Source organism: Thamnophis sirtalis, unplaced genomic scaffold (genome assembly GCF_051295495.1).
Source record: "Thamnophis sirtalis isolate CommonGarterSnake01/CBP01778 unplaced genomic scaffold, rThaSir2_p1.2 scaffold_3, whole genome shotgun sequence".
Lineage (NCBI taxonomy): Eukaryota > Metazoa > Chordata > Lepidosauria > Squamata > Natricidae > Thamnophis > Thamnophis sirtalis.
This window is the reverse complement of record NW_028261383.1, coordinates 151,845,898-151,917,986: the sequence shown is the minus strand read 5'-3', so window position 1 is coordinate 151,917,986 and position 72,089 is coordinate 151,845,898. Positions and strand designations below refer to the sequence as shown.

General features: G+C 40.2%; 2 protein-coding genes across 2 annotated transcripts; both read left to right on the top strand.

The window, feature by feature from the left end:
* Positions 1-20,874: 20,874 nt before the first annotated feature.
* On the top strand, positions 20,875-36,414 carry LOC106543668 (keratin, type II cytoskeletal 6A-like). Its single transcript, XM_087707875.1, has 9 exons — positions 20,875-21,402; positions 27,963-28,177; positions 28,856-28,916; positions 29,692-29,787; positions 30,867-31,031; positions 31,936-32,061; positions 33,615-33,835; positions 34,997-35,031; positions 35,127-36,414. Exons 1-9 carry the CDS (start codon positions 20,875-20,877, stop codon positions 35,456-35,458), a joined length of 1,779 nt encoding a protein of 592 aa, XP_087564001.1. The 3' UTR covers positions 35,459-36,414.
* Positions 36,415-56,067: 19,653 nt separating this feature from the next.
* LOC148048254 (keratin, type II cytoskeletal cochleal-like) lies at positions 56,068-66,675 on the top strand. The gene is made up of 9 exons (XM_087708266.1): positions 56,068-56,664; positions 58,810-59,021; positions 60,622-60,682; positions 61,767-61,862; positions 62,957-63,121; positions 63,242-63,367; positions 65,167-65,387; positions 66,081-66,109; positions 66,239-66,675. Exons 1-9 carry the CDS (start codon positions 56,068-56,070, stop codon positions 66,673-66,675), a joined length of 1,944 nt encoding a protein of 647 aa, XP_087564392.1.
* The last annotated feature ends 5,414 nt before the right edge of the window (positions 66,676-72,089 follow it).

Below are 72,089 nucleotides of genomic sequence, written 5' to 3'. Positions count from 1 at the left end.
ACCCGCATGGTGCATACAGCCGCTGAGCAGCTGGAGCATTGGGGAGGCTTGCAGAAGTGTAGTTTCCAGCTACAATGCATGTGCGCGCCATGCACATGCATATGGGTGACGCCGGGACTGTTCCAACCATACCAGTTGGAATGGAATCTGGAACCCACCATTGGTAACAGCAGAATTCCTCCAGAAGAGGAACAGTCATGATGATATTTATGGGGATTTAATAGGTCAAGGTAGCCAGAGCCCAGCACGTTGATCCAGTGAAAGGCTGGATATCAACATACACCCCATTGGTCACTTCGTAGTAACATAAGCAGAAGAGCACATTGTTTCACTTGTGAGTTGTCCCATTTTTTCTCCCTTAGGAAGAGTTTTAAAAGCAAATTCATCACATTGAATGAGAGCTGGTAGGAAAATCAGGAAAATAATGCCTGGCACTGAACCAGATGTTAACAGCAGCATGAGAAACAGCTTCTTGCCAAATGCTGATACAGCATGTTTTTCATCTCCCCAATTGCCGAGCGCGCGGGGGGGGGGGGGCTCTTTCCTCTCAAGAAGGTTATTTCTAACCCCAATTAGGGATGGGGTGGAGTAGGGTGGAGGGGTAAACCCTAGGGAGAAATATCCATAAAAGGAGGGAACATGGAGGGAAGGAAAAGAGCTGACTTCCTACACTCCCTTGCTAAGCTTACAATCCATTGTAGCGCTCGGAGACAAACCAGTTCCAACCTAACAGATCTGCCCCTTCAACCTCATTGAGAAACAGCATGACACAGCAAGAACATGGAGGAAATACCTGCAGAGTTAAAATGAAGTCTAGGAAGGACTTCACTGGAGAGATGTTTCTCCACTGGAGAGATGTTTCTCTAATGAATATTACTATTATGTTTTGGGAGGTGGAGGTGGTGGTGCTAAGAACATCGTCTTACACAGAAGAGTGGCTGGGAATTGCGTATTTTTCAGAAGGAGATAACTTTGTTCTTACAGATGTTTTAAAAGGGAGTTTTATGACGACTCAATATAAAAAAGAGACCCTATATCTGATTTTACATATAATTAAAGCGGCTAGGATTACATTTGCACTGAGATGAAAGAATAAGTCAACAACAAGTGAAGATGAAATAATAAGAAAGATTCTTGATTGTGCTGAGATGGATAAGTTAACAAAAGAAATCCAAGAAAAGGAAGAGACAGAATATTATTTGGTATGGGAAAGATGGTACAGGTGGCTGGAGGAAAGAAACAAAGATTAATGATAAGTACCTAAGAAAGATTAAAAATTACAAATAAAGGATAAATGTTATATACATAAAAGAAGGATAAAATTTGTTTGAGGTAATTAGCCAAAATATAGGTAAATAAGTAAATAATAATGAAATAAGAGGGTTAAAAATGGTGAAACTCAATGGAAAGGCATTAGGAGGGAAAATATTGTATATTAAAAAATGTATTGATCTAAAACTGCTATAAGAAGGAACATGAAGTTCCGGCGTGTTGTATAAATGTAGTCTATGTCTTTGTATTTATGTGTTTAAAATAAAAAGTAAAAATCTTTTTTTTTTTTAAAAAAAAGGGGGCGTTTTAGAACAAGGAACAAGGGATTTACAAGATGGTAGTATTGGAAGAAATGTCCACCTGGGTTCAGTTCCAAGTGGGGAAAAAGACACTGGAAACATGGAGGCTGTTTGGAAAGATGGTTTAATGGTGGACAGGATCACATGGCTTGAGTTCCTGAGCAGAAAAAGGGGTGAATGCTGAGAGAGCCTGAGTTTTATACCCTCTGTTGGGCCTTGAACATCCTGGGCACAGGAAGCATATCCTGATTGGTTGCTGTCAGAGGTCAGAGTTAGCTCTGTAGGTTGTCTCTGTGCTCAATTTGGTTGAAACTTGGTGGGTGGTGCAACGAAGTGGGGTAGCTCTTTGTTATGTAGAATAGGTTGGCTATTAAGTGTGAGTCTGTTTCCTGCCTAAAACATGTTTCTCTGGCTCAGGCCTTAATGGTCCATTGACAAAGGTGCAGGGGAGGAGACTATTAAGAGTTTCTGCCTCTCTGAGTTTCTACTTCTTTTTTTAGGGGAAATATTCTGCTTTTTTAATATTTCCTAAAATATTTCATTTTCTAGAAGAGGAGTGGGTGCTAACTTCCTACAGTAGGTAGGTAGGACAGAATCCCTGTAGACAGGATCAATTGCTTACATCAAGTTGGAGATGAAAGTGTGATTGTGGTTCAGGAGACTCAAGAAACCACCTGTGTAGGGGCAAAGAGAATGCTTGACCTCCAAGTAGGCTGTGTGTGTTTTATAAAGTTGTTTTGTTTTTGTTTTTACAAAAAAACTGTAGTCATTGAAAGTCAAGTAAGAGGAGGAGTAGGAGGTTAACCAAAAAGACTTTTATTTATCCCTGAAGTGGGAAGATTGTCTTATATTCAAAGCAGATTCTGTTCAAAGTGAAGAAGATGAATGGGAGAATCGAGTTACTACCTAGCTATCAATGATACCAGTGAGTGGCAGAAAAGGGGTAACAATGGAGATGTCTGCTCCCCATTCATTTTTTTTAAAAAATTTCATCCTCCTTATGGAGGGTTACCAGAGGAATGGGTAGGAATGGCATGCAGACCTCCTACTTCCCTTGAATAGTTTTCATCTCTCTTGATGGATTTCACAGTGATCAAGCAGGTCTGATAATCCCAAGCATATTCATTCAGAAAAGCCATTGATCTCAATGGGATTTATGACATTGCAATTATGCGTAGGCTTGAATTTCCTTACAGCTCAGCACAAATGCCTCTGCCAAAGTTTGTGGGCTGCAAATGAAAGTGTGAATATGTGGGGAGGGAGCTCTTTCTCCAATGTCTTGAGACTTTGAACCTTAATCCTAACCCGTTTCCATCACCCCACTAAAGGGATCTGTTCCCAGCCCAGCAGCAGCTTATGAACTGAATTTAATAAGATTCCAAAATGATTACAGCATTCCTATTGTACTTGCTTCGTTAAGATCCAAGTACCTGCTGGGCTTCCTGTTCTCTTTCTCTATTATTTTCTTTCTCTCCTTAGCCCTATCTCATTTATTTCTCCTCTCCCCACCTCTCCAGCCTCCTTCCTTCCCTTTTTAATTCCTCATTTTGGACCTGCCTTATTTTGAAATATGGCCTGTGGCCAGTATGTATGCACATACTGTACATGCACAAATGCACAAACATGTACAGTGCAAAAGTATTTGAGGAGGTGGCATCTGTTTCATTTGAAGCTGGCAATTGTGGTTTGAAAATGGCCACCACATAGAGCTTTAGTATATGTTTAAATATATTTTTGTCTAATTCTACTTATTTTTTTCCCAAAGGATCATCTTAAATTCAAGATTGTCTTCCTTTCAAGTAAATATGATATGTGATACTCGGTGCAATGACTGAACAAGTAAAGCTAAAGATGATTTGCAAAACAATAGCTAAGAATTATAGGTTCTTGAGGATGAATTGAGAGATGAGTCTGTTTATTTTTACTTAGACTCATTTTTTGAACGACCTATCAATTAATTCATCGTGTGAATTACATTTTCAGTATACCTAGAATTTGCATTTAAATCCAATTCAAACTATGAAATAGTTCAATTAATTCATCGTGTGAATTACATTTTCAATATACCTAGAATTTGCATTTAAATCCAATTCAAACTATGAATTAGTTTAACCAGTCTAACTACTGATCCATGTTTGTTAATATTAGTTAATTAAATTTCCCAATAGTCAATTCACTTGCATGTATTCAACTCTAAATTTATTTCCTTCCCTATCTGCATCAGCTGCACATTAAGAAACACAAAATAATTTACATGCAGTTTCCCTAGTGTACACATCAATGTGGGTTTATGTATTAGAAAATTTGGATTAAAAAGTTTCTTTGAAAATTTATAGAGTATTCAACCCTTAAGAACTGGATAGGGTATGGATACTGCAGAACATATCCTGTTTTATCACTGTGACCTATATACATACCGTGTATAAAATAGATTGTGGTATGAAGCCTTTTTCTGCAATGCATACACCCATTGAATGATTTGGACACAATTCCTTTGAAGCATCATATAGTAATTATAGGGTTTTGTGATGCCCAGGGCCATTTATTAATTAATTGTTTTTAGCCTTGTTTGTACACCGTCCAAAGTCATTTCTTTGTAAGATGGGCGGATATATAAATTTGATAAATAAATAATAAGTCTACATGGTATTCATCAATGATACGCAAGTACTCCCAAGATATTAGTTCAGCCTTGTTGTGCTAAACCACTGGAATTAAAAACTTACCTAAGAAACTCAGGCTTTTTTCCATTTGGCCCATGCTCAATTTGGGAGCTGCTGAAAGGAAGGTATTCAGGTCATGAAAGTTTAACAGGAAATCCAACTGAATTGTGATTCAACCTAAGTTACAATTTCTATGCCCCAAGACCTTGTGATTCAGCTATAGCTTCTTCAGAAAAATATGAAGCCCCACACACTCCCTTTCCCTTGAATTAGTGTCCTGGGACAGATAATTTAATATGCGTTATGGTTCAGCCAAGGGTTCACGTCCAAACTCATAAATCTGTGTCATGTAGATTTTATAGCTATCTGTAAATTGAAAAATGTCTATAAATAAATGTCATGTTAAATATTTAAATAAACACATATTTGAAAAAAAAATATTCTAAGCATATTTTTCTTTTCTTAAAAAAAAACATTTTGTTATATATTTGGAGCTATCAAGTACTGTGCTGAAACATTCAGAAGTTGCAAGTATGAACTCTGCATATCCTGAGAAATACAGGACTAGATTGCGTCTAAATGATATCACAATACACACAAATCTAATTTTTCAAGTAGAGAAACAATGTGCAACTATTAAAAATGAGGATGCCCTATTTTCAGAAGAATCTATCAACTTTCTCAAGTAGCTTCTACTTTTTTGGGGAGGGGGGAATCTTACCGAGGAACTATGCTATGAAGAGGGGAAAAAAGCACCAAGATCCAGTTAGTTACCGGGACCAAAGGTTTATTCTTCCAAGCTTTCGTGCTCGTGCTTGTGCTCGAGCCCATCTTCAGATAACTTCTCTCTCTCTCTCTAAAATATGGCTTTTAGTTGTTAATTGGGTGTTGAAAAAGGCACCATTTTATATTTGTTTGTTGTTTGTGTGTTTATATATCAAATTTAGAGGCTGCCTATCTCACCCAGAATGACTAATCTACTGATTACTTCACATATTCATAAGGTCCCAAGTCTTAATCTTAAGTACAGCACAAAGCCTGTGTTTTGTAGCCTACTCTTCTATCATGATACTGTTCAAGTTCATTAGAAAGAGACTTACACCAGAGAACAATTAGAAATGGGCAGAGAAGAGAAGCTAGACTTAGGGCAAGGAGAAACTCTGCTTGAAAGGGAAAGGAGACAAAAGGAGGGAACAAAATAGAATGGAAATGGGATGAAGGAAAGAAATTATCACATAGGGAAGCATTAAGGTTCATGGAGGAAGTGATTCTTCAAGGCTTTGACTAATGTTTATAAAACTTATTGAAGAGATTGATTGATTGAATGTTGTGCGGTTGAGCATTATTATTATTTTGACTCCTAGCGATCAGACATATGTATTTTCTCCATAATAAGCTGTCCCTAGCCTACGGTCATTCATGTTTTCCAATAGTGCTCCCATCACCACTGTAACTGACTCCCTCCACCTTGCTGCTGCTGATTGTTCTCCTTTTCTCTTTCCTTCCATCTTTAGATGCTATCTAAGTCTATCACCAACTCAATGCAGGGATCTGGATGAAGGCATCCCCAAGAGTTGGCTGTCTCATCTCCACTTGAAACATTCCATGTATGAACAGCAGCAACTACTTATAACACGATTGCCAAAACAGATTGCATGTTCCATATTACATAATCTTACTCTTTACAATCCCCCCCCAAACATCCTATAATTCAGGATCTTTCTGCATCTGATAGAGTGGGTAGTAATATTTGAAAATTAATAGAGTGATAAATATATTAGACTTCAAACTAGTCCTTCTGATACCCCTTAGAGTATATCTGAAGAGAACTGAACCAGCAAGTTGACTGGGATTCCAAGCATATTTTGAAACAAAGGCCGGTGATGCCTGCTTTCATGTGTCAGAAAACTCAGTTTTGTTTCTGATGTAGGAAACAGACATAAGTGCCCTACCCAGAAAGTCCTCCTCCGTAATTTAATTCCCAGCATCAGAATGAGGGAATCATATCACCCTCCCATTAAGTCTATTTTTATATCCATGTTTTTAAAAATAGCACTTCCACCATTTTTGACAGACCAGAACTTCTCCAGCAGCAAAATCTTGGGATGCTGTTGTTGTGTTTTCCTGTGGCATCTTGGCTTCTCTCTAATTGCAATCTGCCTCTGTTCACAAGAATAGGATAGCACCTAGTTTTGTTTTAAAGAGTGCAACAAACCTGAAATGAATAGGACCATGATGGCGAACCTATGGCATGCGTGCCACAGGTAGCACTGGCGCGTGGAGTCATATTCGCTGACATGCTGCTGAGCTCCGGCATACATGTGCGTGCCGGCCAGCTGATTTTCAGCCTTCTGGAGGACCAGGGGAGACAGTTTTTGTCCTCCCCAGGCTTCAGAAAAGCCTCCAGAGGCTGGGGAGGGCAAAAAACAGCCCCAACGGGCCAACCAGAAGTTCAGAAATGATCAATTTGCGGCTTCCGGGGGGCCTCCAGGGGGCTGGGGGAGGCCATTTTTGGCCTCCCCAGACTTCAAGAAAGCCTCTGGAGCCTGGGGAGGTTGCATACATATGTGCAGGTGGTCGGGGAGGATTGAATTGGTGTGGGCACACATGATTATGTCCCTAACTTCAAGCAGGGGCATCAAACTTGCGGCCTGTGGGCCAGATGTGTTCATGCATTGGCCATGCCCACCACCGGTTTAGTGAAGGGAAAAAAAGGCACGATACATCTTGTGATGACAACATGGCATTGTGAGTTTGACACCCATGCTTAGAGGGTGTTACATTGGGTAATGGAGAGGCACACACAGGATTAATGGCAACAACAGCTGTTTATTGAATACAGCAAGTGAGAACAATCCAGCGAAGGTTGAGTCTGACAGCAGCCTTTTTATAGGGAGCTGTCAGACCCTTCGACCAATAGGATTAAACCTCTGTTCCCACCGGAACAGAGGACTTTGGTGAAAACCACTGTAGTTATAGTATAATTAATATCTAACAGAGGGATAAAGAGTACTTTTATTTTTTGATACTATCACCCTTTCTTGATACCAACACAATGTGGACCAATAACCCCGTGGTTTCTTCTGGTATATAATGTTGTGTGAAGGTAACCAACTGTAGCAAATGGGTGGAGGTTCAATCAGAACAACTACAATTTATCCATTCTTGCTAAGTTGTTCATATTGTGAACAGCAATACAGTACATCAACAAGGAGTAGCACAAACAGAGTAACATTACACAGAAGGTTGTTTTAGCAGGTTCCAAATTATGTCAGGTCCTCCTGGATGCCAAGTAGCTGATAATTACCTAGGGACAATTGATAATTAATGTGTGTTGCGCTGCTGGCATTCCAAAACTGTTATGACCGCTGGGTTTGACAAGGATGAGGCAGTATCTCCTTTGATCTGAGATAACAATTTATTTTTAAAATAATTTTTTAAAAAGAGGTTTTATTAAAGCCTTGGTGTCTTAGCCTTGTTACACCACTGCTACTCCAGACACTGGATGCTTGCAGCAAAAAGTTCACTGCAACCCAAGACTCTCCTCTCTTTTGTTTTGTTGGCCAGAGATTGAATGTTGGCAAAAAAAAATCAGAACACCAAATACAAGCTGGGTGGATATGACCTCATGGATGACCCTCAGTCTGTCAAGGACCTTGGAGTACTCATCTCAAATGATCTAAGTGCCAGAGCTCACTGTAATGGCATTGCCAAAAAGGCATTAAGAGTTGTCAAACTAATCTTGTGAAGCTTCTTCTCCAGTAATATTGTACTGCAAACTAGGGCATACAAAACCTTTGCTAGACCAATTCTCGAATAGAGCTCGTCTGCCTGGATCTGCAGTGTATATCGGCTATTAATACAATTGAGAGAGTCCAGAGGTATTTCATGAGAAGAATACACCACTCCTCTACTCACAACAGAATACCCTATGCCACCAGGCTTGAAATTTTGGGCTTGGAAAACCTAGAACTACGCCACCTACGGTCTGACCTAAGCGCAGTACACAAAATTATCTGCTACAACGTCCTATCTGTCAATGACTACTTTAGCTTCAACCACAATAATACATGAGCAAACAATAGATACAAACTCAAGGTAAACTGCTCCAAACTCGATTGCAGAAAATGCGACTTCAGCAACAGAGTGGTCAACGCCTGGAATGAACTACCTGACTCTGTTGTTACATCCCCAAACCCCAATAATTTTAAGACTGTCTACTGTTGACCTCACCCCATTTCTAAGAGGTCTCTAAGGGGCATGCATAAATGTACCAGCGTGCTTACCGTCCCTGTCCTACTGTCTTCATTTATTTGTACCCATTTACTGTGTTCGTATTTATGTTTATACCTGTTCTCTTTTACATTTTTGATAAACACTAAATAAAACAAACAAACAAACAAACAAAAATATCTGTTTCTTCTGCAGGCACCATAGACACAATCAGTTCTCAGTGGAAGAGTATTAGAAATCCAGAGGGGCCCTGGGCAAAGATGACTTATTGGTGGCCTAAACCCCTATTGCCTTACAAGATACCCCTAACCTTTATAAGATGCTAGGCAGGACTGCAACACATAGAACTCAAGCCAAGTGAGACTCACTGTCTCAAGCAAAGAAATCCTTACTAAGGGGAGATACTACAGTGGAGTCTTGGAAGTTATCTATACTCCACACGAAGATGTAAGCTGTTCTTTTCCAGAAACCAGAACCCCTTTGGGAGAAATCACCCCCCCCCCATATGATGTTAACTCACTCTATTTTCTTATAAATGAGAATAATGCCTCTTATCAGGGATGGGCAATCTGTAACTCTCAGGCTTCATGCAATTTTCTGTCTCAATTACAACTCCTGCTGATTTTTTTTTTAAATGACCCAGTTTCTGCAAAGCCTAGTAGGAACCACAGACCTTTCCAGGTGCAAAATCTGGGTGTTGCAGAAAGCACCCGATCATTGCAATGTTGATAAGTAATTTTTAGGGGGTTTCCTTTTTCTAAACATTGTAGTAGATGGCAGTCAAAGGCTCTTCCTTTATTTTTATTATTTTACTGCACTTTTTGTTCCTGCTACGCCACTGAAATTCTGAACACTGTTAAAGAAAAGCAGGCAACAGTAACAAAATGATGGAATAACAGAGTTGGAAGGGACCTTAGAGGTCTTCTAGTGCAACCCCACCCTGCTCATGCAGGAAACCATAGAAAAGCTTCTCAAAAATCTCCAATGTGGGAGCACCCACAACTTCTGGAGGCAAGCTATTCCACTAATTAATTGTTCTCACTCTCAGAAATTTTCTCCTTAATTCTAGGTTGCTTCTATCCTTGACTAGTTTCCATTGATTGCTTCTTGTCCTGTCTTCTGGTCAGGGGTGGGTTCTGGCAGGCACTACTGCTGGTTCGCTCATGTGCGCACTTTGCACTTGTGCGTGCTTTATGCTGGTGGGCTGCTTTGTGTGTGCATGCGCATGCGTGCGCAGTACAATTAAACTTGTTTTGCGCATGCGCAGAATCAAAAAACAAGATGGCGGCACTTAAGGCACTGCCTGGAGAAGCCGTTCGGGGGCATGGCAGATCTGGGTTGCTACTAGTTCCAGAGACCCAGGCAGCCAAACCACTACCAGCTCAGCCAAACCGGTCTGAACCGGTAGGAACCCACCACTGCTTCAGGTGCTTTGCAGGATAGGTTGACCGGCTCCTCTTTGTGGTAGCCTCCCAAATATTGGAACCTTGTTACAAGGTCACCTCTAGTGACATGACAGAAGAAAAGACCTATCCTTCCTCCATAACTTTCTCAGCTCATTTACATCACTGGGCAATTTGTGTGACTTGGATTTCAAAGAAAACACAAAGGTGCAGATGACACCTATAAGACACCCCAGCCGATCATCATCCAACATTGCAGGTAGCTTTTTGTCCGTCCCTGACCTAGATTAACAAACTACACCTTCGTGGTTGTACATTATGCAGCCAGATTGTAGGATGGACACGTTTCTTCATCCTTCTATGGAGAAACACTGTGATTTTTGGCCCGACCTTGGCACCACTCAGTGAAACGCCGCCGTATCTATCTTGGAGTCAAACATGTACAGGCATGGCCAGGAAGGAGTTTCAGGCTTGAAAGATTTGATGCTATCAGGGGAGAACTTCTTCTTGCTCAATCATGTTCAGTCCTGTATTATTAGGTAGCAGTAGCTGGCTATTAAGCTGGCCAAGGATGGCTGAGAAGGCTCCTGTTCACAGAGAAAAGAGAGGGCCAAGAGGCAGCTGTCAGTTCCCATCCAGCCGCCATAGATTTGTCATTAAGACAAATAGTTCCACGGCTTTTGACCAAAATTGTAAATCCAGATATAGCTTAATAAAAACAGGTTTTTTTTCCCTACCTTAAGGTATCTTTACATTTTATATTGATATTGATTGTTTCCTGATTGCTTATTTGTACCCTATGACTATCATTAAGTGTTGTATCTTATGATTCTTGACTAATGTATCTTTTCTTTTATGTACACTGAGAGCATATGTACTAAAGACAAATTCCTTGTGTGTCCAATCACACTTGGCCAATAAAGAATTCTATTCTATTCTATTCTATTCTATTCTATTCTATTCTATTCTATTCTATTCTATTCTATTCTATTCTATTCTATTCTATTCTATTCTATTCTATTCTATTCTATTCTATTCTATTCTATTCTACTCTATTCTACCCTACCCTACCCTACCCTACCCTACCCTACCCTACCCTACTCTATTCTATTCTGTAATATATTCCACCTTCTCCTATTATGCACATATCAATGGTAACAGCAGTGGGTCCAGTCTTGATACTACATCCTTCTGCAGACAGGCCTCAACTTACAACCATTTGTTTAGTGACCCAAATTACAATGGCATTACAAAAGTGATTTAACAACCAGTCCTCATACTTATGACCATTGCAATATTCCTATGGTCACGTGATCAAAATCTGAGTGCTTGGCAATGGGACCTCCCCTGCTGATTTCAACAAGCAAAATCAATGGGGAAAGCTGGATTCGTGTAACGATTGCATGATTCACTTAAAAACTGCCGTGATTTGCTTAGCAACGGAGCAAAAAAAAACGGTTGTAAAATCAGGCACTGCTCATTTCATAGCCACCTTGCTTAGCAGTGGTCTCAACTGTGGTTGTAAGTCAAGGGCTACCTATGCTGCTTTATAACTTGGGAAGGTAGGCCAGTCCACTTCCCCTTTGCCTCTAGTTTGTTTTGCCTTTCTTTGCTTGGATTGGATTCTGAAGAAGAAGGATAGGAAGAATACTGACCCTGTTATGGCCCGTCGGCAGCCAGGAGTGCTGGCAGCAGATTTGGACAGTAAGGAGGTTGGGTAGGAACATGGGCCAATCCTGGAGTCTGGGGAAGGCTCTGATGAGGGCTCTGTGTCAGAGACAGAGACAGAGACGGGCCCAGGGCTGTATGCCAATTATCAGCTGCCTTCAGAGTCAGACATCAGTGAGACAGATGAACAGCTGGAGCCTATTCCCAATGTGTGCATGCACAGAGTTGCCAGACAAAGGGAACAGCTAAGGAACAGGGGTCAACTTGGGGCCACAGATGGACGATGAATGGCCCCTCCCAGAGGAAATAAAAGAGCAGCAAAGGGGGAATGGAGTTTTCAGGAGACAATTGGTTCACTTAATTGGTTTGTGACTCTCCCAGACACCTTGCCAAGTTGTGTATATATCGGCCTGGCAGCTCTCCAAGCCAGATAAGGTCTGTGACTGTAAATCCTCCCTTGATAGACTTTTTTGGATGTGAATGAGCACAAAGGGGTTTTATCGAGACCAGGAGTTTGCTTCATGCTCTTGGGAAGCCTCAGTCAGAACAGACCCCTTTGAACTTTGGAATTGGAGAAAATGGCTGAGAATACTGTGGACAGTGAAGAAAAGAGACCAATGGATCATCAAACAAATTGACCCAGCATTCTCACTTGAGGCGCCAGCGACCAGGCTCAAATTATCCTTCTTTAATCTTGTGCAAAGGTTGAACTGTCTGGAAAAGGCTCTAATGCTGGGGAAAGGTGAAACGAAAGAGAAGAAGAGGGCCATCACCGGCCAGGTGTCTAGTTTCCGTTGCAGTGGTGACGAAAGCACCATTGGGAGACTTGAAGGATTAGGTTAGGAATAGATTATCATGTGGAAAAAATCTATCTATGTGGTTACTAGGTGTTGAAAATGACTGGATGACACATAATCAATCAATCAATCAATCAATCAATCAGCCAGCCAGCCAGCCAGTCATTTAATTAACTACCCAGTAACAGTTTGAGAGATATTTCAATATTCAGAAAACGGATGGGATGCACTCATGGAGAAATTTTTTCCTAATAAGTGGTTTGGGGCAGGGGTGAAATCCAGCAGGTTCTGACCAGTTCTGGAGAACCAATAGCAGAATTTTTGAGTAGTTTGGAGAACCGGCAAATACCACCTCTGGCTGGCCCCAGAGAGGGGTGGCAATGGGATTTTGCAGTATCCTTCCCCTACCATGCCCACCAAGCCACGCCCACAGAACCATAAAAAAATGAATTTCATCAATAGCTTGAAGGATTTCTCTCCTCTATTGGGAAAGGACACAGACTTACACAATTATGGAATAAATTCATTTTAGCCTGTAATGAGAGTATTAAAATATGAAATTGTCCCAACTAACATTTGGAAATGGAATAACTTAGATCAGAGGCAGAGTTTCAGAGTCCTAAGGAACCTTTTGGGTAGTGCACTGGATTGTGCAGTTCGAAAAGTGGGTGGGATAAGGAGAAAGGCATCAGAAATGAGGCCAGAAGGAAAGCTAAACTTAATTTAACTGAAATGTAAATAACATTAACTCCATAATTATTCTTTTTTTTACACTGATCATCTGCTATTAGACTGAAATCTCTAAAAAGAATGCAAATCACCAGATGTCTGCAAGGAGTATAAATCCTTCCATTCCCCATCATCCAGTCACAGCTGAAGAAGCTTCTTGGATATGAGAAGTGAAACATTTTCAAAGAAAAAAACAGAAAGTTCAGTTGCCTCTTGAAAAAAAGCACCTTTGGGATTGCGTGTACTTCTTAGCTGGTGGAATTGCAACAACTGTACGCTGGCTTGCAAAATAGTTTCTAGTGTGCTTCTGGCCTCCTGGTCAAAATGAGCACAAATTGACTGATGCTGACCTCACTGTAGAGAATGGTGCACATGGCATGGATGTGACTAAGGTTGATACATAAAAGCTTCAGTTGACCAAGCCCATCATGAGCAGTAGAGATCAACATTTATAGGGCCATTTGATGATGACTTGGAATTTGAAAGAATGCAACTCGGAATGTAAGAAAAGAGGAAGGATGTAATAAACTTGAATGAAGGCCGACTGCTCTTATGAATGGGGATTGATGAATACATGAAGGGAAGGTATAATTATAATTAAAAGGGCTGAAATGCATGTAAAATTGATTAAATTGGTGTCATCTACTATATTATAGATTCTTCTGAAAGTAGGACTTCCTCATTTATAATAGTTGCATATTGTTTTTTTTTTTTTAACCAAATGTCTATGGAGATTCTCAATCATCCAGGTCATGGTTGTCCCAAAGGTGCTTTCTTGTTTTTTCCCCTCTGAAAATTTTTCATTTCTCATCCAAGAAGCTTTTTCCCTTCCACCCGACCGATCCTAACCTTCCACCCACCCCCACCAGTCAGGTAGAACTGAAGAAGCCTCTGGGATGAGAAGCAAAACATTTTCAGAGAAAAACCCAAGAAAGCCCAGCTGCCTTTTGAAAAAAGCACCTTTAGGATTTTCACTGAATGGTAATAATGGTTGAACCAAGAATAAGTCGGAATAAATTGTGCCAGGGTTCTAGTAATATACCCATAGCAAGCAAAATTCCAAGGCAGGTAGATTCCTCAAAGAATAGTTTTATTGGATATATCATATTGGCAGAGTTCACCTAATTAAAAGTAAAAGTTTTCCCCATTTCCCAAACAATCTGTCACTTGGTCCAATCCAAGTGCTGTCCGATTGCCTGGTAACTTTGCCCCTCCTCTCTCTCTCCTTCCTTCTCATTAGGTGGCCAAAGTATTTAAGTTTCATCTTCAGGATCTGACCTTCTAAAGAGCAGTCAGGGTTGATCTCCTCTAGGACTGACCGGCTGGATTGCCTTGTAGTTCAAGGGATTTGCAGGAGTCTTCTCCAGCACCAGAGTTCAAAGGCCTCAATTCTTTGGTGCCCAGCCTTTCTTATGGTCCCAACATTCACAGTCATATATTGCAACTGGAAAAAACATAGCCTTGATTATAGATATTTTTATTTATTAAATATTAAATATAAATTATTTATTGAATATAAATTATTTATTAAATATTAAATATAAATTATTTATTGAATACAAATTATTTATTGAATATAAATTATTTATTGAATATAAATAATAATCCACAAATAAAGGAATTACAAATGCAATTCAGTAGTGTTTATAATGAATCATAATTCAACAATTAAATTAAAATTATTGTTTTTATTACAGCGTTCTTGATGGTTTCATAAAAGCAAGAATGCATTGCCTCCCATAAAACCATAATATACTTTACAGCTGTGGGTTCTGGAGGGAAACAAAAACTAACCTGATCATGTTTGATCTCTTCTAATTGCATCAAAGGTGCTTTTTCAAAAGGCAACTGGACTGCTTTTGTTTTTCCTTGAGGAAGAAGAAGAAAGCGTTTCTCTTCTCATCCAAGAAACTTCATCAGTTGGAAGCCTCTTGGATGAGAAGCGAAACATTTCTTCTTCTTCCTTCTCAAAGAAAAAAAAAACAGTCCAGTTGCCTTTTGAAAGAGCACCTTTGATGCAACTATGACTTGGATAAGTGAGAATCTCCACAGACATTCTCCTGGTTGCAAGCCCCAACTTGTGTATTATTGTATACTAGTTGATAACCCATCATTGCCCGGGTATTTATTTATAGGGGGAAAATGTCCGGACCAAATGCCCCCCTTACCAGAGCGAGCTCCCTTGTGAAGTACTGTGAAGCCATTACCATGCAACTCCACTGCACTGTACAGTAAAAGCCATTTTACAGCAGTATAGTAGAAGCCATTACAAGGCACAACAGGCTGTATCTTAACAGAACACACACCCTGAAGGGTGTTAGGGGTGTCTTACCCCCACAGTATTTGTTTCCAGAGAGTAAGTCATCTGTGTACCAAGTTTGGTTGAACTTGTTCAAGGCATTCCAGAGTTATGCTGGAACACACACATAAAGATAGATAGATAGATAGATAGATAGATAGATAGATAGATAGATAGATAGATAGATAGATAGATAGATAGATATAGATATAGATATAGATAGATGATAGAGAGAGAGAGAGAGAGAGAGAGAGAGAGAGAGAGAGAGAGCGCAAGAGAGATGATAGATAGATAGATAGATAGAGATATATAGATATAGATATAGATATAGACATAGACATAGACATAGACATAGACATAGATATAGATATAGATGATATAGATATAGATGATATAGATATAGATGATATAGATATAGATATAGATATAGATATAGATATAGATATAGATATAGATATAGATATAGATATAGATATAGATATAGATATAGATATAGATATAGATATAGATATAGATATAGATATAGATATAGATATAGATATAGATATAGATATAGATATAGATATAGATATAGATATAGATATAGATATAGATATATGGATGGATGGATGGATGGATGGATGGATAGATAGATAGATAGATAGATAGATAGATAGATAGAGTGATTGATAGATTGATAGATTGATAGATTGATAGATTGATAGATTGATAGATTGATAGATTGATAGATTGATAGATTGATAGATTGATAGATTGATAGATTGATAGATTGATAGATTGATAGATTGATAGATTGATAGATTGATAGATTGATAGATTGATAGATTTCAGGCACTGTCAGGTTCTTCATACACACCTTGATTCCAGCACAAGATTTGATCTTCTAACATAGATGCCCCCATCTAAAAAACATGAACAGAGAGCAGGAAAGGTAGCTAGTCAGTGAAGAAAAGCCCAAGATAGAAAAATCAAGGCAGGACTATAATGGATAGCAGGGATCTCCAAAGACAAACAGAAATGGAAAATTCAGTGTGCTTGACGTTGCCCACACAATGCAATCCAATCCAATAGTGCATTAAAGTTAAGATTAAAAGAAGCAGAGAAACTGCAGAATGACGTTGATTGAAAAAAAGTGGCTCTGGAAATGGGAGAAGAGGGTTCAATAGCCCTTGAGCAGAGTAAATAGGATTAAAAATTCAAGTCATGTAAATGAGATGAGGGAAGATCTTATGACCTTGGAAGATTGCTTAGAAACTGACATGGGACTGATGATCATGCTATATTTAAGTGTGGCATTGAAGCAAAAGCTGGTATCCAACAAAAAAAAAAAAAAGATGAAAAAATAGTTAGAAATGCTGGAAGAGTGTTGGAAAATAGAAAGGTTGCAGACTGAGAAAATGGAGAAATGTTACATTTGATGTGATTGGCTGAGGAGTGGCTATGCAACTTTTTAAAACATGTAGGTGAAGTCTGCATCTTTGTTGATGATGGGAAGAAAATCAGAGATGGTATTCAGCAAGAAAGCAGAAATTTTGAGCAGTTCGGAGAACTGGTAAATACCATCTCTGACTGGCCTCCCGAGTCCCAGCTGAGGAAATGGGGATTTTGCAGTATCCTTCCCCTGGAGTGGGGAGAGAATGGAGATTTTACAGTATCCTTCCGCTGCCACGTCCACCAAGCCACGCCCACATAACCTGGAGTAAAAAAATTTGAATCCCACCACTGAAGAAAATCATTATCTTTCTGAATGAAAGGAAAATAGCAAAGAGTGAAAGCACAAAAAAAGGGTGGGGGGGAGGAGGAATTTCTTAAGTATGCTAGGGAAAGTGTTTTGTTGAATTCAGATTGAATTGATAAAGAATAAAATTTGAGAAATTGCAATCTGGCCTTATGCTAGGCCGCTAGTTGGCAGTTTAGATTTCTGTTTTTCAGCAGGTTAGTAAAGAATGCATGAGCATTCTTCAAGTGGTGTGGTGGCCTAGTGGGGAAGATGCTCACCTCCCACTCGGAAGGTCGAGAGTTCAATCCTCAGTAGCGGCAGATATTTCTCTCCTAGGGCGCAAAGAAAAAATATCACACTCAACACCTCATAAAAGTTTGGCTGGGGTCATGTGGATTTAATATGCTGATAATACAATGTTGTTGGCTGAGAATATGATTGATTTTCAGCAAATATTAAATAGATTACAATACTTAGTGCAGATCTGAAAAATAATATACAAGAAGCAAGGTAATTGTGTTTCACAGGAAAGAAGGAGAGAATGTGATTGCAAATTATACATAAAGGATAAAAAATCAAAACAAGTTGCTTATCTTTTTTGTACCGTTGTAATACATTTAATAAGTAGTAAAAAGATGGTGAACTGATGGAGACATTTCAAAATTGTATTAATGGTGGTAGGAAAGTGTTAGTAGTGTGCACTTTACTATTTGTCAACAGAAATTAAAATAGCATTGCATAAGAGTACGCCTTGCCCATTTTGTCATTATGTCTCCTAGTGTTGAATACACTAGGAGAAATGTAAAAAAAGTTAAATGCATAGAAATAGGTTACCTAATAAGTTTAAACAATAAAACATACAGAGATAGTCAACAAGAATGGGCAGAAAAATGTGCTGCTTACATACTTGAGTCAGAGGAAACAATACAAGTATGTAACTGTGTCATTTCTATCAAAATTCCATTGTGCACATGACATCATTTTGTGGTTTGTTATGGATGCTGCTGAGGGGAAAGACAGACATCACGGAGAGTTGATAGGATCATCAAAATGATAAATGTGAAAAGGAGTAGGAGAAAATTTGTCTCCTGTGAATTTTTTCTACTCGTGCTCGGAGGTTCTGCAGAATTTTCTGAAACATAGGACTACCCTTCCTCTTTTCTGTTTTCCTAGTGCCACCTGGGCTGTATGAATGACAGCATCCATCCTTTTAAACCTGGAAGTAGAGGAACACCAAGTCACCTCCATTGGAAGTGTTTGATCCATCTCACCAAAGGAGACCCTTTAGAGGGGAAGATGTAGCTTCAAAACAGAAATTCATGCGAGGTATCTTTTTCTAGGCCATTGGTTTAGTTTTAGTTTAGTTTTATTATTATTTATAGGCCGCCCTTTTCCCTGAGGGGACTCAGGGCGGCTTACAAAATATAGGGAGGGGGAACATTGGTGCAGGAACGTTGTGTCTGAGAAAGAAGTGAGACCTTTGAGATACACCCAGGCAATTGAGTTTCACAGTACTTGAGATGATAACTAGTCAAAGCTCAGCTCCTGGTCAAATTGTTCTTCAAGTTTAAACATTAATCAATTAACATAAACATCCATAATTTGCCCACCCAGATAATGGCTACCATGAAAATGCGCAGGGCCTATGGGGAAAGGTGTGAAAAGCAAGTGTACACTTGTAATGTGGGCAGTTATGAAAGACTAGTTAAGAAAGACATTTTAATAGATCAAGTTCTGAGGAGGACGTGTTACATTTTTCATGACTATTTTCATTACTCTTAGTCTTCTCATTGTTCCTATCACCCATCTCCTCCCACTTATGACTGCAGGACTGTAACTTTGTTGCTTATATCCTTACGATTTATACTGATGTTGATTGTTTCCTGATTGCTTATTTATACCTTATGACTATCATCAAGTGTTGTAGCATATGATTCTTGATGAATGTATCTTGTCTTTTTATATAGACTGAGAGCATATGCACCAAAGACAAATTCCTTGTGTGCCCAATCACACTTGGCCAATAAAGAATTCTATTCTATTCTATTCTATTCTATTCTATTCTATTCTATTCTATTCTATTCTATTCTATTCTATTCTATTCTATTCTATTCTATTCGTTTTCCCACTTTTTGCTTTTCCCTGATTTATCCATCCCAACTGATTGAATTAAATTACTAGCAGAAGTCCTCACTTGATCAGAGGAGCAAGCTGGGGGTTGAATGGAATTGCTTGGGATTATCAATTTGTTTAGCATATATACAGTATAAGGCTATCAGAATCTGGTCACTCTAAAACATTGAAAACATCAGGAACATTTTAACAACACAAAGAATTATATGTATTCAGAAGAGAAGACCACATGGAAAGTAGCATGAGAAAAAAATCTAATAAGCGGCTCTCTCCCCATATTGCAACATGCCTGGGGGGAAAACCAGAATATAGATCATATTGTACCCATTTTTCCTCCGCTTTTCTAATGATGCTTTATGTTGGCTGCATTTGTTTCTACGCAAGCTTGGGAAATGATTCTTATAAAGATCTCTGCTCCTTGCATGTTGTGCCCAGGCAGGCAAGGATCATGATTTAAATACATAATATTTCAAGTGCAAGACATTTTTGCCCTGAAGTTTCTTTGCAATTAAGGAAACCTTTATTACTTGTTGTGGTTTAGTAGAGTACTTAGTATTGCTTGAATAGAAGCTGGAAACATTTAGCTGAACATGGTTTTCCAAACCACCCCAAAGTCCTGAAATCACCCTTGAAAACAACTTGTTATTTAAATTGAACTTCTTTATAGTATTCCTTAAACCAAGGTGCCCACATTGTAGTGTTACCCGCAATCTTCTTAAGTGGCCATAGCTCTAGATAAAATATCGTACAGTTCTAATGGTGCTGTAGCCCTAAGAAAAGCATGCTGTTTACTCAAATGGCTCAATCTATCATTTCTGAGCCATTTACATGGATTCTTAGAAAATCAGCCATTCTCAACTTGATGCTCTTCAAGTATTTAGCCTAAGACTCATCTCTGAACATTGCTTGTGGTGGCGGCAATTTGTGGAAATTGCAGGTGGACACATCCAAATAAATGAATGTTAGGAAAAACTGGCGTGGAGGTGCAACACGGTTAATTCTTCTTTTGTACATTCCTCATGACACCATTTATGTGATTCATAATCACACACACACAAATACATACACACAAATGCACGAAATGGTCTTAAGGGGTTCCTCTCTAAAATGAACTTTTGAAGAGTTTTCTAGAGCTGACTGTTTCCTTAGAACTCCCTCTGCAATCTTGCTGATTGGCTCCAAAGACATCTACAAACTTCTGCAGAGCATCCCACACCCAGATCTGTGTCTTGTTCTTTATGTGCAACAGTATTTGTTGGCACAGAGGAAGATATCCTCAGTTGTACCCCCTTGCATTAATCTTCAGTTGTGTACCATAGCTTAAAGCTCTTTGAAGAAAGCAAACATGGTAATGGTGAACATGAAAGGGATGCAAATAAGCTGGTATTGCAAAGCAAGCAATTTGGACAAATTAAAGTTATCGGATAGGTGTGTTGCACTTGATGTTGGGCCGTTACAGTAGAACTCATTGCTTGAAGGCAAGCCAAGCCCTTGAATATTTGCTTTCCTCATTCCCATGCAACCAAGCCCAAGATTTCAAATGCATATAAGGAGACATCTCCCATTTCCACATCACAGGGGGGCTCTTGGTCTCCTCTAATCTCTACTCCTCTGTTTCTGCTTCACAACCTTGCCATTCTCCCTCTCACAGACGCACCATGAACCGGCAATTCAGTTCCAGATCATTTTCAGCGGGGGGAAGGAGGAACTACTCTGTCTCCAACAGTGGCTTCCGAGTGGGCAACAGCTCAACCTCTGTCATCGGAGGAGTGGGATCTTTTGGTGGTGGCTTTGGCAGCAGAAGTCTCTACAACACTGGTGGAAGCAAGCGGATTTCTATGGGCATAGCTTCCGGTGGTGGTGGAGGAGCTCACTTTGGAAGAAGCTTGGGTGGTGGTCTGGGATTCAGCAGTTATAACACAGGATATGGGGGTTTTGGTGGCAGTGGCATGGGCCTAGGTAGTCATGTTGGAGGCTTTGGTGGTGGTGGTGGTGGTGGTGGAGGAGGATATGGATTTTCAGGCTCAATGCCTTGCCCACCTGGGCGAATCCACAATGTCATAGTGAATAAGAACTTACTGACTCCTCTGCACGTGGAGGTTGATCCTGAGCTTCAGAGGGTCCGGGTACAAGAGAGAGAACAGATTAAGACCCTCAACAACAAGTTTGCCTCTTTCATTGACAAGGTAAGATGGAGGGCAGGGAGAACATTGCATTGCAAAAAGAAACACTAGGAAGGTATGAGAGGTTCAGGACTGTTCTGAAAATAAGACACAAGGGAGCTTTTCTTTTACAACCTGGAGGTAGAATGATGCTGCTCAGGATTTGAATAGCTTATGAAAATCTGGCTTCATAAAGATGCAAAAGGACTGAAACTATAATGATGGGAGTTTCTGCAGTTTTAATTGTAAGACAGCGTTCCTCAATCATGTCTCCTTCATGTGTTTTGGGTAATAATTTCTATTAATCCCCTTGTCTATGTTGGCTGGGAAAGATGACATTTGTCATTGAACCTATCTGGAGAGCACCAGATGGTGGGAAGCTACACTTAAGAAAAGAACTAGTAACTTTATTTAAATTGTACTTTTAAATTAAGTACTTGGAAGGTATTTCAGTAATGAAGTTAACTATAAATGTGAAAGTTTTACAGTTTTCCTTGGAAATTGTCAAAGAAGGTTGGTCAGACATTTGTAATGATACTAGATTAAAAGATATCTTGTCACGGAATACATGATTGTTTAAGATGTATAGACTTCAACACCCAGAATTCCCTAGTTAACGCCCAGGATTCTGGGAGTTGAAGTCTACATATCTTAAAGTTGCTGTGGTTGAGATACACTGATCTAAAGAACAGTGCCTGGTACAGGATCCACCCCCACAATACTTGTTAAATTCATTGCTGGCTTCACTTAGTATATACAGCAGCTTCTTTCAAATAAAATGTTATAGTGACATTGATGTAAATCTATTCTAGTACATCTAGTTAAATAAACCTGTTTAATTTTCGAAAAACTAATTGTCTCCAGAATGAATAGCTTGATCATTATTATTTCAAAGAGTTGGTTTCTCTTTGGAATATGTGTCTAAACAGTTTTAAATGGCATTTTTTTCTCATAAGAGGAAAGCCTGCTGGGTAAACACAAGCTGAATTTTAGCAAACCAAACTTACAACGTTGTTGAGATAGAGGTTACTTTCTACATGTAAAAGAAATATAAAAGCTTTTAAAGAAGGACTGCTTTGCACACATTTCAACTGGGGTGGAAGTGAACTATTGTGACTTTTGAAAAGATTTTTAGAATTTAAAAGTTAAAATGCAGAACTGTTGATATTGGTGAAAATCTAGGGGGAGAGAAGTAGGCATGCTACACTTTATTGCACATTTTGGATTAATTTGATAGCAGTAATTTGAAGACTCATCTGGTTAATATAAATGGTTCTTCTAAGGAATTATGCAGTTAATAGTATATTCCTAATGACAGATACAATTTCATTCTTAGGTGTTTCTCAATCACAGGTTTGTTATGACCACGTACATGTGAAAACCATGTTTCATGTTCGTCTTCATAACGTGTTTTACACAACATTTATTGCTAGTATTTATAAACTACTTCCCCATGATATTGTTATTATTATGATATAATAGAAATACATGAAAATATACTTGGTGTAGTAGCTAAGAGGCATCATGCTAGATATTGGCTTGAGTTCTAGTCCTGTCTTGAATATGAAAGTAGCTAAGTATCTCGCTCTTAGCCCTTGGACAATGGCAACCTGAAAATTGCAGGGATTAGTCTAGGCAGTCACCATGACTCAAGATTGTCCTGAAGATACAAAGATACAAAGACACACATACACACAATATAGAACATATTTAAAAATTAAATTGCTTTAATGACCTACACTTTGCAAACTGGAATCACGTGTTCTACATGAAAGAGCTTACCCCTGCATGGAGAACATTAAAATGGCACAGGTCAGGAAGGGCTATCTATACAATATAATGTTCTGAAAGTGTAGTCTACATCTATGCAAATCTAATTAATACTTTGAGATTTTCTTCATTGGGTTTTCTATACAGCTCTCTGTCATTATGCTCTACAGGGGCATACCACAATAAGAGCTAAATTGCTGTATGTCTTCCCATCATTAAATATATACTTGACACGTGCCTAGTCAATTTTCTGCCAAGCACTCATTCATTGCTTTCCAAAAAAAAAAAAAAAAAAACCCTGGCAGATGTCTTTGTACAAGTCATGGTATGGTTTCAAATTATAGAGTTGGATGAGGTTATTTAGATCAAGTCCATTCGTCTGCCCATTGCAGAAATCCAAATTTATTTCGAAGAATATGTCTGAAGGTTACGATTCTAGAGGGAGCTTTGGGGTTGGGAACACTGCTTTCTGGGTGAATTTAACCCTTCCCTGTCTAATGATCTTTTCGCGTCCCTTCATCTCAGTTCAGTTTTGTTTCCCCTTCCTTTTTCTTTTTCAGGCCAGTTGCCTTTTCCCCATTGCCGAATTATGCAATTGTCAAACCATTCTCATTGTCATAGGCATTTCCCCACCCCACACAGGACCTACTTTCTTGTACTTTAAATCCATTTTTCTTTCATGTTCTGCATTCTGAGTTGATAGATAATAGGTCCTAATCTTCTCCATGACATTTCTTCAGTTATTTGTACTATATTAATCGATTTCATCTCAGTTCTCTGTTTACAAGATTAAATGCAACCCATTCCTTCATTCCTCTTACAGAATAACAGAGTGGGAAGGGACCTTGAAGGTCTTTTAGACCAGTGGTTCTCAACCTTTCTAATGCCACGACCCTTTAATACAGTTCCTCATATTGTGGTGACCCCAACCATAAAATTATTTTATGTTTTCCGTGTTTTCTTGAAAATATGGGTTTTCCGACACCTGTGAAAGGGTCGTTTGACCCCCAAAGGGGTCCTGACCCACAGGTTGAGAACCACTGTTCTAGACCAACCCCCAGTTCAGGCAAGAAACCCTATACCATTTCACACAAATGGTTGTCCAATCTCTTCTTAAAAACTTCCAGTTTTGGAGTATTCACAATTTTTGAGGCATGTTGTCCCACTGATTAATTGTTCTAACTGTCAGGAAATTTCTCCTTAGTTCTAAGTTGCTTTTCTTCTTAATTAGTTTCCACCCATTGCTTCTTGTCCTACCCTCAGGTGCCTTGGAGAATAGTTTGACTCCCTCTTCTTTGTGGCAACCCCTGAGATATTGGAACACTGCTATCATGTCATCTCTGGTCCTTCTTTTCATTAAACTAGACATACCCAGTTCCTGCAACCGTTCGTCATATGTTTTAGCCTCCAGTCCCCTAATCATCTTTGCTGCTCTTTGCATTCTTTCCAGAGTCTCAACATCTTTTTTACATTGAGGTGATCAAAGCTGGATGCATAAGATGCAATCCTCTTGATAGGATTTAGTTTATAGTTGCCTCATCACTCTTACTGCCTTCCTTAAATCTGTTTTGACTTCTCTGAATCTTTCTTAATGGCTGTTGTCCACAACTGAACACAATAATCACCCTTGAAACTCATCCGTACAGCATATATTTATTAGAAATAATGACAATGTTTTAAAAATATTAAAACTTGTTCATATTCCATTTGGGGGGGGGGGGAAATCTTTCATTTATACTCAACTCTTGTTTCAGCCTTTTGAGGTGCTTCCACTGTTGAGAACCAAGATGAGGGAGACAATATTCTCTATTGGGATTTTCACATTGAGGATAAAGTGAATGAAAATGCATACCAAGTGTTGCCAGTCATATATAGTTTCGTATTTCCAAGTAGCAGTATATATCTCTCATGGCCAAGTTCTCAATGAATAGTTCTGGAGAAAAAAGATGGATGCAACTACGTATTATTGAAAAACATTGTCATTTGGCAAACCCGTTCTGGATTTGCAAATATCAAAATGTAATGGGGAATATTGTCCTTGTGAACTGGTCATGCTTAATCGACAATGATCTAAAATGTGGCTTCAGAGACTCATGGGAAAAAACTACCTTACTTTCCATAGGATGCTCTGTCCTTTCAGTCAGGTTGAACCAGAATTTGGATGGGGCAGACTTATCTGCTTCACTTTCTCTCACTTATGATTTAAAAGAAAAGTTTAATGCATCCTGTTTCTGCATCAGTCCATCAAAATTCATGCACACTCGTGTATTCCAGTATAAGCATATTTGCACTTAGTTTCTGCAATATACAGTACCCATTTTTGTAAAGCAAAAATGCTTGTTTATTTTGCTTCTTCCTCTCCCATTCCTTCTCTCTCTTTCTCTTACCTTGGACTATCCAAATAGGAGAAATGCAAATACTGTAGTTTAGATTTATAACTATGGAATAAAGGCAAAACTGACAGATTTTTGTCACAATTTCTTCGGTACATTTAACATCTAATTTACCTCACAGCTGAGTATGTCATGGGCTGTTTGATTTTTCCAGTTATTTATCCATACTTGTGTGTCTTCAAGAGTGCTGCTTTCAGACCCAAATTTCCCTATTAAGATACATATGAACTTTACTTCTGGCTAAATAAGAAACATAATCTTTTCCCATGCAAAATCCAAAGGTTTTTTGGGCGCAGTGTAGAGTATCATCTGGCAATGGCACTACATTCTGTTGCCAAGTTTGAAAATCATTATCTCCTTAATTCTTACGACATGCCTCAAGGCTAAGCTCCTCATTATCTATTACTCTTGTTTCAGAGATGAAGGAGATGATCTGATGAGATAACTAGTCAATTGCCCAAGGCCACCCAGGAAATCTGGCAGAATCACAATGAACGTTTTGTTCTCACAGTTTAAGAGCCTGAATTCTGGAGGGCATGGGGGAGGGGAGGACATGTCAATTAGAGCATTGGATGATTATAAAGTTATATCATTCTTTAATGGACATTAATAAATTCTCCCTTTCAAATAATAAGCCATTCTAATTTTATCCTAAGAGGTTTTAAATATGAATAAGAAAGATAAGCTACTTTGATCTTTCATCTTTTTTTCTTTCCCAAATTTATTCTAAGTACATCTTCATTAAACATGGTTTTCCATATTTATTCAGCACCAATCCATTCTTAAAATGCCGTTGAAAAACTATTCTATGCTTTGGCCACTGAGTGGATTCATTAAATCAGCCATATCATTAGTGACTTTTAAAGCAGCCACATTTTTTCCAGGCTTAGCTTAGGTAAAAGTTGGGGGAGGGGATCATAGCTGATTTCATTAATTGGGGAGGGATATAGGTTTGCTTTTGAAGCCCTTCTGAATAATTCTCGAAGCATACTCACCTCCAAAGCATGTACCCCAAACACAACTTCTTTAGATTTACTTCAATAATTTATAGATTTTGTAGCAAAATAATAAGCTTTTGTCTGTTAATGTGGCAGATCATAGAATAAAACAAAATGATTCCAGGCAGTGTACACCTACTTCTTTGCTTATATAGGAATTACAGTTTTCTGACTAGTGAATCAGTGAAGTAAAAATACAAATAAAAAATGAAGCATACTCAGCTTCATTTTGATAAACCTTTTTTAAAACCGTTAAAAATGAATGAAAAACAGCAAAGGCAATTCTAAAATACCCAATGCCCCTAAAAATGTAGGGACCAGATGAGCTTTCCACTGCTGGAAGGACTTCATCTTGGTTTGTCAAATGGTTTCTACATTTCAACCTAATATGTTTCAGCCTAAATAATTAGATGTGGGTGTCATATGATCCCTTGGAGTGATTGTCTTGGGCCCCACTAATCAAATTAGCAGCCTTAAATGCAACTGTAGGTACACAATTATGTTGACTAGGTTAAGACTGAAGTCAGGATTGCCTAATCCTGATTTGTATATTTCCCAAAAAGTGAATATTTTTGCTTCCCTACTTCATTTCACATCTAAATCATTCCTAGTAATATATATTACTGGGATTTTAGAGAAACAAAATATAGGTGTAAAATGCAACATTCTATTTATTTTTTGAAAAAAGGATCTTTGCATCTTTGATGAATTTTAATTAACTGGTGATTTAAAATTTTGCAATGTGAACATACGTATCTATGCATTTATGTAAAATATTGATGCTGTGAAATTGTGTGAAAATTCATTTCAACACTGAATTTTTAAAATTAGAGAAAGGATGGATGGAGGGTTAAGGAAGGAGTTTTTCTTCAAGAGGACAAAACAGTTAAAACAATTAATCAATGAAATGGCAATTAATCAATGAAATGGCTTGCCTTCAGAGGTTGTGGGAGCTCCATCACTGGAGGTTTTAAAGAAGAGACTGGACAACCATTTGTCTGAAATGGTATAGGGTTTCCTGCTTGAGCAGGAGGTTGGACTAGAAGACCTCCAAGACCCTTCCAACTCTGTTATTCTGTCTCAGAAGGGACATGGAGAATATTGTCACATGGGGAAATCAGCAGAGATTCAGCAGGGCCTTTCCACCTGATCTGATAAAGAAGGATACAAGAATTGAATTGGCACTAGGGAAATCCATGTTCAGCTCCCAGCTTTAGCCATGGAAGTTGACTTGGTGTCTTAGTTTAGTCATTCTCTGTGAGCCCTGTCTACTTGACGGCATTATTGCACGGAAAAGTGGAATAGAGAGGGCTATATAGACAGGGTAGGGACTAATCTGCATAATGAAGATATGGATTCTAGCCAGTTCTTCAAGAAAGGTAACAAGGTCCCTCTTCTCTCTCCATTCCTTGTTGGGTTTTAGGTGCGATTCCTTGAGCAACAGAATAAAGTCCTAGAAACCAAATGGGATCTTCTGTACCAACAAGGCTCTCCAGCACTAAGGGACAATCTTGAACCTATTTATGAGTCTTACATTGAAACTCTTCGAAGACAGCTTGACAGCCTCTGCAATGATAAAAACCATTTGGACATAGAACTGAAGAACACACAAGAGCTTGTGGAAGATTTCAAGAACAAGTAAGTAAAAGTGAAGAGAAGTAGATGATGTTGGGTGGATGATGTGGACTTCTGTCAAGAAGGCAAAGCAATGCGTGATGCCTTCCTCCCAATTACTGTAGCTGCTCTTACACTAATTTTTTTCGCCATGGTTTCATGTTTTGCTTTCCCTTCTCATTATTTGCAGTGGGTAGTCTTTTTCAATTTAGACCCAGTTAATTTGCCATGTATGATCCTGTGCATAGCATCTGGCGAGGTATAATACTCTTATATGAAGTATAGAACTTATGCTGATACTTAGGCAAGTATGAGCCATAGTGGCACAGTGGTTAGAGTGCAGTACTGCAGGCTACTTCTGCTGACTGCCGGCTGACTGCAATTTGGCAGTTCAAATCTCACCAGGCTCAAGGTTGACTCAGCCTTCCATCCTTCCGAGGTGGGTAAAATGAGGACCCAAACTTGTTAGGGGCAATATGCTGACTCTATAAACTGCATAAAGAGCGTTGTAAAGCATTGTAAAGCAGTATATAAGTCTAAGTGCTATTGCTATTGCTAATGATCTCCTGATTTCATTTACCATAGAAAATTGTCATAAAGTTATATATTCAGTAAGGCTTGTAAAGATTTTGTATACATCTGAACAACCGGTTGAATAAAGCTAATATAATCAGTGCTAGTAATCATTTATTCCTATTGCAGATATGAGGATGAAATTAACAAACGGACAGCTTGTGAAAATGATTTTGTGGTGCTCAAAAAGGTAAGCGGTCCGTATTAACATATTAACACATGGAAATGTAAAGCTGCAATCATATTTTTTTTTATTTCTTATACATCCCTACTCATAAACATTTGCACTTACACATCTATTTGCAGTGTTAAAGTTAATAGTCTTACATGCCTGGCAATCACATTTACTACATTACCTGTTTTAAATCCAATACCCACATTTTGAATCATTGATGTGCAGCTTAGCTTAGGACAGAGATGCAGATTGTTGCTATTAGCACATTTTAAAAAACTTTCTTCCAAAAGTTCACATATCTATGCATTAAAAATGTTGGTTTCTAACCTGGGTATTTTTTATTTTCTAAAAGTGCAGCTTAATTATAGGGATGTATTCTTGCACTGTCTGCCATGCCTGAAATCACTACAGATTGTGAATGAGTGTGGAATAATACTTAAGTTATAGGGCTAAAAGAGGGAAGAGCCAGGTTGCAGTCTACCCACAGCCATGGAAGCTCACAAGATAAATTTGGGGCTTTGGCTCTCTAGCAACCCATCCCACCATATAGGGTAGTTCTTATGTGGAATACTAGAACACTACAAATGCAGGCTTGAGCTCCACAAAGCTAGCTCTTCATTGAACAAATAAATAAGTAATGCTTTGTTCTATATTATATACCAGGTATACTACCTCCATAGAATATTGCTTCCTTAAAAAGCCTTAAAACGGGAATGTCTGTGTTAAAGCTCTGACCCATCATTGCCTGCTCTGTCCAGACTATGATAGTATTTATATGTTTCTTCCTAAGGATGTGGACGGCTCATATATGCACAAGATTGATCTGGGATCCAAGTCTGACTCCTTGACTCAATATATCCAGTTCTTAAGAGCGCTCTTTGATGCGGTAAGAATCACTTCTGCCTTTTTATAACTATTAGTACCTAAAGCAAATTCATTTTCCAACATGTGACCAATAAAAGCATTTTAAATGCATGTAAGAGGTCTCTGCTCAAGAAATACATGCCATCCAATGTATAGCTTTCTGACTGTGTTTTACTGCCTGCATAAACCTGTCCTTTTACCTGTTATGAAAGCAGTCCTAAGACCTATGATGGGAAGTGGTGGCTCAGTGGCTAAGACACTGAGCTTGTTGATCAGAAAGGCCATCAGTTTGGCGGTTTAAATCCCTAGAGCCGCGTAATGGAGTGAGTTCCTGTTACTTGTTCCAGCTTCTGCCAACCTAGCAGTTCGAAAGCATGTAAAAATGCAAGTAGAAAAATAGGGACCACCTTTGTTGGGAAGGCAACAGCATTCAGTGCGCCTTCAGCGTTTAGTCATGCTGGCCACATGACCATGGAGAATGTCGGACAGCACTGACTCTTCAGCTTTGAAACGGAGATGAGCACTGCCCCCCTAGAATCGGGAACGACTCGCACATATGTGCAAGGGGAACCTTTACCTTTAAGACCTATAAATTCATTAACCCCAAATAGCTGCTTTCAAATCAATTATTATTATAATCCTAAGTAAAATAAATCCATTCTTATTGGATTGTTTGGTGTGGGGTGAGCTCAGGAGGGACCTGTCTATGTTGCAAGGATACCTGAAAAGGTAGACATCTTAATGGGCTTTCAGAGAGTGATTCACATCTCCCATGCCATGTGAGGTGAACAAGCATCACATCCTTTCCCCATAGAAGTGAATGGTGGTTGTTGAAAGCTATGAACAAAGTGACACTGAGAATTCCAAATAATATTTAATGATAGAAATCCCACCTGTAAAGGATTTCAAACCCTGGGACATCTGCTTTGATAGAGGATCTGAAATCTTTACTTGAAAGTCATTGATATAATTATTTTCCTGTGAGCTCCTTTCAATGTAGACACATGTCTAACAAGTTAATCCAAGGGCACAAACACACTCTATCACAGTTCTGCATCGTGGCTTTTTCCTTAACAATTGCATTGTTTGCAACTCCTACAGGAGCTGACTCAGCTGCACTCGCAAGTTAAGGAGACGAACGTTATTCTGCAAATGGACAACAACCGAGATCTGGATCTCGACAGCATCATTGCTGAAGTCAAAGCTCAGTATGAAGACATTGCCAATCGCAGCAGAGCAGAAGCTGAGGCATGGTACCAAAGTAAGGTGAGGATCTTTGGCAAAAGCAGATGTAATTTCAACTCAACTTGAATGACAAAAATAGTCCCCTCAACTACAAAGCAAAATCTCTGAGAGGTTTTAGTATTTACACTGGAACGAAATTGAATTCAATGCTCTCTGATGCTCCTGAATTAAGAACTGCTGAAACCTGAAAGAACCAAGTAGCAGTTTGTCCAGAAAGTTAGTCTTTTGCAAGAAATTCAAACAACGGTCTTTAGGGCAGCCCAAAGAGGTTCATAAGATCACTATATCATATATCTTTTTAGATCTAATCTATTCCACAAGATACAGGAAGCACTATCTTTACATCATATACATAGGGCATATTACACCCAAAAATGGTTTGGTGAATGACCTCTATCTATAAATAGTTATCACCATCTTTTCCATTTTTATTTCATTTTTCTAAAATGGAACCTTCCCCATCTTGGGTGCATTTATGAGATGTTTCAGCTGCTGAAAAAATACAATGTTTTGGCATACAATTTTTGCCTCAAGTGGAAAAGTATGTTCTGCTCATCTGGTAAGGTGGCTCTTTTGTCTTTGAGAGTCTTCCAGCTTCTTGGAATGGGTCCCAAACATTTGCTTTTGCCCTGAGAGCACATCTGCATATAAATGTATATTCAAAATATGCATTCCTTTATTGAAAATAGATTTATGTTCCTGCAGCTAAATTTGGCTCTTCATCTATGGAAAAACTAGACCTTTCTGTACATTAAGCTAGTGCAATTCCAAATTTTCTTTTTCAAGTACTTTGAGCACTCAACCTTTTTTTCTACATATTTACAATCATGCCAACTATTTTATGCATGTGAATAAAGACCATTTTATGAATAGGGCTTATTTAAGATTGCACAAGATGATTATCACTTTCCATTTCGACTTTCAGTTCCAAGAATTGCAAAGTACAGCTTTCAAACATGGCGATGACTTGAAATCAACCAAAGATGAGATTGCAGATCTGAGCCGGATGGTCCAAAGACTTCGGTCCGAAATCGAAATTGTGAAGAAAGCAGTAAGGAATATCTTTTTCCTCCTTTTTTTTCTCCTCCCCTCTCTTTATTTCTTTTTCTAAGGGAGAAATTAATTGTTTTATGATGGTCAAAGATTCAACACTTGTAACTGCCTAGGTTCAACCTCCCGCCGTAAACAGGATTTATACAATTCGTAAGAGATTTCAATAATTCCTTAGATTCTTTCTTATTTCGTTTTTTATAAACATTCTTGGTTTCTGGGGAGAAAGGGCAATGGGCGACATCTTCCATTTAGGGGCTGATGGCTTCTCCAGATTTCCTTAGTTCCATTTATAATTGCTTTCAAAGCATATCATCAAGGCTCCTCAGAGTTTTAGAATCCCATGTTCTACTAATCACTTTCACTGGTTTGGTATTCTCATCTTATTTTCCCACATGAATACTTTAGCTTTAGTTGGTTCATATGGAAACCACCCAGGGACAGGCTTCAAAAACTTTAGCAACATGTTCTCTGCCCAGTTGCTGGTGGTGCCCATGGTGGGCGTGGCCTAGTCGATCTCCTGCACCACAGTGGGGAGGGGGCTTTTCACCCTCCCTGGGCTTTGGAGGTTTTCCTGATGCATCCGGGAGGGCAAAAACTGCCTCCCCGGGCTCTGGGGGCCCTCCAGAGGCTGGCAACAGGCCTGGCCTCTGGCCTCCTTCCTCAACTTTAGGGAAGCCCATTTTTTGCCCTCCCCAAGTCTCCATGCGGGCCCTGTACTTACCTGGCATCCCAAATAGGCCACGTGGAGACTCCTGGGAGGGGAGGGGCCAGCCAGGGGTGGGATTTTCAGATTCGCTGAACTGGGCAGATCCTAAGCTAGAGGATCACCTGAACCTGTGCGAACCCGCAGATGCCCACCCCTGAAACCACCTTGGGATGTGTGTGTGTCTGTGTGTGAGAGACATATTTTAACTGAAGTAAAAATAACAATACCATAGAATAGTGTTTTTAAAGAAACAGTGGCTTGCTATGAGTAAACCCCAAGAAACAAAACAGATACCTTACACTCAACAGCAACAGAAAGAAATGAATTCCCTTAACTAGTGACGGAATTCTTTCTCCAAAATCTTACATTCTTCTCTAAGAAACAAATAAAAGTAAAAGAAACTGTACTCTATAATTTCTTAAATGGAATAACAATAGTATAAGATGGGCATAGAAAAAGAATAACCATGTTTACCTGCAATTGTATGTATGTATATATAGCACATTAGAGATAACAATATTTGGTTATAAATAGCTAATTATAGAAAGGGGAAATACTAACTGCAAAGAAACCGATACGGAACTGCCCTATGATTTTTGATGGAACTTTTGGTTCCTATGTTGTCCTAAGTCATGTGTTTGTTGTTGATGTGTTTATGGGTGTAAAATAAAAACTTAAAAATAAAAATAAAAAAGTAAAAGATGGGGCCTGGAAAGAATACTCAATGTTGGTGCTTCAACTAAAACATCCCTGCCTCTTTGAATTAATGAATTAATTGATTCATTTGTATTGGCAATCGCATCCATGTACACAAAACATGGAACATTTGTCTCTTTCTTTCTCAGATTAGCAGCCTGCAGGCCACCTTAGCAGAATCTGAACAACGTGGGGAGTCAGCCCTGAAAGATGCTCGGACAAAGTTGCTTGACCTCCAGTCTGCCCTAACATCAGCAAAGGACGAGCTGGCTCGCCTGCTGCGGGATTATCAAGAACTGATGAATGTGAAACTGGCCCTGGATGTTGAGATTGCTACATACAGAACCCTGCTAGAGGGAGAGGAGTGCCGGTAAATATTGACCAGGATATCAGACTCTTTTGCCTCTTTCCATGTGCAAAAGACCAATTGCCAAGATTTGAGTTTTGAAGGTGGTTGTCTATTCTGGTCAGATGCACAAGGGTAGGTCAGAGGTGGGATTCACTTATCTTCCCTACTGGTTCGCAAATGTAAGCGCACTTGCAAGGGCCTTGTCTGTACATGTGCAGTGCTCGCGCATTACATCAGGGTGAGTGGGAGGAGCCTCCCGCAGCCACTGCTACCGGTTCACCCGAACCGGAGAGAACTAGCTGAATACCACCTCTGTGGTGAGGACTTGGACAATCTCTTTAGCTAATAATGTACCATATTTTTCAGAGTATAAGACGCACCGGAGGATAAGATGCACCAAGATTTTGAAGAGGAAATTTTTTAAAAAAAGTTTTTGCACTCTGCTGACCTCCCCAAAACAGCCCGTTTTTTTGCGAAAACAGGCCCGTTTTTTCCCCCCCAAAAGAGGGCACAAATAGTCTTTAGGAAGCTTATAGAGTGCTCCTGGGAGCTGGTGGGGGGACAAAACTGAGCAAAAAATGGCCCGTTTTTCACTCATTTCTACCCTCCCCAACCCCCAGGAGCACTTTACAAGCCTTCTAAAGGCTATGCATGGCCATTTTATGACGGGGGCGGGGTTTCAGGAAGAAAAAAATGCTGTATTCAGTGTATAAGATGCACCCAGATTTTCAGCCTCTTTTTTGAGGGAAAAAGGTGCGTCTTATACTCCGAAAAATATGTTAGGTAGATTTTTTTTAAAAAAACAACAACCCAACAATGCATAGTTCCAGAGCAAATTATTTGGAATAGCAGAAAGAGAAATAAGTTGATACAAGACTAAAGCCAAGAAGGAGATAACTTAAATGCTACTATAGGACTGGTTAGAAAATGAATTATGAAAATACAACTGTACAGAGCTGGGTGTGAATCTCATTATTCCGAGAATATCCAGCTCATAGTTAATAACCTGATGCTCTGGCCCTGAGTGATAAATTTGCAAGATTCAGGAAAGACCCCTTGAAGCTATTTCGAAGCAAATTTGATGCTACTATGAATGCCATGAAAATGCTGGGAGGTATAGAATTTTCTGGATAGTAAAATTTGTTCTTTGTTTCAACGCTTTGTTTTTCTTTTCTCTCTTAGGATGTCGGGCGAGTTTGAAACCCCTGTCAATATCTGTAAGTATGCAACCTAGTGTTCAGTTAAATTAGACAGTGCTTTTGTCATCTTGAGTGGACAAGTCTGATTTCCTGTATTGTTTTCCAATCCACAGCTGTGATCAGCAGCTCGAGCACCATGAGTGGAGGAGGATACGGTGCAGGAGGAGGATACGGTGTCGGCGGGGGATCTGGCTACGGAGCTGGAGGAGGAGCTGGATATAGTATGGGTGGAGGAACCAGCGGATTAAGCCTTGGTGGTGGCGGCGGCGGCGGAGGTCACAGCCACATTAGTGTTGGAGGGGGGAAAGTGAGCCGATTTAGTAGTGGGGGCAGTTTAAGTGGCTCTGGAAGCCTCACAGGGGGCGGATACACCTACGGTGGGGGGAGTTCAAGCATGAAGATCCTATCGTCCACAAGCTCCTCAAGCAAGAGAATAATCAGCTAAGATTTCCAACAGCAGAGCTCATTTCCTGCTTCAAAAGTCTCTTGTTATCATGTGCCCCCACAACACAACATACAGTACTTTCTGAAAATTTAGTGTGCCCACAATTGCCCATACTTCCTCTACAATGATCATACAATCCTCTACATTTACAGGGTAAATCGCCTGCTGGGATGGCATTTGTAAGCTTAGGTCATGATCAGGAGGTTAATCTACTATTACAGCCCTTCCAGGATCTAGGTGGATGATCACATACTTGGAAAGTTCCTTTCTCTTTTGCTTTCTAAAAGGATGTCTGTAAGCATGTACAAAACCAGTGTGTCAGGGCTTCGAGCCCAGTTTTCTCCCTGGCATGCTAGCTTTCCATGAATAGGCACGTTTTCTGATCAATGACAGAAGCATTTCAATCATGTCATCATCCACCTGCAGGCTCAGAAGTGGCCCATCCCAGAAAGGCAGAAGATGCAAGTTGATGTGATTGTTCTGATTGTATGTGTTTCACCTCATCTGTCTCTTTTCACGCTCTGCTGCATAGGCCATTGTAATTTCCCTGCACCCTCACATTGTTGTGTTAGTGCTTCTGTGAATGGAATGGTGCTTCCCATATTGGCTTTCTCCATGTGGTCAGCTGTACTGTTGCATAACTCTGTAGGAAGCAGGTAACATAGCTTGTCTCTTCGCTGCTCTGCTTCAGTGGCTTTGCACAAGCCCATCTTGTCACAAAGAGAATACACTAAATTGCAGATGAAGAACAAGATCACCAAACCAGACATACTACTTTTATAAGCTTTGTTTAAAGTATCACTTTATTGTACATCTTGTTTTTAAATTCTAATGTACAGTAGTTCAGCTGACTATATGCCATCCTCTAAAGTTGTTAACGAAAAGCAAAATGCAAGCTTCCGGCAATTTCCTCATTCACAGTGCACCTTGTGAAATAATCTCTTGTCAATAAAGTCTTGTGCTGCAATAAATACTGTCATTTTTACATTAGCTCAAAACCCTCTCTTTTGTTTTGTAGCACAAATCATGGCACTGCTTCGACCTGTGACTTAGAACCAAATGTGACTTTGAGCCCAATTTCACTTGGAATTCTCAGTTCTAACGTCTGGTAGCATCTATCCCATTTATCCCATTCCTGTGGCTTCTGCTTACTGGAGAAAAATAAGAATTAGAAAAAAAAATAAAATAAAAGGAAGAGAGAGGACAGGCAGTGCCAGAGAGGCCAAAATGGGATACACTTGACTTTTGCTCTACCTATTAATTCCTGCAGCACTGTTCTCCATTAGTCATCCAAGAGATGATTTCTAAGGGAACTTGGCCCTGGACAAAAATAAAATTGCCTATCTTTGCTCTAAGGGACGTGGTGGCTCAGTGGCTAAGACATTGAGCTTGTCGATCAGAAAGGTCAGCAGTTTGGCGGTTCGAATCCCTAGCACCGTGTAACAAAGTGAGCTCCTGTTACTTGTCCCAGCTTCTGTCAACCTAGCAGTTCGAAAGCATGTAAAAATGCAAGTAGAAAAATAGGAACCACCTTTGTTCCATGTGCCTTCGGCGTTTAGTCATGCCAGCTACATGACAACGGAGACCACTTCGGACAGTGCTGGCTCTTCGGCTTTGAAACATAGATGAGCACCACGCCCTAGAGTCAGGAACGACTAGCACATATGTGCGAGGGGAACCTTTACCTTTACCTTTACCTTTGCTCTGCAGGGTATCAGGAGCCTTTTGTCATCTCTTGCAACAAACCCAATAATTTTCCAGGGAAAGCTGACAAAACAGTCCAAAGCTGACCTCAAGATAGATCAGTGGGGAGTTGTCACCTTCCAGCCTCACATATTTGTGTGTTCAAACTGTTCTCATGACAGGAAAGGGGAAAAAATAGAAGCTTTGCTTGAAAATTTATCTCCTCTTCTCCCTTTCAAATATACTATGAGATACTATACTATACGATGAGAAAAGTCAGGGTTTTATTATATTGCATTAATTTTTACATATGAAGGAGCCTATAATTAGTTCTTCATGCTTTCTAGACACAGGTTGTCTTAATGAGTATCCAAGGCTATTGTTTTCAAGAGAAATTGAAACACTGAGCCATTCAGGGTGAGCTTCAACATTTTTAGCAAGGGGTTCTCTCCCCTGTTGCTGGGTGGGTGTAGGCATGGCCTAGTCAGCCTCCTGCACCATGGTGGGAACTTTTGCCCTCCCCTGGCTCTGGAGGCTTTCCTCGAGCCTCTGGGAGGGTGAAAATGGCCTCCTCTGGGATCCAGAGGCCCTCTGGAGGCTAGAAATGACCCCGTTTCTGACCCTCTCAAACTTCCAGTAGGCCCATTTGCATCCAAAATGGGCTGTGTGGGGACTCCTGGGAGGGGAGTGGGTGGGCAGGGCCAGCCAAGAGTGGGATTTGGGAGGTTCTCTGAACTGCACAGAATCTTAGCTAGAGGTTCTCCCAAACCCCTGCGAACCCCCAGCAGCTCACCCCTGGAGCCATTAATTTGTTTTTTGTGGAGGACATAAGTCGTTCTTTTGGCTATCCTCACTATTTCTGGTCAATTCACCTTTGCATGTTTTTGAAGCACAATCGAGATTGTAGAATTTCTTTATCAGCAGCAAAAGCAGGAGAAGCAGATCCATATCAGGTAGGTGCCTACCCATTCTACTAGTTTCAGCAGGACCATCAGTATCTAAGGAAACATTCCCGGGATTACCTATTTTGAAATGATGATGCAAACGTAATTCAACATTGATGCAAACATAATTCAACATTGTTTGGGAATTGCTGTGTCCCCAGGATTCAGTATACTGAGGAGGCATGCAGACATTTTCTCCCTCCATATATATTGACTCTAATTACCTACCTGCTTACCCACATTTTAAAGCAATAGAAGCTGTTTTTCCCCAGCAATATATTCAAGTGAGTAAATATATCTGTTGCGGAGATGCCCAAGGGGTACAGTATATATATAATATGGTACTTGTGACGATGCACTTGTAGCCGCCAACTTGATTTTTTAAAATCTGTGTCACATGTACAACACACACACACAAACAGATGATTGTACTGTTGTTGGCACCATCTTGATTTTAAAACCATATTTTTGCAATGCTCCTGGTCTGTTGCACCAGCTGTTTGCTTGACTGTCTCTACTTCTGTATGCAGATAGAAGTCATTTCTCTCACCTTATTCCTATGCTGGTGGTATGTAAAAAAAATACACAAAGTTTTTGTATATTTCCTTACATCTTTTTCAGAGTTCTAAAACAGGGGTCTCCAACCTTGGCAACTTTAAGCCTGGTGGACTTCAACTCCCAAAATTCCCCAGCCAGCAAAAAATATTGTTTCCTGATTACTTATTTGTACCCTATGACTATCATTAAGTGTTGTAACTTGACAAATGTATCTTGTCTTTTATGTACACTGAGAGCATATGCACCAAAGACAAATTCCTTGTGTGTCCAATTGGCCAATAAAGAATTCTATTCTATTCTATTCTATTCTATTCTATTCTATTCTATTCTATTCTATTCTATTCTATTCTATTCTATTCTATTCTATTCTATTCTATTCTATTCTATTCTATTCTATTCTATTCTATTCTATTCTATTCTATTCTATTCCAAACTCAATCTATCTCAGAGGAAAGGCATCTGTGCAAAGCTGGCCCTTACTTCTTTGTAAATCAAGAGAGGTGTCTCTGTCAGCTGATTGGAGGGTATCAAACCATAATTTGATCTGTTATCACTTAACTATCAAGAAAATGAAAGAAGGCACAACATGGGGGAGATTCTTTTTGAGATTCTTGTAGCAAAGATCACAGCAAACTAACCACTGTTTATCTTAAATGGGGAAAAGGGGTGAGGAGGAGGTTGAGATATCATTTGCTTCACCAATTGAAGCATGAAGATATCTTCGGCAAGCTCTAGTTCCATCAATTTTTCCCTTTTTTAAAAATTTAAGAGTTAAAATACAAACTTGCAAAAAACAAGAAGAACAAAACAAAACTAACCAGGGGGAAAAAAAACAAAAACAAAAACAAAATCTTTCTACTAGAAGTGTCAAACTTGATTTCATTGAGGGCCACATCAGGGTTATGTTTGACCTTGGGGGCTGGGGTGAGGTGGCCAGCTCAACGTCATTCATGTAGGGGGTGCCTGTGGTGGCCCAAGAGCTCTGCCAGAGAAAATGGGCTCCTAAGCTCCATGTTCAGCTGTGACGGCTTCCTGTAACCCTCTGCCAGTGTAAATGGAGCTTCGGAGGGCCACCCGCAGCTCTTGCGAGCTCTGTTTTCAGCTGTAACAGCATCTTGCAACCCTCTACCAATGAAAACAAACGGCCCTCATGAGCTCCATTTTCACTGGCAGAGGTATCGAAGGACAGCCCCTTGTTGTTTCCAGGGCAGCCCCACGGGCCAGGTCTAAGCACCCTGTGGGCCTTGAGTTTGACACCCTTGCCCTAGTTGAATACTAATAAGTATATTACAGCATTAGCAAACTCCCCCCGAAAAAGGTCTACAATATACAAGCTTCTACAACTCTGTTTACCCAAACAATTTGACCTATCATCTATCTACTATAAAAAGAAACAGTTAACAGGTAAGCTCAACCAGAGAAACTATCTTCAAAACCCATCAGTTCTTATTTTATTTGGCTTCCCTAACAGCGGCAGAAAGCCTATGGTTATGTTTTAAGGATTCATTAGAGTTACATTCCTGCCTCTAAATAACACAGAATGAATAGGCATAATGGAGTCATAAATCCAAAACAGTGGTTTGAATAATCTGCAATCTTAAAGTACATTTCTCATTATTTGTCATTCTTATTTCCACATATTACCATTATTCAAAGCCTGGTGAAATTTGATGCACCCCAGAATGCCCAGGACAATAACTAGGATCTTTACAGTTTGAGAGAAACATCCAAAATCAAAGAAGACCCTTATTTTATGGACAGCGAACTGCATTTGTCAACAAACAGAAATAAATCTAAATAACTTTTTTAAAAATGGGGCAACAATGTCACTTCCTGGAGTCAGTATCAGTGGTGGGTTTCTACCAGTTTGGACCGTTTTGGCCGAACCAGTAGTGGTTTGACTGTCTGGGTTGCTGGAACCGGCAGAGATCCAGGCTTGCCACGCCTCTGGCAACCGGTTCTGCGGGCGGTGGCGTAGGTGCCGCCATCTTGTTTTTAACTTCTGCGCATACACAGAACAATTTTTATTGCACTGGGTATGCATGGACAGTACGCATGCGCAGCGAAACCTACAAGCGAACCAGCAGTAGTGCCTGTCGGAACCCACCTCTGGTCAGTATGCACCTACTGTAATAGCACTCCTTTACTAAATTCAAGATATTGAGCTAATGAAATAAACTCCTTCAAGAAAACTTGGAATTACAGTTTTCATTTGAAAAATGAAATTTCGTAATTTGAGGGAGAATGTCCATGTTCTTCCCTCAGCAGGTCCATGGCAGATGATCAATTATTAGAAGACATTAACTCCCACCAGAATTTTCTTCTCCAAAACATCGACAATTGGGAGGAACAGGAGGATGATTCAGGTTCTCCATCTTATCTTGGTTAAGTATAAAGATCTTCTACCCCAAGATCACAACAGAACTCCCTTGATTGACTATGTGACAAGGGAATTGCAGCCGTGTGCTCCAATGTTCGTACTGAAAGGTGAGAATTGATCTTCTTCCCAATTCTGAAAACTGAGTTCTGTACTCCCATTTTTAAAATACTCCACGCGATATCGAACAGTTGTAGGAGATGTGCGTTTGTCACACTATATTTGGAAAAGCCAAATAATAGAGAGACAGATATTTTAAACTGTTTCCTTTCCTATTTTGTTCTTGAAATCAGTTTTTTCCATCCCTTGGAATTCTGTTCCTGAGTATGTTCATTGATGGTTGCATTCATGCAGTTAATGTCACATCTCCTTTCACCTTTGTTAGGTTAAAAGATTAGCCCCCAAAAGAAGAAAAATAACAAAAAAAGACCCAGCCTGAGGCTTACAGACTAAGTAAACTCCAATAACTGTTTTGTATATCCTGACAAAGCTTCTTGTGGTTGGATTACCAGATGGTCTTATTTTTAACATGTCCCATTCCAGACGTCATCATTATTTGCTGAGATCCATGAATGACCCTTTGCTGGTCCTAATTTTTCAAAATGAGATTTAAATATATATATATACAGGGTGTACTGCAGCATAGTCATACTATATAAAAAATTTATTATATAAATTACATTAAATGTTCAAATTGGCTGCCATTTTCTTTTAACACTTACTTGTTTATGTTAAACACTTGTATGACCTTCAAACAATGTAACCTTTCCTCTGAAAAATATTAATTAATAAAGTATATTGTGATTGACCAATTGGGGACTTGTATATTTGGTAAGCTTATATATTAAGTGTGTGTGACAGAAATGTTTTCTTGACTTTATTGATATTCTAGGACTTGATTCAAAAGTGGTGGAAAGTACAAGATTGTCAAACTACTTTAAACTGAACTAAGAGCACTGTGTATCCCTGATGGCCACAAAACCATGGATTGCTTGACTATGGATTGCTGAACAATCCGTAGTTTGGGTTTGCGTGTTATTCTAAGCTACAAGGTAGGATTTACAAACCATAGTGACTGGGTTTGCAAACTATATTTAGTCAATATTCAGATACATTGATTGGACAGTCTTCAAATAATAGAATGTAATCAGCTAAGTGGATAGTAAGTTAATACTTGTTGAAAAAAAGATGAAGGAAAAATTCAAACGGATATTCTTGAGAACGTTATTGCAAGAAATAAACTTTAGACCAGAATGATTTCTGAGCCAAAGTCTTTTTGGCAGGAAAAATGCCTTAAAGAGGAAATTTGGAGTTATAAAGAGCACATTAGTTATTTAAAGAAGGAAATGACAGGAGCAAGTATAAACAGATAATATCTTATTTGATGAAAATCGTGTAATCTAATATTACATTATGTGATACCATTGAACTATAGTTTAGGGTGGATCAAATAGTCAACTTCCTGTTCTTATTTCATCTTTGAAGATGTTGAAAGAGGATATCCAGTGGAAATCAATGTGTGATGGGGCCAAGTGTATATATAGTTAAGCAGAGACTCCTTCTTTTGAAGAATAAAAAAAAGGCGGGAAGGATATAAAAGCTCTTCCTTATTGTGGTCCAATTCTCTTTAGCTTCTTCTGAAGGGAACACAAACAAGAAGTCTCCCACTGCATTCATCTAATCAAAAGGAGAAGTATTTTTTCTTGGGATCCATCACCTAAAGCAAGCGGGGATGGGTAGGTGAGTTTCATCTGTCCTAACTGGAGACAGGTTGTGTGTCCTGTCCTTATGGATAGCCAGCAAAATTGTTCTAATGTCACCCTCCACAAAACAATGCAAGCAGGGAAGAAATGGGCAGTTTTACTGGACAGAATCCTTCAGGAAGGGAATAGACTCAAAAGATGTTGGCTTCCATGAATTGGTTCAACAAAATAACGTGTGTGTGTGTGTGTGTGTGTGTGTGTGTGTGTGTATGTGTTGTGTATGTGTGTATGTAATAGATTTCTTCCCCTTTTCTAAATACAGTGACGAGTGTCATGAAAGGAAGATATGCCAAAAGCAATTAATAGTACTATTACCTATAGGTAAAATTGGCCTCAGATTATAACACAGAAATAATTTACCAGTCTCTTCTTATGGAATGATTTTCAGAATCCCAGATGACATCATCATCATCATCATACATACATACCAAAACATGCATAAACACCACAGTAACCAAGGTATAAAATTACACAAAAATAATTGCACAAAAATGAGGAATCTTCAGTAGGAGTTAGCAGGCTTTGAAGAAATTTGGCTATGACAGCAATAGCACTTAGACCTTTATACCACTTCACAGTGCTTTACAGCCCTCTCTAAGAGGTTTACAGAGTCAGAATATTGTCCTCATTTTACCAACTTCGGAAGGATGGAAGGCTGAGTCAACGTTGAATCTGGTGAGATTTGAACTGCTGAACTGCCGGCAGTTGGCAATCAGCACAAGTAGCCTGCATTCTAACCACTGCACCATCAGGGTTCATGTCAGCTCCCTACCATCAAAAGAGCGTTTTTTTATAGTCTTCTATTGCAGGAATCTCCAACCCCCAGGCTGTGGCCCACTACCGGACTTTGAGCTGTTTGGAACAGGCTGTGGAAATGGCAGGAAGTGCAAGTGCCTACCTATTTGCATGAGCAGCAAGCGAGCGCATGTGCATGCTCTCCATTTGCACGAGCAGTGGGCGTCATCCCTTCTCCCTCCCCTCCAGTCCACAAATGCTGGCAAACTCTGTTGGGAAGCTCCTGCTAAGGAACTGGTAGCGAAGTTAAGAGGATTTCATGCATGGTTCCCATGGTTTCTGCCTGAACTGTAAGAGATGGCAGAGCTGGTGCCCTCCAGGTGCCCTCCAATATAGGTATTCCTCAACTTACAACCATAATGGAGCTTGGCATGTAATCAAGACCACTATTTCAGTGTGTAGGAAAAATCAGTGAAGAATCACTAATTTGATTATTCTTAAAAGTATCTTTGTTTGGGCTCTGACCATCTATCTCAGGAACTCTTTTTGTCATACTAAAAATGGCAACTTTGGGATGATGGGTGAGGGCTGCACTCAACTTTTTGGGTAGAGCACATAGAGCCCTATAACCACAAACTATATCACTCTCAGAGAAAGAGACTGGCTGAGCCAGTGGAAGGAGTCAAGCAGAGAATTAATCTGGTATCTCTAGGTAGGCATAGACCAACCCTTCCTCCCCTTGAATGCCCTTGAACCTTATCTGGTCTAGTCCAGGTGCACACCACAAGTCTGGGAGGATTCCTATGTTATAGGCATGAACAATAAAATAGCCAATTGAACTTTTCATGTGTGCATCTGATTGTTCATGCTGGATAATCACAGACTTTTTACATTGGTTTTTTTTTTTTTTTGTAGAAGCCAATGTTATGACTTTGCAACAGTTGTGTGAACTTGAAGGAGATGGACATCATTCAGTCTTTGAATATGGACCATATGGAGAATATGACTTTAGAAACAGTAGCAATTCTGGAAATAGATGGTATTAAATAGCTGGTAATCCATGAGTTGAAGAAGGTATTGGAAATTATGAACATATCTTTGATGGTTCTAGAATTATAATCAAGACCTGTAAGAGATTCTGATCAGAGGTGAGTTGCTACTGGTTTGCACCAGTTTGGGCAAACCGGTAGTGGTATGTTGGCCTGGGTCACAGAACCAGCAGCGACCCAGGCTGACCACACCTCTGAACTGGTTCACTGGTCGCCACTGGCATGGATTTTAGTCCTTTTAAAATGTTCTGCGCATATGCAGGACAATTTACAGGCAACTGCACACACGCACGCAAAGTATGCAAAGTGCACACAAAGCACACAAAGTGCACACAAAGTGCAAGCAAAGCGCACCAGCAGTAATGCCGGCAGCAACCCAGCCCTGGTTCTAATGGTGGGCAGCATAGCTCCAAAACAATTTTTATTCTTGGAAGTGGAACCAGCTGCCCAAGTGAAAAGTGAAACTAGAATATACTGTATGTTTCTAGAAATGGAATGAATTCCAAAATATTGAGATATCCCAGTAGACATATTGGATTTGTTAGAATTGATTAGTATGACTCCAGAGAAGCAGATGAATTTGATTAATATTATGTTCAAGCCACCTATGAAGGGGTACACCAATTCCTCTTCTTCTGGGCTATAGTGTTGTTTAAATTTATGAAGGTGAGAAAAATGTTTGCAACTTTGATAAGAGGGAAAATAGGTCAATTTAATTTTTGTGATGAGATGATCCAGAAATGAGAAATTCAGCAAACCGAACTTCATTAATCCTTGTGGAATACAGTTATATTTTCAGTATGCAATAAAGGAAAAATCCAGGTTTTTCCACTATCCAAAAAAATATTCAAACATTCAAACATGAGCAATCAGTAGATCTGTCCGTAATGATAATGTAATTATAAGTGATAATTATATTTATATAAATGAAATCTATACTTCTGAGAACAAAGAATGGTGAATCTTTTATATCCTTTGGCATTGCTGTAGAAACAAATGGTCATGGGATTGTCAAATTTGCCTCTCTCCAATAACCCGCAAGTTAAATTCATCTGCTGTCACAGATTTTTAAACACTCCCCTTATAATAAATCCATGTTGCCAATAGATACCATCATCATCATTGTCATCATCATTGTCATCATCGTTATAGTATTAATATTCAGCTTGAGTTCCCACATTCATAAATTTAATCCTCCCTTTGTATATTCTCCTCCCTTCCTCCCCATCTTTGGTTGTAAATTGTATTTTATTGTAGTTTTAATGTGATTTTATATATTCATATATTTATGATTTCACCTGAGTGTTTAAAGCTACCCAGAACCACCTTGTGATGAGATGGTCAGCAAACAATTTAATAAACAACAGCAGCAGCAGCAGCAACAACAACAACAACTGGAGGATATAGTGTTTAATTAGCTGACTTTGCTGATCTTGAGAAATCCCAAGATCACCTTCAGCCATGAAATCTCTTCGAGGATTCTTTGAGGATTCTCTCACTTTAATCTTTCTTTCAGTCCAACTTAGCAAAGATATAAAGATGAAAGGAAGAATGAAGATTATGCACTTGCCTTGTGCTACTGGAAGAAAAGTGGATATAAATTTAACAAATTAATATTAAGATCTACAATGAGAGAAAGGGAGAGCCCACATTTTAGTGCTTTACTGGTAAACTTATTTACTATTATTATTATCTCTTTTATTCATTAAACATGAACCTTTCCAAGAAAAACTAAATAGGTTGCCTTTCCACAGTAGGGACAGAATAAAACAGGGTGTGTGGCAATCGGCAAGATATCTGAATGACCTGATCTCTCCAAAACAAAGAATAGCTTTCTTCAGAGCCAGATTTAACATTCTTCCCTCAGCACTCCTCCAGGGCAGGTATAAAAGAACACCTATAGCCGAACGCGTTTATGTATGTGGTAAAGGAGAAGTGGAAGATAATTCACATGTACTATTACATTGCGAGCTATACAGAGCTTGTAGGTCTGCATATATTCTCCCCTTATTAGAGAGATTGCCAGGGAGGGCAGACAATGTTTATCTAGGCTTTCTCCTCCAGGACACTAACCCGGCTACCACGTATGCAGTGGCAAAGTTCTGTGCTGCTGCAATGTCCATAAGAAAAAAATTGGCTACAGTATAGTACCATCTTGTACCAATTATTTGGACATACCTTTAACAATCTTTGGACCATAATGTTATTATCCACTTTTAATGTAAGTACTTTTAATTATATTTTAATGTTAGTATTTTTAGTATAGTGTAAAGACAAATGTATATTGCTGGTCTTTGACCGTAATAAAGATCTTACTTACTTACTGAACCTCAGACAACTGAGCATTCAAAAATGCATCACAAATACCATTGATTGGTGCTAATGGTTGATATAGGTTGCTGGTACTAGATATCAACAAAGTACCTTCTTAAAATATACGATGTTCCGAGTAGCACAGTTTTTTGCAGCTCCACTGATGTTATTGCAGGAAGCTGCAATTTATTGATGTATCTTATAAAATTCTTGGACATGGTACCAAGTGCCCCGATGACAATGGGTATTATTGTTACATGTTTCATCCATAATCAGGTAATTTCAATGGCCAGATTGTGGTATTTCGTGTTTTTGTGTCCCATTATTTTTTCTAGTTCTTTTTCTTCGACTCCAGGAACAGTGATATCAATAAACTGTACACTTCGGCCCTCTACAACAGTGCTATCTGGCATGTTGTACTCCAAATGATGATCCATTTGTATTCGAATGTCCCACAAGATCTTCACCTTCTCATTTTTGATAACTTTTTCCACTTTATGTTCCCATGACTTTCTGGATACAGGTAAATCATATTTTTTACATAATGAACAGTGGATTAATTTAGCAACTCGGTCATGTCTAGCTTTGTAATCAGTTTGTGCAATTTAAATGTGAATTGCTTGCAGCAATTTTTCTGTACTTTGGTTCACATAATCATTCAAACTTCATTTTTCTTCTTCTACAGTTTGATGGATTTGTAATAGCTCCCTGCCCCCTATTTTTCTTGGCAGGTACAACCTGTCGATGTCACTTTGTGGATGTAAACTGTGGTACATATTCAAAAGTATGTGTGTTTTCCAATCCAAGTTTTCCAGTTCAGCCAGGGTTCAGTTGATGATTCCAACTGAGTAGCGTATCACTGGAACTGCCCATTTATTAATGGCTTTCCAGTATTCAGCTTTGATTTTAATATTTTGCGGACCTTCCTGATGTATTCCTTTTTCTTTGACTCTTTGACTTTTCCATTCAAGATGTTATCTGCTATTATTATTATGTGGAATCTTTGGTGAGTTTCACAGCCTTTGGGGCTGGTTGGTAGCTCAACAGCTCAAGTCCTAACCAAGGACCTAGGAAGTGTTAAGATAACGTCGGAGGATATAAGCTGTTCCAAGTAGGGTGGTTTTTTGTAGAATCAGAATGTTCAAGTCTGATAAATTTAAAATTTCCAAATAGTGAGGTAGCCCTTTAGGTATTGCTACAAGGGCTCCAATTACAATTGGGACAACAGACAATTTCTTTTTCCACAGTCACTCAACTTCAATTTGCAAGTCCCGGTACTTTGTGATTTTTTTTCTTGCTGTTTATCTTCAATTCGTGCATCTCCAGGTATTGCAATGTTAATGAACCATACTTTTTTCTTTTCAACTATTGTTATGTCAGGTGTGTTGTGGGCCAAGTGCCTGTCAGTCTGAATTCTGAAGTCCCACAAGATCTTGACTTTCTCATTCTCTAAAACCTTCTGAACCTGATGTTCCCAGTGGTTTTTGCTGTACTCAAATCCAAACTTTTGGCACAATTTCCAGTGAATGGTCTTAGCAACGTGGTCATGGCATTGTAGGTAGTCTATCCCAGACTTCAAAGCACAGAAGACAAATAGAGAGAAAAATTGACGGAGATAAGGAGAGAAATCTTGATAGAAGCACTAGCAATAACCAAAGATAAGCTGATGGAAAGAGCAAATGTTGGGTTTCAAGCTTTTGTGAGATACAAAAGGAACAGCATGTTGCCAAGGGAGGTTTATACAAGATTTATTAAGAAAGTAACTAGAACATTGATGCTACAAATGGCAAGAGATATAAGACCGTACTATTGCTGGAGGGATACAGGTTGATGCAATGAAAATGTATAATAAAAATTAAGCCAAATTTAGTTTACTAGTAGTATGTATAAAATGAACTGACAATAGCTATAGTTAAATAATTATTAATAAGTATAACAATACATATAGATATATCAGTTTGATAATATGAAATTTTATATAAACAATATATGGAGATTATGAGAGGAGGCTTAAAAGCTTTATTTAGAATATGTTATAAATATGTATTGTGATTGGACGATTTTAGGATGATTGAATGGAATGTTATCATATAATCCTATTCTAGATTTTGAATATTATATATAAAAGGACGTAAAAACAATTATAGTCAAATTAAGGTTGAGTTATAATAATTGTGATATACATTAATATAGGTGAATTTAAAATATGCAATTTGATATGAAAAACAGGTGGTGACTATGGAAGAGATGCATGGAAATACTGTAAAAAACGGACACACTTTCTACAATTTGTAATGGAAGGTGGGTTTTTTATTTTTGTTTTTGTGTTTGTCCTTGTTCAAAAACAAATAAAAAATGTTTTAAAAAACATGGTGGTGTTCTTTGGGGATGACCTTACAGTAGAATGAATAGGTATTCCAGGGACTCTACACAGCAGTCCATCATTTGTTGAGGTTAGCCTACCATGAGCTGAAGCGGACGGCTGTGTTCGAAGTCACACATAACATAGAAAATGTACTCTGGATACGGAGTAGAAATGTTCCCAGAATGGAAGTTTAATTGAGGATAATATCATCCATTTTGGTCCTCCCAAAATGATTGTCACATCACGCTGGTAATGGGGCAACCAGATATTCTGCTTCTACTGTCTCAAATATCAATCTTGTGATGTCAAAGGATTTTTGGCAAAAAGTCAAGGATATCCAAGCCATTACCTAAGGTTGTGTCACATCACCTGCAACCTGCAAAAGTTGGCCATCAAAGCTATTGTGCTGCTACTTGAAGAGTTTTAGCAAACCATGTTTCACTGGTTGATATCCTGGATCATGGGAAACATGGACAATGGGCTCAGTCTCTATTTTAAAATATAGGTGAAAACTACTGCACAGTATTTGGACAAGGCAATTCATTAACACGACTGTGTCATTGTGCCTCCCCCTGATCCCACTCTGGAAAAATGTAAATACAGCAGTTAAAATACTTTTATTTCAGTCTACTTTCAACTAACTACTTTTAACTTTTGAGCACCTGTCTACCCTAGACAAGTTCAAATCACCAGGACCGTATGGATTACACCCCAGGGTTCTGAAGGAACTGGGAGATGAGATCACAGTACCATCGAACTCTATCTTTCAGAGATCCTGGAGCACCAAGGAACTATCAGAGGATTGGAAAAGAGCTGATGTGGTTCCCATCTTCAAAAAGGGAAAAAAATAGATCCAGGAAACTATAGACCTATTACCATCGAACTCTATCTTTCAGAGATCCTGGAGCACCGAGGAACTATCAGAGGATTGGAAAAGAGCTGATGTGGTTCCCATCTTCAAAAAGGGAAAAAAATAGATCCAGGAAACTATAGACCTATTAGCCTGACATCAATACCAGGAAAGATTCTGGAAAAGATAATCAAGCAATGAATTAGCGAACACCTAGAAGCAAAAAAAGTAATAGCCAAAAGCCAACATGGGTTTGTCAAAAACAGATCATGCCAGACTAATCTTATTGCATTCTTTGACAAAGTGACAAAATTAGTGGACCAGAGGAATGCCGTCGATATAGTTTACTTGGACTTCAGTAAGGCATTTGATAAGGTAGTCCATAACCTACTACTAGATAAAGTAGAAGAATGTGGGTTGGACAGCATCACCACCAGATGGATTCGTAACTGGCTGACCAACCGCACTCAACTTGTAGTCCTCAATGGAACTGCATCTTCATGGAGGGAAGTATGCAGTGGAGTACCCCAAGGCTCTGTTTGGGCCCAGTACTGTTCAACATCTTCATCAATGATTTGGATGAGGGAATAAATGGGGAACTCATCAAATTTGCAGATGACACCAAACTGGCAGGAATAGCCAACACTCCAGAAGACAGGCTTAAGATACAGAAGGATCTTGACAAACTTGAACATTGGGCACTATCTAACAAAATGAAATTCAGTGGTGAAAAGAGTAAGGTTCTACATTTAGGCAACAAAAACAAAATGCACAGGTACAGTATAGGTAGTACCTTGCTCAATAGTAGTAACTGTGAGAGGGATCTTGGAGTCCTAGTGGACAACAATTTAAATATGAGCCAGCAGTGTGCAGCAGCTGCCAAAAAAGCCAACACAGTTCTAGGCTACATAAACAGAGGGATAGAATCAAGATCATGTGAAGTGTTAATACCACTTTATAATGCCTTGGTAAGGCCACACTTGGAATACTGCATTCAGTTTTGGTCACCACGATGGAGAAAAGATGTGGAGGCTCTAGAAAGTGTGCAGAGAAGAGCAACAAAAATGATTAGGGGACTGGAGATTAAAACATATGAAGAACTGTTGCAGGGACTGGGTATATCTAGTTTAAGAAAAAGAAGGACTAGGGGAGATATGATCGCAGTGTTCCAATATCTCAGGGGTTGCCACAAAGAAGAGGGAGTCAAACTATTCTCCAAGGCACCTGAGGGTAGGACAAGAAGCAATGGGTGGAAACTAATCAAGGAGAGAAGCAACTTAGAACTGAGGAGAAATTTCCTGACTGTTAGAACAATTAATCAGTGGAACAGCTTGCCTGCAGAAGTTGTGAATGCCCTAACACTGGAAGTCTTTAAGAAGATGTTGGATAGCCATTTGTCTGAAATGGTATAGGGTTTCCTGCCTAGGCAGGGGGTTGGACTAAAAGACCTCCAAAGTCCCTTCCAACTCTGCTATTGTATTGTATTATGTATGGCATAGATTTCGCCAGGAGAGTAACTTCATTCTAATGGACATGGTGGCTCAGTGGCTAAGATGTTGAGGTTGTCGATCAGAAAGGTCAGCAGTTTGGTGGTTCAAATCCCTAGCACTGCATAATGGAGTGAGCTCCCTTTACTTGTCCCAGATTCTGCCAACCTAGCAGTTCGAAAGCATATAAAAAACGCAAGTAGAAAAATAGGGACCACCTCTGATGGGAAGCTAAGATTGTTCCATGTGTCTTCGGCATTTAGTCATGACAGACGTCTTCAGACAATGCTGGCTCTTCGGCTTTGAAATGGAGATCAGCACTGCCCCCTAGAGTCGGGAACAACTAGCACGTACGTGTGAGGGGAACCTTTACCTTTAACTCCATTCTCTGAATCCTTTCTATGTAAGCATGCATGGAAATATGTAGGACAAGAATTTTGTTAATGTTGTTGTTGTGATGGAAAGAGACAACCGTGTTACATTTTAATAACTGCTGGATGGCAGCATCCATTTTCTAAAAAAAGTTCAAGGCCAACCATACTTTTATGCATAAGCATGAGACAATCCTTTACCCAACTACAAGGTAGTCTCTCCCTACCAAAATGAGACTATGGAAACTTTACTCGCCATAAACAATCATAATATTGCAGTGGATGTTAGTTCCTCCTCCAAGAAGTTGGTGAGCCTGGCAATTCTTCTCCATCGCAAGCAAATTAACCCATGCAGGCATGAAGGATTAACATGGGAAATGAGCCCTTGTCTGCAGACATTGAGGGAAATGAATGCTGCCTGGGGCAGCCCAGAAGGGAAATATCCTTTTAATAGTGGGGAGTTGCCTGTAACAAGGTGTGATAGAATCCCAGAACAACTTCCTCCTGTTGCCCCACAGAGGCTGGACTTGGTGGCTCCAATGCAGTACATGTGCCTTGAAAAAAATAATGGCTGGGGAATCAGCAACCGGCCCATCATGGAAAACCACTTCTCCAAAACCCAAAACAAGATACACTTATTCTGAAACAATGAGAAGGACAAAAAAATCACACAAGGTCTTGTGCCTTACTACCACCAGATTTTGAATCATGGGGCTATCCATATTATATAAAGAGATTGGCATGAAAAAATAAAATCAGCATTGCAAATTTGTCACCACGAACAAATAGATAGATAGATACGGTTGACTACATACAGATTTAAACACAGATGGGGCTCTGCGCAGATGGAAAAAATTAGTTCTGAGACTGACTTTTTTTTTAACGTGACATCAAGTTGGTGTAATTTCTTAGTGGTCACATAAATTGCTTTTTGCCACGATGTTGCCTCTCTAACCTGGTTTTCCTTTGGTGTACCAATTGCCATTGTAATTGAGTCCATCCACGTTCCTGCTGGTCATCCTCTTCTTCTCTTTTCGTTGACCTTTCCCAATTTGAGATCTTTCTTCAAAGAGCTAAGTCCTCAAACATGGTATCCAAAGTAGGGTAATTTGAGCCTGATCTTTTGTGCTTTGAGTCAGAACTCTGGGAGTTGATTGGTTTCATGATCCTTTTGTTTCTTTTCTTGATTGTCAGTGGTATTCTTAGAATGCTTTTCCAATACCAAAATTCAAAAAGCCTAAATACTCTTCCCACCCTTCTTCTTCAAAGACCAAAACCACATTTTGCTTCCAAAGAGTCATAGGGAATACTTTGGCTTGCACTATGTTCATGTTTGCATGAAAATATCTGAATATCTGCCCTACCAAATGCTAGTATGTGATATAATATTTCTTGACCGCTTGTTCTTTTACTGTTGATAGTTGATCCTAAAACGTGGATGTAATTTGTGAATTTTGGTAAACTGTTATAAAGGACAAGACCCAACTCAAATCTTCATCCATTTTGTGACTAAAGAAGTGTCCTTTTCCCTGTCCTTCAATTAATACAATGCAACAATATTTCTTTTCATTCTGCATTCTGCATACAATAATAAGGTATGTAATGAAAAAGGAAAAATACACACTTACAGTATATGTTTGTCATGTACCACATAGAGAGCATTTTCTTTAAATACTTCACTTTTCAAAGTGATTTTTGTGTATAAACTGAAAAAATCACAGCTTTTACATAAGCTGTTATTTAAGTGGTACTGATTTCTCATTTTATGTTAGTGAATAACTAGCTTGTTGGGCTTTAGATATCTAGCTTGTTGGGCTTTAGCTAACTGGCTTGTTGGGCTTTAGATAACTGGCTTGTTGGGCTTTAGATAACTGGCTTGTTGGGCTTTAGATAACTGGCTTGTTAGGCTTTAGATAACTGGCTTGTTGGGCTTTAGATAACTGGCTTGTTGGGCTTTAGATAACTGGCTTGTTGGGCTTTAGATAACTGGCTTGTTGGGCTTTAGATAACTAGCTTGTTGGGATTTAGATAACTGGCTTGTTGGGCTTTAGATAACTGGCTTGTTGGGCTTTAGATAACTGGCTTGTTGGGCTTTAGATAACTAGCTTGTTGGGCTTTAGATAACTGGCATGTTGGGCTTTAGATAACTGGCTTGTTGGGCTTTAGATAACTGGCTTGTTGGGCTTTAGATAACTGGCTTGTTGGGCTTTAGATAACTGGCATGTTGGGCTTTAGATAACTGGCTTGTTGGGCTTTAGATAACTGGCTTGTTGGGCTTTAGATAACTGGCTTGTTGGGCTTTAGATAACTGGCTTGTTGGGCTTTAGATAACTAGCTTGTTGGGCTTTAGATAATTAGCTTGTTGGGCTTTAGATAACTGGCTTGTTGGGCTTTAGATAACTGGCTTGTTGGGCTTTAGATAACTAGCTTGTTGGGCTTTAGATAACTAGCTTGTTGGGCTTTTTGTGTATGAGTATACACTGTTTATCACAGCACCCATGGGGTGCATACACATGGCACCCCATGGATTCACTTGATGACATAGAGGCAAATACCATCTCTGCTTAGTTTTCAATCAAATAAGAGTATTCGTTAGTCTTCAGACAATTTATCTGGAAACACTTCACTTACCTTCAATCTCACTGATCATTTGTCAAGGATCAATTCATGAAAATCAAAAAAATTCAAAAAAAATATGGTGAAGCTCTAGTGATGAGAACAAATATGATTGGAGTCTGAAGGCTAAACCATGCACTTGTTGGAGGTAGGTATGTTTAGTCTAGCAAAGAGAAGGACTTTGACATGATATCAGTCTTCCAATATTTGAGGGACTGTCACAGAGAGGAGTGGGTCAACCTATTCTTCAAAGCATCTGAGGACAGGACAAGAAGCAATAGATGGAAGATTATTAAAGAGAGGTCCAACCTAGAACTAAGAAGAAATATCCTGACAGTGAGAACAACTAATCACTGGAATGACTTGCAACCAGAAGTTGTAGGTGTTCTATCACTAGAGGTTTTTAAGAAGAGACTGGACAAGTATTTGGGGTTGGACAAGAAGATCTCCAAGGTCTCTTCCAACTCCGTTATTCGATGACTTCTAATATCAAATCATTATAATGATTACAAATTTAAAGCCAGAGAGGTCAGTTACTATGGCTCATCTTTGAAAATAATTTTCTTTCGGAAGAACTGGAAAAATCTACTTTCCTTCCCAGAGGGTATCAAATTATTAGAGTGTCTCTGTTTAAGTTTTAGATAGTAACTTTGACTAAAATATGCCAAGGAATTGCTGGGCAATTCTAGAGAACTTGTGGAAATATTTCTTTTGCTTCAATTTGTTGGCATAGACAGCCTTGGGTGGGTGGGTGGGTGGGGGAGGCAAGTGTCACATGTGCTTTAATATCACTGTAGCACAAATTGTGTGCCTTACACATTTCTAAGTGACATCACAATGTAAGAAGGCAGAGCTTGGACCGTGATATCATAATAAAGGTTTCAGCATTTTGGCATCATCAAGATTAGGAACAGATGCCTTGTTGGGTTTGTTTGGTCCAATAGGAGCATCAGGGACACTGATTAATGTAGCTTTAAATAGGAAGCCTTAAAATTGAAAGCTGGGTAATCCTCACTCTTGCCTGAGTCAAGGTGCTGAAATGTCAACGTTTCAGAAGGCAAAATGCAAAGGACGTCTCTGAAATCATTTAGCTCAGGCCTAATTGTCATATGGAAAACAGTTTAATTAGGTCACTCAAGATCACCCTCAAGAGCCATGCAAGCCAAGCAACATTTTTCCATTTCAGATTATTTCATCCGCATCACGTTAGCTTTCTTTGAAGTCTTTTTCATTTGCACGTTGGGAAAAAAAAGAAAAGAAAATGCGCCTGCCTGTTGACTATTTATGCTTCCCAAGGAAAGGAAGCATAATCTTCCTAACCTGATGGCTATTTTGTAGCCCAGCCCAGATCCCAGAAGGTATATAAAGAATAATTCCTGATGTGAGCAGGAAAAGACTTTGCTTCTCTCTTTAGGCCACTCTCTTTTCCTCTTTGGGAGCTCTGTTGGCAGCTCAGCTTTGCTTCAACTGCTTGGGTTCTGCCTTCTTCTTAGCCACCATGAGCCGGCAATGCTGCACCTCTAAATCCCTTAATGGGAGGCGGAATTATATTTCTAGTGGTGGGCTCCATGCGGGCAGCAGTGCGTCCTCTTCTTTCCGCCACCTTGAGCATAGCAGGAGATACTCTGGAGCAAACCAGAGTAGTGGGCTGGGCTATGGAGCTGCACCTTTTGGCTACAGTGTTGGGCCGGTGGGCTTTGGTGCCGGAATCACAAAGAACGGGGGATTTAGCAGTCAGAGTGCAGGGACCAACAGCCAGGCTGGAGGAGGTGGCAACCAAAGCAGCAGCCATCACAGGCACGAAGCGTTCAGCAGCCAAAGTCTTGGTGGCGGGAACAGCCACGGCAGACGCTATCAGTTGGAGGGCTTCAGCTCTCGAAGCCTGGGTGGCAGTATCGGCAGAAGTGGCCTTGGTTTGAATTACGAATGCCGTGGCCGCTTTGGGGAAGGGAGGGGCATCCACACAGTCCGAGTCAATCCAAATCTGTTGCAGCCTCTGAGGATCCAGATTGATCCAGAGATCTCTCGAGTGAAGGAGGAGGAGAGGGAGCAGATCAAGACCCTGAACGATAAGTTTGTCTCCTTCATTGATAAGGTGAGAAGAGTGAACGGGTAAAGCTGGTCTCTCGTGTTTTGTTACAAAGCTCTCTTTGGGCCTTCTAAGTAGAGAATGTTCTTTATACCAGGGGGACTAAACTTGTGCTGAATACAGGTGAGGGTTGCTATGACCATGCTCCTATCATTCAATTGCAACAAATTCTTCTTCTTTTGGGAACTTGTGTTGTTTTCCTCCAATGGCATCTCCCTTTTCTCCATTTTGCACACAGAAAGATTAGCACCATCTAAAATGGCCACAGTGCATGCGCTAGCCTCAACCTTCCCCTAATCCATTTACAACTTGCACTGAATCTAGTATCAAATGATTAAAACTTGCACAAATCTTGACTTATCTGTATATGCAAAAAAATAGCAATGGACCACTTGTTAGAGAACTTTTTTTAAAACAATGAGCTTTTTGGGGAAGGAAATGCATATGGCTTTGGAGTGATGCACAGTCCTATTCTCCGATACATAGGATTTTTGGAGGGTTATTATTATTATTTTTGTATGAGTGTCTTTGAGTTAGTTTTTTGATGGTGACCGCCTTAACCAGTCCCTCCAGTTTTCTTGTCAAGATTTTTCAGAAATAGATTGCCATTGCCTCTTTCCTAAGGCTGAGAAAGAGTGACTGGCCCAAGGTCCACTGATTGGTTTCATGCCTAAGGTGCTGCTAGAATTCACCATCTCCTGGTTTCCAGCCTGGTGCCTTAACTGCTACACCAAATTGGCTCTTATCCATAGATCTGGAGAGTTTCAACTTTTAAAATGTATTTGCTATTAAATTGATTTGAAATTGTGGCTATACAGGTAGTCCTCGACTTACAACAGTTCATTTAGTGATGGTTCACAGTTACAACGTCACTGAAAACGGTGACTTATGACCATTTGTCACACTTACAAACGTTGTAGTTATCCCCACGGTCACATGATTTATGTTCAGGTACTTGGCAACTGACTCACAATTATGATGATTACAGGGTCCTGGAGTCATGTGATCCTCTTTTTGTGACCTTCTGACAAGCAAAATCAGTGGGGAAGCCAGATTCACTTAACAACCATGTTATTAACTTAACAACTGCAGTGATTCACTTTAAAAATGTGGCAAGAAAAGTTGTAAAAGGGGCAAAATTCACTTAAGAAATTTCTTACTTAACAACATAAATTTGGGGGCTCGATTGTGGTCGTAAGTTGAGGATTACCTGTATTTCTCCTTGTCCTGTCAAAATGTATTTCTCAACTGCTTTTTAACAGCTTTTGGGTGGATTAATCAAATGCTATACTGGAAACTGCTCTACAATATCTGTTGGGGAGTTATCCTACATTGTGCAACATTTGTCGATGTGTGGACTGCAGTGGACTCATCATCTCATACACACACAGTCCAGAGCAGTTCTACCAATAGAAGGTGTTCAACAGAAAGTCACAGCTAATCCAGCTTTTGTTAGAATCCTGTATACGTTAGTTAGGGAGGAAGGCGTTGCTAGCACTGAGTATTGCAAATTGCCGTGTTTTTCCAATGATACATTGGAAATTCTGCCCTTCTCTAATTCATTGCTCCAACTTTTAATTCAATTATTCTCAAGTAACCTGAGAATATTTTTAGGAATTGACTTTGCATCACTGATGCTCAAAGCAGTGATGTAAACATTTGGATGTATGCCTTCCTTCCTTCCTTCCTTCCTTCCTTCCTTCCTTCCTTCCTTCCTTTCTTTCTTTCTTTCTTTCTTTCTTTCCTTCCCTCCCTCCCTCCCTCCCTCCCTTCTTTCTTCCCTTTCCTTCCCTCCTTCCCTCCCTTATTTCTTTCTTTCTTTTATAGCCCATTTCAATCCTCTAGATCAGGGGTATCAAACTCATGTTGTCATGGCGGCATCATGACTTCCCCCCCTTCGCTAAATTGGGTGTGGGCGTGGCCAGCACAAGACACATCTGGCCCGGGGCCACAAGTTTGACACCCTTACTCTAGATCTTCCAAGACATGATGTCTAGTTTTTTCCAAGACAATAATATCAACAACAGGAGGAAGAACAATCCTTCTTTCAGTCCAAAAGTAGCTCCTTTACCTTCCTCATGTAATACATCCTAAGAATCTGTTGATAGCCTGAAATGGTAGAAGAGCATCTAGACACTTCCCTCACTACAGGTCAAGCACTTGGAGCAACAGAATAAGCTTCTGGAAACCAAATGGAACTGCCTGCAGCAGCAGGAGCCTGTGGAAAGGGCCAATATTCAGCCCCTCTTTGAAAATTACACCACGTCCTTGAAGCAGCACCTGCAGCGGCTGCTGAATGAGCGGGAACAGCTGCAATTGGAGCAGTCAAAATTCCAGGATATGGTTGAAGAATTCAAAAGCAGGTAATCAGCGAGAGGCTGGAGCAGGTGGGAAGAAGGGAAGCTTCCCAAGGCCCATCCATGTCAAAACGTAGTGGGGGGGGATCCTTGAAAATATGGAATTGGGTTCTCTCTTCAACATGGATCTGTCTTTTGGTTCCGTAGAAGTAAGCATAGGCACGCTACCCATGGTCAGGTGGGCTCTGCCCTTTGTAGATAGCTGTGGGGGCACAGAGCTCCTGGCTGAATATAGATCTTCTTATTCTTCCCACCCTGGAGAGGGACCTCATTATCCATTATAGCACAACGTCTATTATCTCCTGCATTGTTTCTAATCTCCTTAAAAGCAGAAGTCCATAACCTGGGGCCCAGAGCAATATATGCCCTCCAAAAACTTGAGCGGGGTTCTCAGCTTCCCTCCCCAAATTGCCACCTGCTTATAATTGCTAATGCGACAGAAGAAGTTAATTGCTCCCTGCCCTGGGAATTGGGAGGGGCAATCCTATCCAATGTACCCAATCGGGTTAATTTAATTAAGTGCTAAATAATTTAAAGGGAAAGGAATCTAAGTTAAGTTTGTGTTGGCTTGATTTATTTAGTTAGTTATAAAAATTATTCTCTTAGGTTTTTTTTGTCAAAGTCCCATTGACTTAGGGTGACTCAGGGCACACCTTAACCAAGGGGTGTCAAAGTCAATTTAATTGAGGGCCGCATCAGGGTTGTGTTTGACCTCAGGGGGCCAGGGGTGGACATGTCTGGGGTGAGCATGGTCAACTCAACATCACTCATGTCAGGGGTGCCTGTGGTGACCTGAGTGCTCTGCCAGAGAAAACAGGCTCCCGAGCTCAGTTTTCGGCTGTGATTGTTTCCTGTAACCCTCTGCCAGTGAAAATGGAGCTCAGGAGGGCCACGTGTGGCCTTGTGAGCTCCATTTTCATTGGCAGAAATGCTGTGGGTCAGTCCTTTGCTATTTCCAGGGCAGCCCCGCGGGCCAGATCTAAGCACTCTATGGGCCAGATCCGCCCCCCGGGCCTTGAGTTTGACATCTCTGCCTTAGTCTAACCAACCAAAAGTCTAACCAACCCAAGAAAAGTGATAAAGTCTGGCTGTAGAGCAGACTTGGGCAGCTTTAAACATTATTGCACATTTTGCATCACTCTCTTTCATGCAGAAAAGGTTGGGGTGGAGCACTGGCTGGAGGTCCTACCAAGATTCCCAGCTTTTGAGGAACAAAGTTTTACCTTTCTTTTCCCAAAGCATGCTATGTGTGTCCTAGTGTCTCCTCTTCCTTCTTCAAATCTGGAAACTGTTTGTAGACCTCTTATTAGATGGATAAACGCTTGCTGAAGTCTGTCCTTTTAAAATAATTGAGATGCTTTGAGATAATTCATTATCTGTACAATAGCCAAGTGGATCCTAATCCAGCCAATGAAACTTCTCCCCTCATTCTGCTCCAGCCATCAAGGTCATGAGGCAAGAGCTTTGAGCTCACACTCTGCCCCCCCCTCACCCAATCCTAGATTCACTCACACAAAGTATTGCAATTCAATTGTTTTGTGTGTATCTTGTGCGCATGTTTGCTTGTTCAAGCTCTTAGATATCTCCTTTTTCCCCCCACCTCAAGGTATGAAGAAGAAATCAACCACCGGCTGAGTGCAGAAAATAATTTTGTGCTGCTGAAAAAGGTTAGATATTTCTGGTTCTCAAAAAAAGTGTAATTAAAATGATTCAACCCTCACCCAATATGTGAGCAGTAGAAATGCTTGGGATGTAGGTTTATTGAAATAAAAATAAAGGCCTGTGAAATTTACTTGAGGTCAATATGAGCCCCTTTGCAGCATTTTAGACAGGGTGCAAATTGATTTAATTAATTAATTAATTAATTAATTAATTAATTCCATAGATTTCAGTGTTCTTCAGTCTTTAATCCCTGGTAGCATATAGAGTGGAAGTCAGTAGACTTGCTCTTTTCCTATCCCTTCCAGTTTGTTCCTTGTTGATGGTGACATGCATGTCAATTTTGAGAGATCATTAGAAGAGGAGAAATGGGACAAACAACCCAAGCTCCTTTACTGGTATTCAATTTTCCAGTGCTTGGATATCCTGCTTGTTTTCCTCATGATAGGCCCCAGGCTGGCAAAAGCATTTCCAATAAAGCAGTTTGCTTAGAGAGATGCCCATCTACTGCAAGAGAAAACCATCTAGTCCAAGGGTGTCAAATTGCATTTCTTTGAGAGGTGGATCAGCATTATAATTCTCCTCCTGGGGGGGGGGAGAGAGATGGGACGGGAGCCTCCTGCAGCACTCTGCCAGCCAAAACTGGGTGTGCGGAGGCCGTGCATGCTCCCCGCACCCTGTTTTGCCTGGCAGAGTGTTGCAGGAGGCCATCCAGGCCAAAAACGGGGATTTCGGTGGCCAGGTGCAGTCCCCCTGTGGCCCATTTTTGCAAGCAGAGGCACCATGAGGCAGTCCTTTGCTATTTCCAGGCCAGGCCAGGCTAGATTTAAGCACCCCATGGGCCAGATCTGGCCCGCAGATTAAGAGGCTTAATGAGACTAATTGTCCAGTATATCGAGAGGGGACCAGACTAGGAAAAATGCTCTAATGGGAAAATAATAATAAAAAACTGGAGCTCGATTTGATCATTAACCATATCAATGTCACGAGTGAAGAAAGTGGAAAAGATCTTTAGGAGACACGTAATAAAATGTTTTGAAAAATAAGTTTTGCTCTGTTAAGATAAATGGTACTTTCTGTCATGCTTTTCAGGATGTGGATATTGCGTATAGCAACAAAGTTGACCTAGAAGTAAAAGTGGAATCCCTCAGACAGGAGCTCAATTTCATCCGATGTGTCTTCGAAGCTGTAAGGATCCCCACATATGTGGTTTATTCTTTCTGCAGTGAAAAGATTCATGATCTCTGCTTCCCTGGGATTACTTTCTTTCATTTTACTTTCTATCAGGAATTGGCCAAAAGAAAGAGGAGAATTGGATTTGTTTTTCATAACCCAGGGCAGAGAGGTGAAAAAAGATCCAACTTGCTTCCAAGTAGTTAGTATTAGAAGAATCCAGGGAAGAGAAAGGATTTAGTTTTAGTGGGTCCATTGAACACATTACAGGTGATCCCTTTGAAGAGTTCACTGGATACTTAAAGTAGAAGTATCATTATTGACTACCACAAATAATGCAAGGTTTTAATTATAAACCAAGTTCATATACCCTGTTTCCCCAAAAATAAGACCTCCACGGATAATAAGCCCAATCAGGCTTTTGAGCACATGAGCTGAAATAAGCCTTCCCCTGAAAATAAGACCTCCCCGAAAATATTGCAACAAAGCAGCAGCCATGAGGTGACCATGCTCGCCACCTCCTGCACCTCAAAAATAATAAGACCTCCCCGAAAATAAGGCCAAGGGCTTATTTCAGGGGTCAAAAGAAAATAAGACCCTGTCTTATTTTCAGGGGAATACGGTATACAGTTCAAGAATTTACAGATATCTGCATCAGAGGACAGGTAAAGCAGAATAGGATATTATTTTGCTGGAATCTTTCCAGACTCATCAGGCCCTATAATTATGAGAGTGATGTGACCACCTCAGGTGATATTTTATGAAAGGACCAAGGAGGCTCCTGGATGTTCTTTCTGAACATCGTGACTGCTCCTCCAAGTTAAATAATATAGTTATGGAAACCTTACAGTCTGACATGGCCCCTGAAACTTTTCTGCAACTATTGTTGAAATAGGTTGCATGTACTGCAAATCATTGATGAATGGTGCTACAGGGTTCTCCAGGGGAAGGAGCTAAAATGATGAGGGGAAATGCTATAATTGACAAATGGATCACTTGCCCAAAGGAGAAGATGTGAACCTTTCTAACGTGTCTTCTTCTATTGGGATAGGAGTTTCCTGCATTATTCAGAAGTACTTTCAACCTCTCTTGCAACTTCTTCTTGGCAGGAAATAGAAAGCTTACAGGCAGCAAATGAAGAAACCAGTGTCATTGTGTCAATGGACAACAGTCGAGTCCTTGACATGGAAGGAATAATTCATTCAGTGAGATCTCAGTATGAAGAAATTGCCCAGAAGAGCAAGGATGAGGTCAATGCTCTGTATGAAAACAAGGTAGGCTTGGCTTAGCTTACTTTCCTTAGAGGGAAATGAGTGTTTTTATTGAAGTTAGTAGAAACCAAAGTTACAAAGCCACAACAAACATAAAAGAATAGGACCTCTCCTGTATTTCAGTATAAAGAGCTGCAGAACACGTGGGGACATTATTGCAACAATCTCAGCAGTGGCCGTCACGAAATCCAAGACCTTACCCGCATGGTTCAGAGATGCAAAAGTGAAGTGGAGAGTACCAAAAAACAGGTAAAAGAAGCTGATCTAAGTCTGGACTCTGCCAGATGCTATTGAACAACTCCCACCTGTCTTCCACCAGTAGGGTTGATGTGAAGGCAAGAAAAGTCCAACATCTGAAGGCTCATCCATTATCCACCTCTGCATTAAATGCACAGGGGACAAAGTACACTTTACAAAGATGTCAGAAATTTATAAAACATTTGACAGTTTTTGATTTTAATCTGGAATTGAGCACATATATAAGAACTAAGGACATGATCAAATCCTGATCCTGAGAAAGGAAGGTAGCAGCGTGGGCAGCACAGGCAGTTATGGATGCCCCTAGAAAGGTACATGCCACTGCTCCATGAGCTATATTAGTTGCCAGTTTCTTTCCAGTTCCAATTCAAGGTGCTGATTTTGACCTTTAAAGCGCTACATTGGCAGGAAGGCAAGTTGTTTGAAAGGCTGCCTCTCCCCAGTTACATCTACCCTTCCCATCGGGTCCAGCAGGAGGGGCATATTATAGGTTCCATATGCTAAGGAGCTGCATCCAATGGGAGCTCTTTTGCCATGGCACCTGCCCACTGGAACATCCTCCCGTCCCCCCCAATGTTGGCATTATTTATTTATTTACATTTCATATTTTTAAACTGCCCATCTCCCTCAAATATTAAGTCCAATCCTACTGACCTTTTGTAAATCTCCTTTCAGCAGATCTTGGGATCCTTTGGTAACAGGAAGGCCATAAGTTTGGTTTCATTATGCATCCTCCCATTATGATCTTCTTTATATGATTGTTTTAATTAGTTAGTTTTATTGAATGCCACGAGAGACATACTTGTAGACGGTATGCTGTATAAATCTGATGAACAAGTAAATGTGAATTTAGTGGGAATTTTTTGCAGTGTGAATTTTATGGATTAAGTATACAGTACTGGTTATCTCATTAGATCTCGCATCAAGTTCTTATTTAGGCTCATTCCTGCTTGGCTTCTAAGTTCAGACAAGATTGGTTTTGTCTGGATAGTATGGCTATAGAATTAAGAATTTAACAGACATTTTAATCATTCTAAAATGGGATGCAAAACCTAGAGCTGTGATGGCAAACCTATGGCACACATGCCCGAAGTTGCTTGTTGCCTGGCAAGCCCGGTCTTGCCCATACCTCTTTCGGGTTTCTGGAGCACATGCATGCACAATGACCAGATGGCCTTCATGTATGCGGCAGTGGCAGAAACTGGAAGAGCTGGTCTTCCATTTTCCAGCATGGGTATGCGTGCTGGCCAGCTGATCATCACGAGTGCATGCTCACCAGTAAATGGAAGACTAGCTGGCCAGTGCGCCGGAAACTGAAAGTACATTTCCTGGCATGGGCATGGCCCCTGGGCAGCTCCTATTCCGAGTTGTGGGCCAGATGAGTGCGCTCCCTTTTAGGCATTCGGTGCTGAAAAGGCTCGCCATCACTGACCTAGAGGCTATCATTTTTAAATGTGATCCCCAAAATCTTTTCAAACTACTGAATCTTTTTTTAATATGCAGAAAAGACAAATGACATGGGGAGAGATTAAATATATAAATTAAATTCCCTTCAAACAAATTTGACTTATCCTGTCCTTTTCTTCTTGGGGTACCATCTAAAGACTACATTTGTCCTCATCCCCAGAAGAATTGATAGCACATCAAAGATCATTGAAATTCAGGCATCCGATTGATGGATTTAGAAGCCATGCTTTCTTATTCCCTACCCCCAGTCATTTTGTGCCTCCAGAGGAAGCTCAAGTTCTCCCAAGTTCATTCTTTTTGTTTTTGCTCTGGCTCTTTTCAAGATTGATGCCTTACAGACATCTATTGCTGACAATGAGCAGCGGGGAGAGAGTGCTTTGAAAGATGCCAAGTTAAAGCTAATTGAGGTGGAGAACAACCTGCAGAGCTCAAAAGATGAACTGGCTCGCCTGCTGAGAGATTACCAGAACTTGCTGAATCTCAAGCTTCCCCTGGATATTGAGATTGCGATGTATAAGTCACTTCTGGAGGGAGAAGAGAACAGGTAAGTGGGTTAAAAAAAAAATCAAACGGCAAAAAAACAACCCAAACCATGCTGCTACAGATTGTTAATAGCACTATTGTAATAGCACTTAGACTTATATACCACTTCACAGTGCTTTACAGCCCTTTCTGAGCAGTTTACAGAGTCAGCCTATTGACCCCAACAGTCTGGGTCCTCATTTTACCCACCTCGGAAGGATAGAAGGCTGAGTCAACCTTGAGTCTGGTGAGATTCGAATTGCTGAACTGCAGGCAGCTGGCAGCCAGCAGAAGTAGTCTGCAGTACCGCACTCTAACCACTGTGTCACCGTGGCTCTAATGTGCTTGTGGGAAGGTCACCTGGTCTTATTTCAGGACTGCAATATGCTATAATTAAAAAAAAACCTGAATGAACCAGTTGATACTTCAAGTATAGAGAGAGCTGCTATTTAAATGTCTTTTCACTGTTTATGGCCAATTCTTCATTTTTAATAAGTTCTAGATTGTGATCAGAGGGGATAAAAAACACAGGGCAAATACAGCTAATTTGAACCTACCAGCTGTCCTAAAGGATCACAATTCAAAAATAAGCTGGGAAAATATTCTAACATTTGAAACTCCATCAGCCTTCTTCTTTGTGGGTGATGGGTGATATTTGGGATACAGAACTAGCTTTTTGGAACATTAATAATTATTCATTCTCTTTTCTCCACAGGATATCTAATGCTCCTCCAGTTAACATATGTAAGTAGCTTTGAAAAGCATATGTGTATTATCATGAACATTTGCCTAATGCCCTAGATACATATCCCTGGATTACAAAAAAAATGTTAATTCAGCATTGCTCCTTCCCCCCCCCCCCTATTCTTATAGCTGTTGTAGGTTCTTCCAACATCCCTCTAGCTGGTGGACGTTCTTATGGTGGGACAATTGGAAGGAGACAAGGTTACACCCAAAGAAACATCAACAGCAATGGAAGATCCAGCTGTAGAAGTGGAGACCAAAGCAGCAAACCTGCACTTACTCCTAGGAGTGGAGACAGCCTTTCTAAATCCCCCATAAGTTCTGGGTTTGGACAAAGTGGTAGCCCTACTCCTTCTAAGAGTTCTGATTCAGCAAGTGTGGGAAGTCCTGGAAGCGGATTGTATGGTTCTAAGAGTAGAGGATACAGCAGCAAAAACACCACACATATTTCCGCAACTACTGGGGTTTGTAGCAAAGGTGGTTCCGGAGGGATCTCTGTGAGTGGCAGCTATAACATCCAGAGCAGTGGAGGATACTCTGGGGATGATTACAGCAGTCATTATTAGAAAGTGGCACAAATGACATCTCATCATTCTCCACCTCTTTGTGAGCAAAATCATAACAAACTCTAAAAATTAAACAAGGGAGGGAAAATTTCACTAAACTTCTGCAGGGGGAAGTTTTCCAGTAAATTCCCCATGTAAAAATAATCATTTGCTGGGATAGTGGTATGGCTTTTCCAGGTTGCTTCTAAAGCTCTTTGTTCCTGTCACTGCAGGGGATGGGATTAGTAATTGCATTGATAACATCACCACCACCCCCTTCTTCTTTTTTTTTTCCAAATTCCACAAAGCCCTGAATATTGAATGTGTTTATGTTTGTGTGATGTATACAGCAGAACCTCTGGTCACTAACGCTTCTGACCACGACCAAATCGGGTTCCGACCAAAGAAATTTGGCCATTTTTTGGCAGGGTAAGTGCCAAATTTCCAATTAGGTTCAGGTCACGACCAAATCGGGTTGCAATCAAAGTTATGGAACGAATTATGGTCATGACCAGAGTTTCTACTGTATCTAGAATGGAAAGAGGTCAGTTGGCCATGTTAGGAAAAACATGGGTAGAAACAGGAATGGGGAAGGAAAAGGAAGACATTCCATACTAATAGAATTTTTCAGCAGATATTTTAAAGGATTAATCCCAGAGCAGCAGGTGTTTTCCGCTAATATTCCCTATTTATTTGAAGACGCCTCATTTAATCACTCCCCTGACCCTCAAATGAAAAAAAACAGCTTAGCACAGAAGCCCAATATTCCTTTGATAGTATATTCCCACAATTCCTAAGACAGCAGTTCTGGTCTTTCAAATATATGAGCTTTTTACAGAACTATATGTTACATTTCTCTGTTATAACACAGTAGGTACTTTCATAGGAGTTGCAGGTAGTGAGAATGTCAACCAAAAGCACAAAAGCAACATCTGAATTACACTTCCAATTTCTGATCCCATGCTCGTGGGAGAACATGTAACATACGGCTATTGTCCAACTGTCCGGCATTACTACTGGAAAAAAAATCATCCTGTTTTCTTTGGCTTGCATCTGTCATGCCATTTTTCCGAATGAAATAGCATTTCATTCTTCAGCTGTAAAAGTTTCCACGAATGAATGCCTAAAATGTACCACCCATGATGGCATCTTTGAACAACCAGAAGACAGAAAGTGGCTTCCTACGTTTGGAATGAATGTGTACGATGCTTCTCAGATTTGATTATACATTTGAATGCATACCTGACCAATTAGCTGAATCTGAATAAATTACACTTTTCCTTACAAAAAGCAATACTAGCAATTGACACTAACACCTGAGGTTTTTGGGGCCACAGTATTCAAGATACCATTTCTTTTCTTTTCTTTTTTGGAAGCAGAAACAAAACAGTGCTTTTCTACTGGATGGAAATAGGTAATAGAATATTTATTCTACGAGCAGCTCTGCTGAATTTCTTGGCATGAAAAAGCCTTTGTTTTAAACCTAGCAGAGGCTTAGCCCATATTTATTTAGCTTTCTTATGCTTAAAAACAAGTTTATGCGCAATCATTTATGGGACATTTTGCAAGGTTTCACTGCAGCAATCCTATGGAGTTTTTAGTGGCTGCAGAAATGCGCCTGGATACCATGCTAAAATCAGAGCCAGAATTCTATTAAGAACTCAAGGGAAAGCAAACAGTATGTGGGTGGTTGTGAAAATGAACGGTGCAAAGATTATTTGTGTGCAGCCTGTTGGAGGAATGGTTCCATCTTTTTAGGTTTAGGTGACAGTGTTGGTTTTAAGGATCTAGGCTGGGTTCTATGAATGGCTACTCTGATGGAACAATATCTTTTAAAAGTATTTTTATTCTGGGGAAAGAATGGTCTGTTCTTGTTTCTACAGACATACAGGTGTGAATTCCATTTGCAACCCCTTTTTCCTTGTCCATTTACAAACTGCTTTTGTAGCCCCTGCATAGGCCATTTCCAATCCTTTCCCATATTAGTTAGTAATATGCATTAACACATAGATGCATTGATTAAATCACGGTGCAGAATTCATTTATTTTGGGGATGGGTTGAAGAGTTTACATGCATTCTGCTCATAAAAATGTGTCCCTTTCCCCTTTTCTGTCACATGGAAGTTAGAGCTGGCCTGCATTCAAAAGAAAGGGTTCTGCCACAGTCTGAACCAGCCAAAATTGTCATAATCTTGTATTACATGTTGAGATGAGGAATGCAAATGCTACTCTTTGCTTGAGAATGTGGCTTAGTTCCTTCAGTAATGAATTCTGTGCTCTATTTATCTAAAAAAATAAAACAAATTCTTCTTGCTTTTCTGAATCAAATACTCTTTCTGGCTTCAAGATTTTCTTATAAGCAGGGGTGGGCTGCTGCGGGTTCGCAGGGGTTCGGGAGAACCTCCAGCTAAGATTCTATGCAGTTCAGAGAACCCTCAAATCCCACTCCTGACTGGACCCACCCACTCCTCCCCACCCCTCCCAGGAGTCCCCATGTGGCCTGTTTGGGATGCATGTAAGTGCAGGGCACCCACGGAGGCACGGGGAGGGCAAAAAATGGGCCTACCAGAAGTTTGAGAAGCCCAGAAATGCACCCATTTCTGGCCTCCAGAGGGCCTCCAGAGCCTGGGGAAGCCGTTTTCACCCCCGTGGAGGCTCGAGGAAAATCTCCAGAGCCCGAGGTGGTGGTGCAGGAGGCTGACTAGGCCACGCCCACCTTGACTACGCCCACACATCACCCAGACAGAGAACCCCTTGCTAAACTTTTTGAAGCCCACCCCTGCTTATAAGCATTTATAACTGGCAGCGGATATTAGATCAAAGTCAAAACAGAGCAAATAACAGAAGAATTCAAAAGACTTTCCTGTCAGAAGTCCCATTCATTTCCCATATGCATCGCTGAAAGTTTTTATACAACTATGCTTCCATTGTATTTGTGAATAAAGCTGAGCTTTTTTTTTTTTATTTAAGAAATGGGATATGGCACCAAGATCATTCACATCAATCAATCAATCAGTGCCTGGTGTGCATGTCAAAATACATCCTTTTGAAAATGCTATGAAGCAATGTGTACCTCACAAAATTGTGCAGGATACTGTATATATTGTGGGAAATGGCACCAAGTGGGCATAGGATATATATGTTGTTGTTATTTGTGAACAGTGACATGTTTATAGCTGATGAGGCAGTCCTCTCCCCTGACACCCCACTGACTAAAGCACTTTCTTTCGCCCACCTGAGCTCTGCCGCGAGGACGGGCAGGCAAAAGAAAGTATCTTTCTCCCGCCTATGCTGGCGGCCGGCCGCGAGCACAGGCAGGCGAAAGAAAGTCTCTTTTGCTCACCTGTGCTGGTGGGCTGCTGTGAGCACAGGCGGGCGAAAGAAAGTGACTTTCACCTGCTTGTGCTGGTGGGCTGCCGCGGGCACATACGGGCTCCTCTCCCCCAACACCCCATTGACTAAAGCGCTTTCTTTCACCTGCCTGAGCTCTGCCGTGAGCACAGGCAGGCGAAAGAAAGCGTTTTAGGCTCAGGCGGGCAAAAGAAAGTGCTTCACTTACTGAAGTGCTTTCTTTCACCCGCCAGAGCTGCGCGGCATCTGGGGTGCGCTTGTCGGGCAAGGGCAGAGCAGGTGGGGCGCGGATGGAGCGGAGGAAGCCTCTCCCCACCTTCCACCACCCGAAAGAACAAAGGGAACTTCTGCCGCCATCCGGGCAACCTGGCCAGCCTCTCTCGCGGCGGCTCTCCACGGCGCTGAGCTTGGGTGTCCCTGGAGGGGATGCAAGTGCCACAGGCTGGACTGAAGCCGAAGGTGATGCCCCTCCGGCCAGGTAAGGCGGGCTGCCCTCCCTGCCTCTCCTACCCCCTTCCCTCTCTTCACTCAAACAAACTCTCTCTCAAACAAACACACACACACACAAAGTTGCATCAGGAGGATGAAGTTTGAATTTCTCCCCCTCCCTCTGACCCACATGTACCTTTTCCAGCTGTTTCAGAGAGGATTTCAACTCTGCTCTTGCCTGTCATCATGAAAAGAAAAAAAATGTAAAAGGAAAAAGGCAAGAGCTGAGGTCAGGCTGGGCTAGTTGCTGCCAGAGTCACCGTGAATGACTCTGCTTAACTGTTTAAAAAAGCCTCTAAAAAGCGCCCTCTACAGGAGGAGGCAGGAGAACGACGTGCCTCATCTACATGAGGAATTTTTCGGCTTTTAACCCTTGCTTAACTCTGCTCGAGTGATCATAAAGTCAGACTAGATGAGGCATGTTGTTCTCCTGCCTCCTCCTGTAGAGGGCACTTTTAAGAGGCTTTTTTAAACAGTTAAGCACTAAGCAGAGTCATCCACTGTGACTCTGGCAGCAACTAGCTCAGCCTTTTTCCTTTTACATTTTTTTTCTTTTCATGATGACAGTGGTGAGGCTCTGCCTCCCCTGACTGCACATCCCTGGTTGTGAAGTTGTGTCCGACCCATCGCGACCCCATGGATAACGTTCCTCCAGGCCTTCCTGTCCTCTACCATCCCCTGGAGTCCATTTAAGCTCACGCCTTCTGCTTCGGTGACTCCATCCAGCCACCTCATTCTCTGTCGTCCCCTTCTTCTTTTGCCCTCAGTCTTTCCCAGCATTAGTCCCGTCTCCAGTGAGTCCTTCCTTCTCATTAGATGGCCAAAGTATTTGAATTTCAGCTCCAGAAAACAGGCTATTCCACTGATTAATTATTCTCACTGTCAGGAACTTCCTCTTTCGTTCCAGATTGTATTTTTCTTCGACCGGCTTCCACCTGTTGCTTCTTGTCCCGCCCTCAGGTTTTATGGAAATTAAATTGACCCCCTCTTCTCTGTAACAGCCCCTCAAGTACTGGAAGACAGCTATCATGCCACCCCCTAATCCTTCTCTTTCTTAGGCTAAACATACCCAGTTCCCTTCATCGTGTGACTTATCCTGCAGATCCCTTATCATCTTTGTTGCTCTTCTTTGCACTTTTCCTAGGATCTCTGTATCTTTATTTTATCGTGGAGACCAAAACTGGATAGATCAGCTTTGAAGCATGCTGGTTTTGGACTCCTTGCATCAAACACAAACTTGATGAGACAATTAGAACCCCATTCATGACTTCATGATTCTGATGTGCTTACCAGCAGACAGATGATACTGGATTTGTGTCCTGGAAATGTGACTTAAACGCCAGCAAACAAATCAAAGAATATTTTGAGCAACACTGCTACAACTAGCAATACTTAGCACCATCTAGTGGGAAACGAAGGACCCACATAGATAGCTTACAGAAAAAAAAAAGATTTAAATTGAATCTTATATTCCTCCCTTGATTTCAAAAGTCTGCCATTTACCTTTTCAACCTTACCCCTTACATTTTCTGTTCCTTTGAATTTTTTTAATTCAGTTTTATTCATGATATCTATAGGTCTCTTCCCTATTTACT

Bases quoted from the DNA above. Each gene is read 5' to 3' on its own strand.
- LOC106543668 (XM_087707875.1), top strand. From the start codon at position 20,875: ATGAACCGGCAATTCAGTTCCAGATCATTTTCAGCGGGGGGAAGGAGG. The intron at 28,178-28,855 runs GTAAGTAAAAGT...TTCCTATTGCAG, and splicing joins GTGGAAGATTTCAAGAACAA to ATATGAGGATGAAATTAACA. The intron at 32,062-33,614 runs GTAAGGAATATC...TTTCTTTCTCAG, and splicing joins TCGAAATTGTGAAGAAAGCA to ATTAGCAGCCTGCAGGCCAC.
- LOC148048254 (XM_087708266.1), top strand. From the start codon at position 56,068: ATGAGCCGGCAATGCTGCACCTCTAAATCCCTTAATGGGAGGCGGAAT. The intron at 56,665-58,809 runs GTGAGAAGAGTG...CCCTCACTACAG, and splicing joins TTGTCTCCTTCATTGATAAG to GTCAAGCACTTGGAGCAACA. The intron at 63,368-65,166 runs GTAAAAGAAGCT...GCTCTTTTCAAG, and splicing joins TGGAGAGTACCAAAAAACAG to ATTGATGCCTTACAGACATC.